This window comes from Apium graveolens, chromosome 10 (assembly GCF_009905375.1).
Source record: "Apium graveolens cultivar Ventura chromosome 10, ASM990537v1, whole genome shotgun sequence".
Lineage (NCBI taxonomy): Eukaryota > Viridiplantae > Streptophyta > Magnoliopsida > Apiales > Apiaceae > Apium > Apium graveolens.
In genome coordinates, this window is record NC_133656.1 from 80,212,068 (window position 1) to 80,284,156 (window position 72,089).

The 72,089-nt window shown below is 37.0% G+C and overlaps 3 protein-coding genes and 1 non-coding gene across 4 annotated transcripts; 3 read left to right on the top strand and 1 right to left on the bottom strand.

The window, feature by feature from the left end:
* The first annotated feature begins 650 nt into the window (after positions 1 to 650).
* On the top strand, positions 651 to 757 carry LOC141694022 (small nucleolar RNA R71). The gene has a single exon (XR_012563355.1). It is a non-coding gene; the product is annotated as a small nucleolar RNA R71 (small nucleolar RNA).
* A 30,709-nt stretch (positions 758 to 31,466) lies between these two features.
* On the bottom strand, positions 31,467 to 32,147 carry LOC141690703 (uncharacterized). The gene has a single exon (XM_074495478.1). It carries the CDS (start codon positions 32,145 to 32,147, stop codon positions 31,467 to 31,469), a length of 681 nt encoding a protein of 226 aa, XP_074351579.1.
* Positions 32,148 to 33,993: 1,846 nt separating this feature from the next.
* On the top strand, positions 33,994 to 39,637 carry LOC141690704 (uncharacterized). Its single transcript, XM_074495479.1, has 2 exons — positions 33,994 to 34,901; positions 38,736 to 39,637. The coding sequence occupies exons 1-2, from the start codon at positions 34,188 to 34,190 to the stop codon at positions 39,477 to 39,479; spliced, it is 1,458 nt and encodes a 485-aa protein (XP_074351580.1). The 5' UTR covers positions 33,994 to 34,187; the 3' UTR covers positions 39,480 to 39,637.
* Positions 39,638 to 43,670: 4,033 nt separating this feature from the next.
* On the top strand, positions 43,671 to 44,276 carry LOC141690705 (ethylene-responsive transcription factor 2-like). The gene has a single exon (XM_074495480.1). It carries the CDS (start codon positions 43,671 to 43,673, stop codon positions 44,274 to 44,276), a length of 606 nt encoding a protein of 201 aa, XP_074351581.1.
* Positions 44,277 to 72,089: the final 27,813 nt, after the last annotated feature.

Below are 72,089 nucleotides of genomic sequence, written 5' to 3' on the forward strand. Positions count from 1 at the left end.
GATTTTCCAAGGTCTTGATAGAAACTGCCTGACTCTTGCAAAACAGCTTAAGTTCCTCAAAATCAGCACTAGAGGGTGGAACTGCACCTCCTTGTTGAGGATACGATTGCCTTTGAGCATAATGCTGTGGTTTCTGGAATCCAGGTGGATTGAACTGTTTACTTACGCCTTGCTGATATGGTTGCTGAATAGCATTCTGATTATTACTCCAGCTGAAATTTGGATGATTTCTGTTGTTAGGATGATAAGTAGCTGACACAGGCTGCTGTTGTCGTTGATAATTGTTCACATACTGAACAAATTCATTAACAAGAGAACACTGATCCGTAGCATGAGAACCTGCATAAAGCACACAAACCATAGCTATCTGATTGACCCCATAGGTGGCTAGATAGTCGACCTTCATAGACAGCGCTTGGAGCTGTACTGCAATAGCTATAGCTGCATCGACTTCCAGAATACCTGCTACCTTCCCAGGCATCATCCTTTGAGTTGGGTTTTGATGCTCATATGTAGCCATAGTCTCAATAAGATTATAAGCCTCAGTATAGCTTTTGGCCCACAAGGCGCCTCCAGCTGCTGCATCGAGCAAGGGCCGAGATTGGGCCCCCAAACCATTATAGAAACCAGTGATCACCATCCAATCAGGCATTCCATGATGTGGACACTTTCTCAACATTTCCTTGTAGCGCTCCCAAGCTTCGCACATAGATTCTGTAGGTTGCTGCGCAAACTGAGTAAGAGCACTCCTTATAGCCGCAGTCTTCGCCATTGGATAGAACTTAACCAGAAACTTTTGCGGAAGATCTTGCCAAGTAGTGATAGACCCAGCTGGTTCAGAATGTAACCAGTCCTTAGCTTTATCCCTCAGAGAGAATGGGAAAAGCCTCAGCTTGATAGCCTCATCAGTCACACCATTATATTTGAAAGTACTACAGATCTCGACAAAATTCCTTATGTGCATGTTGGGGTCTTCAGTCGCAGCACCTCCGAAAGAAACAGAATTCTGCACCATCTGAATAGTGCCCGACTTGATTTCAAAGTTATTGGCCTCAATAGTCGGGTGCATGATGCTAGACTGAATGTCATCAATTTTGGGCCGAGAAAAGTCCGTAAGAGCTGGATCTGCCGGAACTGTACGATCACCCATGGTTAATGGTTCTTTCTGCTCACTTCCTGAATCCGTATCTTCAAAATCTATCTTCTCCGGAATATCAAGAACTTCGTCTATCTCCTCAGCCGTATCTAAAGTCCTCTTGCGAGTACGAGAACGAGTTTACATAAACGCTCACTAAAGTACCTGAAACACAACCGGAAATAATAAGTAACACGTCTTAATCACTGAGTCCTAATGACCAATGATGGTAGGTACATAAACTAAACAAATACGCCGAGTCCCCGGCAACGGCGCCAAAAACTTGTTAGGGCGAAAACACGCGCTAATAACATACGCAAGTATATCGCAAGTAATATAGAATACTTTCTAGTTCATTCCCACAGAGACTCAGACTAATTATGTTCAATTAAACTCACTCACCAGTGTATGATTACTTCTCAATGTTAAGACAATAACACTTAGATTTGATTAACTAATTATTAACTACAATTAACTACGAGAATTAAACACTTAATTAACACTTGAATTCACAATATTAAAACACTCATGAGATCACAACTTCATTACTACTTCCTTCAATAGCTATTGTTATTACCCTTAGCATGCAACAATGATGATATTAATCGAATAACACGAAACTGATAAAAGCCAACTTTCATTGTACTAATACCATTCTACCAAGCATCCACAATTAAGATAGAAGTTGTATAGACATCAATTATGTTGAGTCCCTATATGTCTACAGAAATTGACAACATAACGATTTAAGCACAAGTTATTCCTTTTGATTACACAGGGCGAATAAAACGGTTAGAGTTACCCACTAATCATGTATACTCTTACATGAACCGATGCTAGCATGGCAAGTTCTAAATCTCAAGATCCACCGTCGCTTCACAAGAGATTAACACCCTATCTTATATGTTCGCGATGAACATAAGACGAATACGCACAACCAATACTAGATATCATACAATCATCACATACTAAGGTATTAAACAACTAACTAAAGAATTCCATAGTAATTCCGTTACGACCCCATGATCACGATTAGCCAATGATAGCTGTAACGACCGAGGAATTACGCTTGTATTATATTATAATAATAATAAATTATGTGTATTATTATATGATTAAATGTGTTAAGTCGTTGAACCCTAACTGCTATGTGTTATGTGTTGGTTGTTTTGATCCAAACGTGTTTTGGATATTTATTGAGCGTTTTATCGTCAATTATATATATTATATCAAAACCCGTACAGCTCAAACAGTATTTTAAAAGCCCATATTTCAAACAAAATCATTGGCTCTGTTTTATTAAAAATGCCCTGTACCGTATTGCTAATTTGAACCCCTAGACGTTTTACAAATTGACCTTTTTCGCGAAAAAACGACTTTTCCGGACCCCTTCGGGTACCAAAAACCCCACAAAAATCACATTTTTATTTGTATATGATCATGAAATTATTATATATCATTTTTCTTTGTATTTTTGTATTTTTCACAATTTTTGGGAATTTTTAGTATTTATTTTGTATTTATTGGATATTTAAAAATTCAATATTAATACCCAAAAATTATAAAAATTGGGGCCAAATATTTTTATTAAGAGTGTAATTAGCCCCTTAATTTTATTTAGGGGTATTATTTTCAGTACTATAAATAGCTGTTTTATTATTAATTAATTAGTTAATTATTATTAAAAATCCAGAAAAATCAAGAAATTAGTTTGTTGGTGAAGAACATCCAGGGAATTAAACTGCAGATTTGAGAGTGATTCTGTTATCCAAATCGATCATGTGAGTAACCAAAACAAAGCTTTTGATCTCTACTTTCTGTTCATACCATCAATTTCATGTTTTGATATTTAGATTTTCAATTCGTATTTTAGGGTTCTTGGACTGAAATTGGGGGTTTTTGATTATGGGGTTCTGGGTTGAATTTGATGCTTGGTATAGTTTCATATACTTGTTTACAGTTGATTTGTGCTATTTAATTGAACAAACGATTGCTCTAGGTGTTAGTTATTATTCTAGGGTTTATGTAAGTTTTAATTAGTTCGTTTTTGTATTTGTATGAATCTGAGGTTATTGTGGTTATAGGGGTTTGATTGTTTATACTTTAAGCTTTATTTTGAGCTATGGATTGTAAATTTCTGTGTACGAATGAAGCAAAACGGAGTTTGGCCGGAATAGTTCTTGGTTTGGTCGGAGAGTGCGTTACGAGGGTTATTAGATCATGATATTGATATGGTTGGATTGCTGATGAAATTTTGAATGAATTAGAGGCTTGAATCGAACCAAACGACGTTGTATTGACCCTGTTTCGTGCTCGCCGGAGAATTAACGCCGCCACTGTGTTCTTGAGCTTTCCGGCTAAGTTCTCGACGGAACGACGATGAAGAAGGAAAGGAAGTTGGCCTGTGAGTGTTAACGAAGGAAACCCCAGAGGAATTGACCTGGAATCGCCGTGTTTTGGCCGGATTGATTCGTCAGAATACTCACCGGCGTCGTTGCCGGTGGGCTGTTCTTGAAAACCCGATAACCCGAATTTCGACCCGTGAACCCGGTTTCCAACCCGAAAAATTACCCGGGTTTGATCCAATAAAACCCAATCTAATTTCCTGATTTATGTTTCTGAAATTTTAATTATTTATTTTATTTATATAAAAACATAAATCAGTTTTATTAATTCCATAAATCTAAGAAAAATTAGATTTAAATTCTGAAAATTATTATTAATAATTTCTAAATTATTTTATTAATTTAGAAATTCAAAATTAGTTATTTATTTAATTATTTATTTAATTATTTAATTAGTTATGTAATTATTTATCTAATTATTTATTAGTTATCTAATTAATTAATAATTGGGTAATTAATTAATTAGGTAATTAATTAATAAATAAGAATTAGAAATAATTAAGTGATATGATTAATAATCTAATAATTAGTTAATAATGCGAATAGTAATTCGATAATTAGAATTAGTATTCGAGCGATAGTTATTCGAATAATATTGTAGTGATTATTTGTATCGTATAATTAAATACCGATAATTAATTGATTAACGAATCGTACGAGTTTCAATAATAATCTAATAGATCGATAATTATGCGGGAGTTGCGAGTGGCTCGTGAAGATACGAGTAATTAATCGTTAAGTGATCTATAATTCGAATAATTCGTAGCTATTCGATAAATAGCATATCAGTTAATTAAGTTGATTGATTATTTGTAAATAATCGATCTAATCGAATAAATATCGATAAGTTATAAATATTATAATAAATTGTGATTAATCCTAATAATTAGGGATTTATTATTTTAAATTATTAAATAAGTAATTATTAATTATTTATTAATTATTTATTTATTAAATATTTAAAAATTGATTAATTATTTCGATAATTAATCACATAATGTTCAATAAATCGTAACTTCTTCGTTTTAACTCCAAAAATTATAAAAAAAAATTATTTTTGACTTTGATTTTTCTTAAATAATTATTTAAAAATTATTTTAGGATTAAAAAGGTTGTAATAATTATTTATATTGAATAATAAATTGAATTATCAGTGTTTAATTCATAACAATTCAACCGTTAGTCCGATTTGAGTGAAACGAAGACCCCTAGACTCAGAAAAATGAGACGAATCTAATAAAAATAATTGTAGGTTATAATTTCTTCTGAAAAAGAGTGGTTGGTGATAATTGATAGTTCGAAGGTCCTAGTAGGGATATAATTGAGCCGAATAAATCCCGAAAAATTATAATAAAATCAGATACAACGAGTAATGTAGATATAAGCCTAGAATTGATTCTAAAAATAATTATAAATCTAGAAATTAATTGTGTGCTTTACGTGTTACGTGTTATATGTGATTATGTGAATAGATGTGCTATATAACTGCATGTATATATATATATATATGCGAGTCAGATAGAAACGCATGGGTAGACTGATACGGTTGCGTGATATCAATTCAAGATACACGTATGTAGTAAATTATCTAAACACCTATCTTTCCATGATTTGTTCAGTGTTAGCAAGGCAGAACAAGCTAGGGTCAGAAGGCAGTGAGTTAAACCAGGTTAAGTACGCGAAAGGCAAGTACCCCTAACTTCACTTATCGTTCAAGTGATGTTCATTTCGAATTATATTATGCAAGTTTTTCCTCTATTCTAAATTCAGAATAGTGATTTATATTTCCTTTCTATCGTATCAATTCTCTTTGATATTCATTGTTCATATACACTGTTACCCATTTATATCACTTGTTCCATTTCATTTAAATTCCTGATTTACCCAATTTATGGAATTCTTGTTCATATTTCAATTCCTTTACCCTTGTTACATATAGTCTGGTATATCCTGGTGTTAGGATATATCAATAGCATTCCGATTATTCCGGATGCTAAGCCTTGGACTGGATGGTTACTTTACGAGCTGGGTTTTACCCAGGTCATTAATTAATAGGTCATAGTTGCCTGAGTACTCCTAATGTTGGTTGGGTCTATGCAGTTGGGTATAGATCCGCACCATATTCTGACTGATCAGCAGATTATAGTGCATATGTTGGTTCTTGTTTCCAGTCTTATTCATTTGGTACTCGCCAGTGTTGGCAAATTATTATCCTATACAGATACAGATGGTTGTTCAAACCAACAGCTTATTGGTTCATTTATTTCTCTCTTTATATATATATATATATTGTTGCAGGCTTGTTGAGCAATTTTGGCTCATCCCTTTTTATTGTTACTCCTATTGTTTTACAGTTAAGGTAGAGAATGAAACCCATCAGGACCCGCGTAGTCAAGAAGCGAGTCAAGCAGCGGGACCCTCTTATACCAAGAGTGTTCCTTCCTATTCCCGAAGAGAGTTTTGAAGTACCAGATCAGGTGTAACAGGATAAGTAGTAATGTTGGGTTGAATAAAAGTTTTGTGTAGTTTGAATAAAAGATTGTGTAGTGAAACTGTAGATAGAATAAAGTTTTGTAATAAAGAGAGTTCTTGAGACAAGTTTTATTTAGTCGGGTTTGTAATAAAGTGTAGTGCATGATTCTTGTTTCCAACCTCAACCCTTAAAAGATCCTGAGTAGTGATAGTTCGGGGTAATTATTATATTAATATTCCGCTTGTGCAGGTATAGTTGGTAATTGTTGTTAATAATGCCCCAAATCTATACCCCGGATTTGGAGGGTGTTATAGTTGGTATCAGAGCTTAGGATTGACCTTGGAAAACAAGAATGTTAGGGTTAAGATAAGATAGGAAAATAAGATAGGATGAGAGTGAGAGTGTTAGGATTGTTTGTTTATGTGATTAGAAGTTATGAGTTATAGGATTGTGATTTGATTGTTTTGTGTTATTATTTTTATGTATATTAGATGGCTTCTTTATCATCATCTACGGAGAGGACCGAGACAGATCCAGTGGATGCACCGGTAGTAGCCCCAGTGTCAGAGCAGATCTTACCTCCATTGCCACCTGAGCCAGCACCAGAGATACCACTTTTCCCGGAGGTACCAGGTTTTGCAGATTATTTTCCATATGTTGAGCCAGAGATACCAGATATGCCACCATTAGAGTTTCCGATGTTTGATATTCCTGATATGGTTGATCTTCCGCAGTGGGAGGATTTAGAGCCTCAGATTCCTATGCCACCAGTTGAGATTCCAGAGATGCCACCGATGGAGCCCGAGGCAGAGCCGCCTGTGTATGCGCCTATGGAGCAGCCTGTCTTATTTCCTGCCCCATTAGCCATTTATGCACCTGTTCCAGGAGTTTATCAGTTTCCTCAGCAAGAGTTTATGGATGAGATCGTGGTAGATGGACCATTACCTTCTCGAGGTTCCAGCACTGATCTTCATGAGCATCATACCGTGACTTACCAGCGCTTTCAGGCAGAGAGGGAGGAGAGGATTAGATGGCAGAACCAGTGTAGAGAGATCCTCGGATTGTATGAGACACAGACGGATGGTCCTGTCAGAGCATTACGACCGGATTATATACTGAGAGAGAGACTACATCATATTCACCGGGTTAGCTCGCAGCAGCTTACTGATTTGAGACAGCAGGATCTTAGTGCGGAGACAGCATATCGCAGAGCATTGGGACTTACCGAGGCAGTGCTAGAGGCAGTGCGGGAGGAGTTGAGCCACGTACCACCAGGATTTTGAGACCAGCAGATCGATGAGTGTTGTATTATGTATATTTTGTAGATAGAGGCAGCATAGTATTGTATGACTAGTTTGTATGAGTGTAGCTACTGACTCTGACTGATAGTAGTAGCAGTACGACTGTTATATTATAGGGTTTTGTATCAAGCACTGACACCTGTAGCTGGTGTTCTACCTATATATATATATATATGAGATAATCTTTTGCACATTTTCTTTATTTTATTTCCAGTCATTTAAGCATTTACATTTATTTCAATACCATTGCATATTTACAAATGTAGTTTTATTCACGATCATGTTGTAAAAAAAAAAAAAAAGAAAAAAAAAAAAAAAAAAAAAAAAAAATTTTAAAAAAAAAACTATCATACTGTTTTATTTATTCAGTTATTTAATAAGTTATTTTCTTGAATCGACTGTTTTAATATATGTTTAATATACTGTTATTAAATAAGATCCATTATTTATTTATCAGAAAAATGGCACCTAAGAGAAAAGCGCAGCCCGACTCATCGAATGAAAACACCGATGGCCAAAACAATAATAAACAGATGGATCAGATGTTTAATCTCATGCAACAGCAGATGTTGATGATGCAACAACAAATGCAGCAACAGCAACAGCAGTTCCAGCAACAGATGTTACAGCAAGCCGCTCATCCAGGACATCAAATACCACCAGCAGCACCTACGACTACCTTCAAGCAATTTCAGTCGGTGAAGCCACCGGAATTTATGGGTTCCACAGATCCTACGAAAGCGAGAGCTTGGCTGAAAGAGATGGAAAAGGCTTTTTCGTTGGCAAAGGTCGAGGAAGAACAGAAGACAGATTTTGCTAGCTATTTTCTAAAAGGCGAAGCTAATTACTGGTGGGAATCAAAGAAAGCTTTGGAAGAAGGTGTGGTGAACTGGAACAGATTCACTGATCTTTTCTTGGAAAAATATTTTCCTCGTTTTATGAAGAACCAGATGGAGATCAAGTTCCTGGAGCTGAAACAAGACAACTTATCGGTTACGGATTATGAAACCAAGTTTACGGAATTGGCAAGGTTTGTTCCAGAGCAGGTGGATACGGACGAGAAGCGGGCCAAGAGATTTCAGCAAGGACTAAAATCATGGATTCGTAGCAGGGTAGCTGTGTTTGAATTGACAACTTATGTGGCTGTTGTTCAGAAGGCTATGATTATTGAAGGGGAAAGCGAAGCAGCTCAGAAAGAGAAAGGACCAGGGAATTTTCAGAATCGTTTCAACAAAAGGCCAGGATTTCAAGCTCGGGGAAAAGTACATTTCAAAAGGCCAGAGCAAAACAATCAGAGGATGGGAAATCGACTTCCAGCCCCAATTCAGCAGAGACTTATTCGACCGCCTATACCTGATTGCAGAACGTGTGGTAAAAAGCATACAGGAGTTTGCAACAAGCTAAATGTTACGTGTTTCAAGTGCAAGCAAAGGGGACACTATTCTGGAGAATGTCCAATGGGAAAGGCAGAAGTTACTTGTTTCCAATGTGGGAGAAAAGGACATATCGCCAAAGACTGCAGAGGAATTGCAATGGCTGCCAGTATTCCAAGAATTTTAGCATTACCTCCACCTCCACTACCACAACAAAATCAGCCCAGAGCAAGGACTTTCAACATGTCAATGAAGGAAGCGGTACAGAGTCCGAATGTGGTTGCAGGTACACTTCCTGTAAATTCCGTAAATGCTTTGGTATTGATTGATTCAGGAGCTACTAGATCTTTTATTTCTGAAGCCTTTATCTCTAAGATAGATTGTGAGATTCAGTGGTTGGATGAAGTGTTAGTTATAAAATTAGCGAATAATGATCAGGTTGCAGTAGATCGAGTATGTCCGAGCTGTGATATTGAGATAGGAAGATGTCATTTTTCAGTTGATTTGATACCTTTTAGGTTAGGGGAGTTTGATATTATTTTAGGAATGGATTGGCTGTCTAAGAATAATGCTCAAATTGACTGTGCGAATAAGAGAGTGAAATTGCAAACTGAAGAAAATGAAACGGTAATATTTAAAGGTAAGAAGCAAAAGCAGAAATTCCTATCAATAATGCAGACGAGAAGATTGCTACGTCAAGGATGTCAAGCTTATTTAGCCTATGTACGGGATGTTGATAAGGGAAATTTGAAGATTGAAGATATTCCTGTAGTTTGTGAATTTCTTGATGTTTTTCCGGACGAATTACCAGGACTTCCACCAGATCGAGAAATCGAATTCACTATTGACTTGACGCCAGGGACTGAACCAATTTCGAAAGCTCCATATAGAATGGCACCTGTTGAAATGAGGGAATTAGCAAAGCAGTTGCAAGAACTTCTTGACAAAGGAATTATAAGGCCAAGTGTATCCCCATGGGGTGCGCCAGTATTGTTCGTGAAAAAGAAGGATGGTAGTATGCGACTGTGTATCGATTATCGTGAGCTGAACAAGTTAACTATCAAGAATAAATATCCTTTACCTCGCATTGATGATTTATTTGATCAACTAAAAGGAGCAGCATGGTTTTCGAAAATCGACTTACGATCAGGCTATCATCAGTTAAAGATCAAGGCCGAAGATATTCCAAAGACAGCTTTTAGAACAAGGTACGGACACTATGAATTTCTTGTAATGGCTTTTGGATTGACGAATGCACCTGCAGCGTTTATGGATTTGATGAATCGAATATTCAAGAAGTATTTGGATAAGTTTATCATTATATTTATTGATGACATCTTGATCTATTCAAAGACGGAAGAAGAACATGCAGCGCATTTAAGAACGACATTGGAAATATTGCGGAAGGAGCAGCTTTATGCAAAATTTTCCAAGTGCGAATTTTGGTTGGAAGAAGTGCAGTTTTTAGGGCACATCATCAGCAGAGAAGGCATTCAAGTTGATCCAGCAAAGATTGAAGCCGTGTTGAATTGGGAAAGACCAAAGACGCCGACAGAGGTTCGAAGTTTCTTAGGTTTGGCAGGATATTATCGAAGATTTGTCAAAGATTTTGCGAAGATAGCTACACCGCTGACCAAGTTAACTCGACAAAGTGAAAAGTTCGAATGGAATAGTAAGTGTGAAGAAAGTTTTCAAGAATTGAAGAATCGGTTGGTGACGGCACCAGTATTAGTATTGCCAGACGAGCAAGGAAATTTTGTTATCTACAGTGACGCTTCATATCGTGGTTTAGGATGTGTATTGATGCAACATGGTAACGTCATTGCCTATGCGTCGAGACAACTTAAACCCCATGAACAGAAATATCCTACGCATGATCTGGAATTAGCAGCAATTGTTTTTGCATTGAAGCTTTGGAGACATTATCTGTACGGTGAAAAATGTGAAATCTACACGGATCATAAAAGTCTGAAGTATATCTTCACGCAAAAGGAACTAAATATGCGACAACGTCAATGGCTGGAATTGATTAAAGATTACGATGTTACAATCAGTTATCATCCAGGAAAAGCAAATGTTGTAGCAGATGCGCTAAGCAGAAAAGAAAGATTAAATCGGTTGACTTCATGCGAAGAATTAGCCAAGGAATTCGACAAATTGGAAATCGAAATTCGTATTCCTAATGAATCGGTAGAAACTATCTACGCTATGACTTTTCAACCAGAATTGCTGGAAAAGATTCGCCGTTGTCAAGAAGAAGTGATGAGTCAAGACGACAACTTAACAGGAGAAGAGATTACAACTCAGAAAGATAATGAAGGAATTTTACGTTTTGCGTCAAGAATCTGGATCCCTAACGTGACAGAATTAAAAGAAGAAATTATGCGAGATGCGCACAATTCGAAGTATTCCATTCATCCAGGAAGCACGAAAATGTATCGCGATTTGAAGGAAAACTTTTGGTGGCCGAATATGAAGAAGGAGATAGCAGAATGGGTAAGTAAATGCTACACATGCCAGCGAGTTAAAGCAGAACACCAACGTCCGAGTGGGTTATTGCAACCATTAGACATTCCAGAATGGAAATGGGAACATCTAGCGATGGATTTTGTGGTAGGTCTACCGAAGACTAGGGCAAATCATGATGCGATATGGGTAATCATTGACAAACTTACGAAGTCGGCACATTTTCTACCAATTAATGAAAGATTTTCGCTCGACAAATTAGTGCACATATATCTCAAAGAAATTGTGATGCGTCATGGAGTACCAGTATCGATTGTATCGGATCGAGATCCTCGTTTCAATTCAAGATTTTGGAGGCAATTCCAAGAATGTCTAGGAACGAAGTTGAATATGAGTACAGCTTATCATCCGCAAACTGACGGTCAAAGTGAAAGGACAATTCAAACGATTGAAGATATGCTACGAGTTTGTGCGATCGATTTTGAAGGCAGTTGGGATGAACATTTACCCCTAGTGGAATTTTCTTATAATAATAGCTATCACGCCAGTATTGGAATGCCACCGTATGAAGCATTATATGGGAGGAAATGCAGATCACCCGTGCACTGGGATGAAGTTGGAGAACGCAAGATTTTGGGTCCAGAATTAATTCAGCAGACAAAAGAAAAGATTGATCTTATTCGAAAACGAATCGAGGCAGCACAAAACAGACAAAGCAAATATGCAAACCAAGCCAGGAAGGATATGGACTATCAGGAAGGAGAACACGTATTGCTTAAAATATCGCCATGGAAAGGATTGACCAGATTTGGCAATAAAGGGAAATTGAAGCCACGATACGTTGGACCATTTGAAATTTTGAAGAAAATTGGGAAGGTTGCGTACGAACTAGCTCTACCACCCCATATGCAGCACATTCACAACGTATTTCATGTATCTATGCTTAAGAGGTATAATCCTGATACAAGGCATGTAATAGAGTATGAACCAGTAGAACTTCAGGCAGATTTGTCATATGTAGAACAGCCAATAAGAATTCTAGATAGGCAAGAGAGAGTATTAAGAAATAAGTCTGTGTCATTAGTAAGAGTTTTATGGAGAAACCCAGTGGTTGAAGAATCAACCTGGGAGCTTGAGAGTGAAATGTTAGAAAAGTATCCTCAGTTATTTGCATAATTAGATTCTGAGGACAGAATCTTGTTAAGGGGGGAAGAATGTAACGACCGAGGAATTACGCTTGTATTATGTTATAATAATAATAAATTATGTGTATTATTATATGATTAAATGTGTTAAGTCGTTGAACCCTAACTGCTATGTGTTATGTGTTGGTTGTTTTGATCCAAACGTGTTTTGGATATTTATTGAGCGTTTTATCGTCAATTATATATATTATATCAAAACCCGTACAGCTCAAACAGTATTTTAAAAGCCCATATTTCAAACAAAATCATTGGCTCTGTTTTATTAAAAATGCCCTGTACCGTATTGCTAATTTGAACCCCTAGACGTTTTACAAATTGACCTTTTTCGCGAAAAACGACTTTTCCGGACCCCTTCGGGTACCAAAAACCCCACAAAAATCACATTTTTATTTGTATATGATCATGAAATTATTATATATCATTTTTCTTTGTATTTTTGTATTTTTCACAATTTTTGGGAATTTTTAGTATTTATTTTGTATTTATTGGATATTTAAAAATTCAATATTAATACCCAAAAATTATAAAAATTGGGGCCAAATATTTTTATTAAGAGTGTAATTAGCCCCTTAATTTTATTTAGGGGTATTATTTTCAGTACTATAAATAGCTGTTTTATTATTAATTAATTAGTTAATTATTATTAAAAATCCAGAAAAATCAAGAAATTAGTTTGTTGGTGAAGAACATCCAGGGAATTAAACTGCAGATTTGAGAGTGATTCTGTTATCCAAATCGATCATGTGAGTAACCAAAACAAAGCTTTTGATCTCTACTTTCTGTTCATACCATCAATTTCATGTTTTGATATTTAGATTTTCAATTCGTATTTTAGGGTTCTTGGACTGAAATTGGGGGTTTTTGATTATGGGGTTCTGGGTTGAATTTGATGCTTGGTATAGTTTCATATACTTGTTTACAGTTGATTTGTGCTATTTAATTGAACAAACGATTGCTCTAGGTGTTAGTTATTATTCTAGGGTTTATGTAAGTTTTAATTAGTTCGTTTTTGTATTTGTATGAATCTGAGGTTATTGTGGTTATAGGGGTTTGATTGTTTATACTTTAAGCTTTATTTTGAGCTATGGATTGTAAATTTCTGTGTACGAATGAAGCAAAACGGAGTTTGGCCGGAATAGTTCTTGGTTTGGTCGGAGAGTGCGTTACAAGGGTTATTAGATCATGATATTGATATGGTTGGATTGCTGATGAAATTTTGAATGAATTAGAGGCTTGAATCGAACCAAACGACGTTGTATTGACCCTGTTTCGTGCTCGCCGGAGAATTAACGCCGCCACTGTGTTCTTGAGCTTTCCGGCTAAGTTCTCGACGGAACGACGATGAAGAAGGAAAGGAAGTTGGCCTGTGAGTGTTAACGAAGGAAACCCCAGAGGAATTGACCTGGAATCGCCGTGTTTTGGCCGGATTGATTCGTCAGAATACTCACCGGCGTCGTTGCCGGTGGGCTGTTCTTGAAAACCCGATAACCCGAATTTCGACCCGTGAACCCGGTTTCCAACCCGAAAAATTACCCGGGTTTGATCCAATAAAACCCAATCTAATTTCCTGATTTATGTTTCTGAAATTTTAATTATTTATTTTATTTATATAAAAACATAAATCAGTTTTATTAATTCCATAAATCTAAGAAAAATTAGATTTAAATTCTGAAAATTATTATTAATAATTTCTAAATTATTTTATTAATTTAGAAATTCAAAATTAGTTATTTATTTAATTATTTATTTAATTATTTAATTAGTTATGTAATTATTTATCTAATTATTTATTAGTTATCTAATTAATTAATAATTGGGTAATTAATTAATTAGGTAATTAATTAATAAATAAGAATTAGAAATAATTAAGTGATATGATTAATAATCTAATAATTAGTTAATAATGCGAATAGTAATTCGATAATTAGAATTAGTATTCGAGCGATAGTTATTCGAATAATATTGTAGTGATTATTTGTATCGTATAATTAAATACCGATAATTAATTGATTAACGAATCGTACGAGTTTCAATAATAATCTAATAGATCGATAATTATGCGGGAGTTGCGAGTGGCTCGTGAAGATACGAGTAATTAATCGTTAAGTGATCTATAATTCGAATAATTCGTAGCTATTCGATAAATAGCATATCAGTTAATTAAGTTGATTGATTATTTGTAAATAATCGATCTAATCGAATAAATATCGATAAGTTATAAATATTATAATAAATTGTGATTAATCCTAATAATTAGGGATTTATTATTTTAAATTATTAAATAAGTAATTATTAATTATTTATTAATTATTTATTTATTAAATATTTAAAAATTGATTAATTATTTCGATAATTAATCACATAATGTTCAATAAATCGTAACTTCTTCGTTTTAACTCCAAAAATTATAAAAAAAAATTATTTTTGACTTTGATTTTTCTTAAATAATTATTTAAAAATTATTTTAGGATTAAAAAGGTTGTAATAATTATTTATATTGAATAATAAATTGAATTATCAGTGTTTAATTCATAACAATTCAACCGTTAGTCCGATTTGAGTGAAACGAAGACCCCTAGACTCAGAAAAATGAGACGAATCTAATAAAAATAATTGTAGGTTATAATTTCTTCTGAAAAAGAGTGGTTGGTGATAATTGATAGTTCGAAGGTCCTAGTAGGGATATAATTGAGCCGAATAAATCCCGAAAAATTATAATAAAATCAGATACAACGAGTAATGTAGATATAAGCCTAGAATTGATTCTAAAAATAATTATAAATCTAGAAATTAATTGTGTGCTTTACGTGTTACGTGTTATATGTGATTATGTGAATAGATGTGCTATATAACTGCATGTATATATATATATATATATGCGAGTCAGATAGAAACGCATGGGTAGACTGATACGGTTGCGTGATATCAATTCAAGATACACGTATGTAGTAAATTATCTAAACACCTATCTTTCCATGATTTGTTCAGTGTTAGCAAGGCAGAACAAGCTAGGGTCAGAAGGCAGTGAGTTAAACCAGGTTAAGTACGCGAAAGGCAAGTACCCCTAACTTCACTTATCGTTCAAGTGATGTTCATTTCGAATTATATTATGCAAGTTTTTCCTCTATTCTAAATTCAGAATAGTGATTTATATTTCCTTTCTATCGTATCAATTCTCTTTGATATTCATTGTTCATATACACTGTTACCCATTTATATCACTTGTTCCATTTCATTTAAATTCCTGATTTACCCAATTTATGGAATTCTTGTTCATATTTCAATTCCTTTACCCTTGTTACATATAGTCTGGTATATCCTGGTGTTAGGATATATCAATAGCATTCCGATTATTCCGGATGCTAAGCCTTGGACTGGATGGTTACTTTACGAGCTGGGTTTTACCATCATTAATTAATAGGCCATAGTTGCCTGAGTACTCCTAATGTTGGTTGGGTCTATGCAGTTGGGTATAGATCCGCACCATATTCTGACTGATCAGCAGATTATAGTGCATATGTTGGTTCTTGTTTCCAGTCTTATTCATTTGGTACTCGCCAGTGTTGGCAAATTATTATCCTATACAGATACAGATGGTTGTTCAAACCAACAGCTTATTGGTTCATTTATTTCTCTCTTTATATATATATATATATATTGTTGCAGGCTTGTTGAGCAATTTTGGCTCATCCCTTTTTATTGTTACTCCTATTGTTTTACAGTTAAGGTAGAGAATGAAACCCATCAGGACCCGCGTAGTCAAGAAGCGAGTCAAGCAGCGGGACCCTCTTATACCAAGAGTGTTCCTTCCTATTCCCGAAGAGAGTTTTGAAGTACCAGATCAGGTGTAACAGGATAAGTAGTAATGTTGGGTTGAATAAAAGTTTTGTGTAGTTTGAATAAAAGATTGTGTAGTGAAACTGTAGATAGAATAAAGTTTTGTAATAAAGAGAGTTCTTGAGACAAGTTTTATTTAGTCGGGTTTGTAATAAAGTGTAGTGCATGATTCTTGTTTCCAACCTCAACCCTTAAAAGATCCTGAGTAGTGATAGTTCGGGGTAATTATTATATTAATATTCCGCTTGTGCAGGTATAGTTGGTAATTGTTGTTAATAATGCCCCAAATCTATACCCCGGATTTGGAGGGTGTTATAATAGCACTCATCGTCATCATGAGTTCATATGAAAACATGATAATAACACACGAGAATAATAACTAAAACTAATTATATTAAACCAGAGTACGTCACAAGAGTAAATAGGTTCAAAATAAAGAAAACTAGCATCCAACGATACAACGAAATAAAGAATCACAAGAAAATATGCTTCCTCTTCGTTGCGGTGCGCTAAAACGGTCTTCTTCCTTATCTACTTGCTCTTCGATTAATACTACGATCCTACCTTTGTGAAACGTCTTTGAAATCTACTTATATAGGAGTCCCATAAAGCCCAGCTAACTCAGAAGTTGGAAGTCAAACAACAATAGGAGTCTAAAATATTAATTCTGAAAATCCGACCCTGCGCGGGCGCTCAGCATTCCTGAGCGGGCGCTCAGCTTCCTGAGCGGTCGCTCAGCAGAGCTGAGCGGGCGCTCAGCCCCTACTGGAAACTGATCTATTTTTCTCCCATTTCTTCGCTGCAATCTGCTCCTATCTTCCCACTTGCAATGCTAAACACATGCTAAGGCTTATTATTGATGAAATCTCTTCCGAAATGTAATTAATACCCTGAAATGCACAAACACTAGAAAAATGCATCGAATACACAATATACTTGATTTCAAGACATCAATTCAAGCCATTATAAGACGTTCTAAGTGGTATAAAATGCCACTTATCAGCTTGATCCCTATATAAAGGGTACGTAGGCACATTGAAAAGGGTTGGTAGTTGAGACCTAAAAATGAGCCACTACTAACCCTAATCAATCTCAGACCCCAATTTATCACAACCACCACATTCCGCTCACTTTTTCGGTGAAGAACCACCATCGTAGATCTTGATTTCAGTGATGAACCTCAAACTTTATTGTTACCAATTTCCTCCGTCAACAAATTGGCGATAGAAGGAGGGGTGTTAACCAGGATCATAATCTTAAGGAGGAAAAGATGTCGCATATTCGTGATGGAAGTTCTTATGATGAAAGTGACAGTGATTTTGAAGGAGATTCTGGACGCGACTATGCTCTGCATGAACCCTACGTTCTCGGAAATGTTATGAATCCTCCACGACCTCTGATGCTGGAGGAACATCGCATGTGCTCATCAACAACGGTGATATCTTGGAGCAGCTGTATCGTATAGAAGATACCTTGAATAACTTCAATTCAAGATTGAACACCATGGAGCGTTGCAAGACGAGGAGAGGCCATCATTATCCACGCTACCATCATGTTATGGGAAAAGCTCCTATGGTTGAAGGAAACACCCAAGATGTTCGCGGTCGAGCTAAAAGAGGAAATCCTCGGATTACCCAAGGCGAGTGGAGTATTCTGACGATGTCGATCCTATTGTGGAGTTTGTTGATGAGGATGTTTTTGGGAGAGAGAGGCCTCAAATTGATGACCAGGTAATCCTACATCCTAAAAAAACTGGACACACAATGGACGAGCGTTGTGCATAATACATTTAGAATCAAGGAGAAGAAATGAGAGATTTTTCAACCTTGAAAAGTAGGCTTGGCATAAAATTAGGAGACGATGACTTGAGGATGTTGTTATTGGAATGGAAAAAGGAATAAAACAGTGGAGAAGCGAGGACCCGTGATACAACGCATATGCCCCCTTATATTCCAAAGGGATGATAGGGTGCGGTACCGCGAATACGAACGTGCCCCTCCACGTGTTTGGACTGGGAGTTATGGGTGAGGTTATCAAAGGAATGGTCGAGGAAGATGGAGTGGCGATAATTAGAAATTTTTTTAAGAGGGATGGAGTGGTGATAATTAGAAAAAAAAATAAGAGCATTTAGAAACTATGTTCTCACTAAAATTCTTCTTGTTGTCGTCAATGCCAAGAGGCTCCAAGGCGTTTCTTGTTTAAATATTATCCAAGTGTCGCAGTTTTGCCTAAGTGTCGCCGTGTTGCCCAAGTGCAAGCACATGCCACTTTTCCCTTCCCCCTAAGGATTGTACCATATCGAGAAAGAGTGGGAGAATTTGTCTCCCTTAATCTATATAAAAAATAATAGGGGTTATAATAAAAATTACAATTGAAGGGGTGACTACAAACTTTATATAGTTTGGTAAGTAATTATATTCTCTTTTCTATTATTATACTTATTTATATTTATTATTTATGTATTTATTATGTACATATTTATTTGTATTTAGTATCCATTTGTTGATTTAGTTAGTTATTAGGATTCATAATTTGTTTAAATATATAAAACTCATTAAATATGTTATTGGAAATTGTGAATAACATTGTTAGGATACGAAGTTTATAATATAGAGGTTCAAGACCGAAAAGAATTTAAGATTTTCAAGCGGATTGAGGTAAGTATATACTGTACTAATTCACTGTTGATGTTTTGATGATGTTTTGAACTTGAAATGATTATTGATTTGAGCGACCGATGAATCACAGATTAAAAATGAGTATTCTTGCACTGATACTTGATGAATTGCTGATCATGAATCTAAACTGATTGTTTCGCTGGCCGAGATACTAACTTGATGAACTTTGATAACTCTTGGGTGCGGGGCTGCTCCTTCGACGCCGTGCCTAGATCCTTCACTGCAGTTGCGGTGTAGCTATTGTGGGGTTTCTGCAAAACAATACCGGAATACGGGTTTGGGTCCCGCGGTGCCTCCGGTGTGAGAGTAAGAACTCGCTTTGGTGAAAATGAAGATAGATATGAATGCAAGGTGGTTGTGTGTGTATATGAGTGCATGAGAGTGATTAACCCCAAAACCTCTTCTCCTTGGGCTATTTATAGCCCAAAGGTAGGGTTTAGGGGTTGGTACCTTTGAATCGTAGTCGTGGGTTCTAGGAGCGGAGGACACCTGACAGGGGTAGATGCCTTACACGTTTCGGGATGAGAATGACTGAGGAATGTTCTAAGGATCCTCTGACACGTGCCCTGATTATTCTCATAATTGATTAATGACAACTGTCGCTATCACGTGCTTGGGCATGTGCTTCAAGTGTTGGGGCTTCTAAGGATTGGGTCGTTGGGAACCACTAGTCTGGACTAGCGGCATGCGAGACTGGATGAAGTCAGGAGTTCGGACCTAGTCCTTCTAGGAGCCACCCACTCCCTTATGCAGATTTTCTAGATGGGGGAGTAAGGTTGATATTGTTTGATAGTTGGGAAGGAGTGGATTTCCTTTAGTGAAAATTTTAAGCTTTCCTTGCCCCTAGTCCGGGTTGTGCTGGAGTAGACTGAGCCGGACTAAGGTAGATTGACTTTATCGAAAGATTTGAGCTTTCCTTGCCCCAAATCCGGGTTGTGTTAGAGTAGACCAATCCGAACTAAATTAGATTTCCTTTATTGTAAGATTTGAGCTTTCCCTGCCCCCAGTCCGGGTTGTTTGGAGTGGACCAAGTCGGACTAAGGTAGGTTGCCTTTATTGAAAGATTTAAGCTTTCCTTGCCCCCCAGTCCGGGTTGTGTTGGAGTTGACCAAGCCGGACTAAGGTTGATTATAGTTAGAAGAATTTGAGCTTTCTTTGCCCCCAATCCCTGTTATATTGAGGTAGGCCAATTCAGACTACAGTTGATTGTGGTTAGGGGTTATTTGAACGTTTCTTGCCCCTAGTCCGGGTTGTGTTGATGTAGGCCAAGACGGACTAAAATGGATTGTATTTAGAAGAATTTAAAATTTCCTTGCCCCCAGTCCTTGTGATTTTGAAGTAGGAGAGTTCAGACTAGAAGTTGAAACGGTTTTTGGGATTTCCCCCCCAATAATTTGAATTATTACAGTTGTCTTTTGTGAGAAGACGTGTTGTACTCATGAGCGGTATTTATTACCGTGTATATGTACGCAACTGTTTATATAAAGGAGTTTTGGATGGACGTCCTGGATTTTGCCATGTGGCGTGGTTGTGCGGATTCCGGGTTTTTCCTATAAAGGCCCCCCTTTACTTTTTTGTTTTTTACCTATTCTCTTTAGAGTTTTACTTTCTTCTTCTTCTTCTTCTTCTTCTTCGTGTTCTTGCTGCTTGTTCCAGGAGGTTTCAAAAGTTAACTCGATTATTACTTTGCTTTGTCGTCCTTATTCTTTCTGTAATCCTCGTAATCGTAAGCGTCCTTTCCTCGTGCTTTTCTTCTTGTTCTTTTCTCTAAGGTTTATTTTATTTTTTACTGTTGTGTTTTGCGTTTGTATATTATACTGGATTTTCATTTCTGTGTTCTTGGGAGAGGATGTATGTATGTATAGGTTTTTTTATTATGATTTGGTGTTTGATTTTGTTTCCGAGATATTTCCAGGTTTCTAGGTTTAGGGTTTTGTATTTGAGTCCGGACTGTAGTTCGTGATCCGGACTTATGTGCTCTAGGTTTAGCTGTGCTTGTTTTTTGCGTCTTCCGCAGTATTTGGTTTTGGGGTATGGGGAGTGTTCCCCGTCCGGGGTGGTTCCTCCCTGGACTGGTGTTTTATAACTAATAAAACTCAATGTAGGGTAGTCCGGACCATTACAGGCTATAGATTAAAGAATTTGTAGGTAATTATACTAACCAATCTCATTGCTTTTAGGTTTATGGTCCGGACTAAAGCTCTTGCCAAAGTATACTTCTCCTGCTACCTGAGACCTTCCGATTCCGAATCTAACTCTAACTGGATTAATAAAGGTAAGAAGGCTTCGACCTCGGAGTGCAATATTATTAGGAAGTTATCCTTAACTTAGATCTCTCTGAAGAAGGTTCCTTGCAGTCTAGAGGGATATTGGATTGACGTGCTGAACTACTTCATCACGAAGAGTGAAGAGATAGAGGATAATTTTTACTATAGGAGTCCTAGGTCCAGGTATGCTCGGCAGCGGATAGTGGCCCTGGAAAGTATGATCAAGCCGAATTTGATAGCAAGTTTTCCGGGATGATGTAGCTAAAGATCCGTACCCTTTGATGGATGAGTACGCAGCTCTGGATCATGCCGCGCAGGACTCTTCTGTGCGGGCTGCTTTCTAGCTAGATGACCGGGTAGAGTAGAGATGGCCTTAACCCGGGGAGAAGATCTACCATAGGCCTGCGGGCGGGTTCGTTTCCGTATGGCTGGGGCACCTGTGGTCCGAGTGGAACCCCCATTGGCACGTGTTTTTGAAGTATCTGTGCAAATATGTATATAGGCTTTCCCCGATGCAAATTACTCCCAACGATATCAAGTGGATGTCGTGGTTCATTACTTGATGCAAATGTTTTAAGGTCCAACCTACTTTCAGGTTATGGCTCCATATTTTTATGATTGTCAAATCGAGTCAACCGCCTCTCTATGAGATACGCTTTCGGGCTGCGGAATGTGGCTATGGGTCTGGCTTCCGGCCAGTTATTCAGCAGTCCTCTCTTAAGCATTATAATGGGGAGATGATCCTGCTTAAGAGGTTGACCTATTTATTTGCCATTCATTGCTACTGAGGGTGTTCAGACCCGGTTCAAGCGGGCGGTTCTGAGAAGTGAGGCTCTTAAACCGGTGTTTAATTTTTGTGAGTGTCACGGGTTTCAGTTTACCCGGGACACTTTCATGAACCATAAAATAATGCATAGGCTCAGCTATAAGTAAATCTTCTCTTCCCGGACTCCTATAATATTGTTTGTATCTAGAGTATATTATTTACTTTGTCCGGACTAATGTGTTTATTTTTCCTTGGCTTAACAGGTCTCCATCATTACAATCCGAACATGTCTGCTTCTGCTTATAGTGATGCTCTTCTGGGTCTGGGAAATACTTTCAAGCAGAGGAAGAAGGCTTCGGTTGTTGGGTCCAAGTCTCAACCCCACCCAAAGGAGGGGTCCTGGAGTAACGCTATTTCGAAGCCGGACTCGGCTGAAGAGAATACGAGCTCAGATTCGGCTGTCAAGGTTTGGGACGATGGTGACTTCAAAAACTTGGAGGAGATCGAGCCCTTGGGCGAGGTTCTTGAAGTTGAGCTAGGCTGAAAGAACAAGCGTCTCTGGACTATTGGCACCAAACCTCCACGGGCTTGGAAGTCATAAAATTTCCCCGGTGCTGAATTCGGATAAGATAAGGGGAAGGGTTTGGAGGAGGATCATCCAGGCAGGAGTGGTCCGGGGCTTGAAGAGAGGGTTTCCCGGTTTATGGCTGAGATCCCATCCCATACTGAATGGAGGAAGATGAATGAGACTGGATTTGATGCCGTGATGAAGGACTGTACTAGGCTGTGGGGCCAGGTATAAAATTTTTGCGCTTATTTTTTTTGCCTTAGTTTTTCTTAGAATTTTCCTTATATATTTCTTGATTTGTTTGTAGCTTGGGGCGTCTATGGCCGGGGCGGCTGCTATTTCGTATTCCAAACTTAAGCACGCGCAGGAAGTGATTTCTAATAAGAATAAGGAGCTTGTGTAGCTGAAATATGATATATCTTCCAAGGATCTCTCTCTCCCTCTCTCTCTCTATCTGGGTTAAACAAGCATTTGAACAAAGTGACCACCCAGGTTGAGAATGCTGAGAAGGAATCCGGGGAGCTAAAGTCTGAACTTGTAGAGCTCTAGAGGCAGCTTCGGCCGTAAAGCCGGAGTCTGAAATTATAGATGCTTACAAGAAGTCAGAGGAGTATGACAGGGCTATTGCTAATGCTGGTGCTCCCAAGGTGTCTCGCTGCTGGACTGTTGGCGAGCGTCATATCAAAATGGATACGGAGGCCGATTGGAGTAGCTTTGTACAAGAGTTCCTCAAGGCTAAGAAAAATATAGAAGACGGGCTTGGTGAGCCGGAACCCTTTGATGGTCCGTTCCCGAGTTTCCTTCCAGAAAACACTTCGGACTCCTAGCTTGTTTTATGCAATTATGAAATGTTTGTAATTGACATTATTCCTTCCTGTAGTCTTTAACACTCTGGTTGTATTCTTGTCCAGACTGCTCTTTGTTTGGGTTGTTGCTTTAATTTGGTTTTGTTGCTTTTGCTTTGATTAGTATTTGCAAATATTATCTTTCCTTAGAAAGTGTTCCAAGTGACTAGTTATTACTTTTGCCTTAAAAAAATTGAAAAAATTTCTAAGTACAAATTTTGCTTCTGGTCCGGGTTCAATAATGATTCCGGACTATGGTTGCTTTTGGTTTATATAGAATGGAAAAACTTTACTAAGTATAAACTTTGCTTCTAGTACGGGTTCAATTGTGATTCTGGACTATGGTTGCTTTTCCCTTAAAAAAATATCTAAGGTTAGAATTATGCGCTTTGTCCGGGTTCAAATATGGCCTCAGACTAGTTATGCTTATTCCTTAGAAAAATATTTCTAATAAAAATAGTGTGCTAGTCCGGGTTCGAATGAGGCTCCGGATTGAGACTACTTTTTCTTAGAAAATATTTTTATGAAAAAATAATGTGCTAGTTCGGCTTCAAGTATGGCCCCGGACTATGGTTGCTTGTTTTCTTAGAAAATATTTCTAAGTAACAAATGATGTGCTGGTCCGGGTTTAGGTAAAGCCCCAGACTGTGGTTGCTTGTGAGTCAGGGCTTTTACAGACATATGATCTCCACATATCCCTTGGTGGACTTCCATTAAACAATAATTAGCTTCTGCCAGACCTATGCATTTTAGGATAGGGGAGGAGAAGGTCCAGCGATAAAGTAGTCCTTCGAGAAAGAACTTGGCTGCTTTGGATTTTAATCTTTGAGCCTTTCCTTTATCTTCTGGGAGCTCCCCCTTTCCAAGTAGTTGATAAAAGGAGTCATCCAGTTCTGGTTGTTGTCAATCTCCAAAACATATTCTGTTTCAATAGATGGCCTTTGCAACTATTCGAAGTAAACTGAGCAGTCCAGATGTGACGAGTTCCAGACTAGCTTGAATAGGGTATTAGCTTCTTCGTTCTCTTCTTGACATATTTGCAGGATTAGGTGTATTGGGATTGATGTTATGTAGCTCTGAACCAGAGCTTGATACTTTGCCAGAACTGGGTCTTTCGCTATATATTCTCCATTTATTTTTTTGACCACAATCTAGGAGTCTCTGTAGATGTTTAAGTCCTGGATCCTAATAGTCCTGGAGAGCTTCAGTCCTCCAATAAATGCCTCATACTCCGCCTGGTTGTTTGTTGTCGGGAAGCCGAATGATATATCTACTTGTATCACGAAGCCATCGGGGCTCTTTAAAATTAATCCTGCTCCTGACCTTTCACTTGTTGATGATCCGTCGACTTTCAAGGTCTAGGATCCCGAGTTTGTAGCTTGATTGATCTCCAGGTCTATGGTCATAGTATCTAGTTCTGTCTTCGGAAAGTTGCATTCGATTATAAAGTCAGCTAGTGCTTGAGCTTTAATGGTAGTCATGGGGAGGAAACTTAGATTGAACTGACTTAACTCCATAGCCCAATTAACAAGCCTTCCCGAGACATCCGATTTGTGAATTAATTTCCTCAATGGTTGGTTTGTGACTACCATGATCTCTCTTCCTTGAAAGTAGTGTCTGAGTTTTCTTGATGTCGTGACCAAGGAGAAAGCAAACTTTTCTAGACTTGGGTACCTGGTCTCCGCATCCTTGAGTACTTGGCTCACATAGTAAATCGGTTGCTATTTTCCATTTTATTCCCGGATAAGGGTTGCCCCAAATGCTAAGGCTCCTGCTAACAAGTAGATGTATAGTGGTTCTGCGGGTTGTGCCTTAGTTAGGACTGGTGGTTGAGAGAGATAAATCTTGATTTCTTCAAATGTTATATGGCACTCCGGACTCCAGTTAACTACTTTCTTGTTGTTGGCTCCTTTGAGTAGATTAAAGAAGGGTAAGCACCTTTCTGCTAATTTTGAGACAAATCTTCCAAGTGCTGCTAGTGATCCTGTTGGCTTCTACACATCTTTCTGAGTTCGGGGAGCCCTCATCTCCTGGATTGCCTTTATTTTTTACAGATTGGCTTCAATCCCTCAGTTGCTGATCATGATCCCCAAGAACTTTCCTGCTCCAACTCCGACGGTATATTTCTCCGGATTCAGCTTGAGTTCATACTTCCATAGGTTATCAAAACATTCTCTCAAATCTTCAATGTGTCCTAGGATGGTTGTTGACTTTGCAATCATATCGTCGATATAGGACTCCAAATTTCTTCCGATCCGGGACTTGAATATCTTGTTCATTACTCTTTGGTAGGTGGATCCTGCATTTGTCAGTCCAAATGGCAACATCATGTAAACGTAGACCGCTCTATGAGTTATGAATGCTGTCTTTTTTATGTCCTTTGGGTTCATTCTGATCTGGTTGTATCCGGAGATGGCGTCCATAAAACTTAGCATGATGTGTCCAGATGTGGCATTTATAGCTGATTAATGTTGGGCAGAGGGTAGGGGTCCTTTGGGCATGCATCATTTAGGCCAGTGTAGTCGACACACATTCTCCATTTTTCGTTTGACTTCTTCACCATGACTACATTCGCCAACCACTCCGGGTATTTAATTTCTCAGATAATCCCTGCTTTGAGCAACTTCTCTACTTCTTCATCTATTTCTCTTTGCCTCTCTGGGGCAAAGTTTCTCCTTTTTTGCTTGACCGAGTTTCTGTTCAGGTTGACGTCCAAGATGTGCATTGTTATGGACTCGTGTAACCCGAGCATGTCTCTTGGACTCCAGGCAAACACATATCTGTATTCCCAGAGTAAGGATACCGGTTCTTCTCTAAAGGCTGCTGCAAGTCCGGACCCAATTTTCACCTTCTTGGTATGATTACTTTTATCAATCAGAATTTCTTTTATTTCTACTGCGGCCTCAATTTTTTCCTGGTCCTGAGTCGAGACCATTTGATGGATCCGGGATTCATCTTTCTTCTTGAAGTAAGTAAGAGCATGTGCCGGTTCTTCTTTTTTGATTGCTTGCATGGTAGGATTGGCCTGGTCAAGGACCGAGCTTGCTTCAATAACTACCATGACTTGGTTGTTTCCCAGTTCTTCTGAACTTGGTTTGGTTACTTTTGGATTCCGGTTGGATTCAATGACTTGCACTTCTTCTCCTATTTCTTCCCTTGAGCGAGAGCGATGCTTCTTGATACTTTGTTGTTTATGAAGAACTATTGCCTTCCTCTTATTGTCTTGGTGAGTCTCCACCATTACCAAAGCTTGACTATAGCATCTCTTAGCTGCTTCGTAGTCTCCTTTGACTTCTCCGACTCCTGTCGGGTTGGGAACTTGAGATGGGAGATTGAAGTTATTTCTTGCATCCTTGTTAGAGTCGGGCGCCCAGTTATGCCATTATAAGATGAAGGAGTAGTGATGACATAGAACTTGATGACGTGAGTGACTTGATTGGGAGCAGTTCCAAAAATAACAGGTAAGTACAGGGTCCCTTGGATCGGGACTAAGTTATTCCCGAACCCATAGAGCGCGTCTTTCTGGCAGTCATTAGAGTGGACACTCTCTAGCTACATTCTATCTACAGTATGTTTGAAGAGAATATTGACCGAGGAGCCGTTGTCTATTAGAATTCTGCTTACTTCATTGTCAAAAATATCCAAAGTCACAACTAAGGCTTCATTGTGGTTAGGATTGACTCCTTCATAGTCCTTGCTGCTGAAAGATATCCCCATCTCCGGGAATGATTGGATGAAGAGTACCTCTTCTCCTGGGTCTGGGCTCCATGGTGGGGAGTGGCAGCCTCCTAGGACCACATTCACTATATTCTTTCCTTTTTTAGGTCCTTCTCCCCTTTGATTGCTGTCCCGGGCTAAGTACTTGTTCAGGTTCCCTTTCTTGACTTTCTCCTCGATGAAGTACTTGAGTGATAGGCCTTTTTCTATTTTGTGGCCATGTGTTTCGTGATAGTCGCACTGTCTGGTGTAAGGTATGCTCTCTGGTGGAGTCTGCATTGGCTTCAGAGGGTAATATAATGGATTGTCTTTTATTTACTTCAAGATTTCCTCCCAGCATCTGTTTAGGGGAGTCCAGTCCGGCTCCTGCTTTGGATCGCGGACTGCTTGGCTGGTCCTGGATCACTCTTGGACTCTGTTCTAGGACCAAGTCTTTGAAATATAGGAGTAGTCTGTCTCTCTTGATTCTGCTGGCCTTGCTTGAATTTTTTGTCCTGATGGTAACCCCCTTTCGGCCGGTCATCAGAGTTCTTGCTCCTAGATCCCCCACCCCGGGTCATCCTCATATCTTGGAGCACATCTGTTTCTTTGATGAATCTGGCGGCCATAAAGTAAGTTGCCGCTAGACTCTGGGGCTCCTTGTTGATCAGTCCTACAATGTACCTTTCGTTATGCTCCGGGTCTAATTAGTTCCTCCTGAAGATGCTCAGAGCTTCTCGCTCATCCAAGTTTGAGATCTTATTGATTGCTTCCTGGAATCATCTCATATAGGCCGAGAGAGACTCGTTGTCATATTTCTGGATTATTTCTAGGTGACACATGTGTAGTTCATGTGTCTTGTTTGCTTGGAACCTCTTGAGAAAGGCTCCGCGGAACTCCTTCCAGCTATAGATGCTTCGGGAGGGTATCCGGCTAAACCATCTCTGAGCCCCCCCTTTAAGAGTCGATGCGAAGAACCTGGACTTTGTTAAATCGTTGTAGTAGTATATATGTGCAATTTGCTCAAAATAATTCAAGTGCTCTTCCGGGTCTCCCAAACCATCAAAAAAATCAAAGTTATAGTGCTTGAGGCTTTTTTGTCGGGGGATAGCCTCCGAGGAGTGGCTGAATGGTGTCATGGTCTCCCCAATTTCCATTCCAAAGTCTATGTCCATTTTCCTTTGCAGCTCATAGATCATGTCCTTTAGGTCCTTCTGCTTCATCACCATCTGAAATGACCTCAGGGGTGGGGTCCCTCCAGGTTCCCTTGGTCCTGGACTTGGCTAGCAGCTTCTCTTCTTCTAGCTGCATCCTTTTTTGAATCTTTAGTTCAAGCTTTGCTTCTTCTTCTTTTCTGATCTGTCCTCTCATCTCTTCAAACCTCTTCTGTTTCGCTGCTTTTATTTCTTTCTTATTTCTTTGTTCTTTCTGGTTCTTCTTCCCTTTATCTCCAATACGGTGAAAAACATATCTACGGGATTGCTGGGAGTCCCCGGACTCTTCCGGTTCCTCCTCTAGTAAGGCTTCTTCCTGAATCCGGCCTTGCTCTTGCCTATAGAGCCAGATTGCTTCTGCTAGCTCATTGCTGGTGCGGTTGGCCATATGTTCTTCACCCACTTGAACATTAGTATACTTGTATTATTTTAGGTCAATAAGGCTCCTGGCTTCCTGAGGGTTTACCACTCTCTTCAGAACAGGGGTGTGTGGCAATGGTTGCTCTTGGAGGGTGTCGGCTCCCGGGTCCTGTGCTTGGGAGTGGTCAGGATCCTGGACCTGGGTACTAGCAGAGGGTCTCCCGACAGTATTCTTTCCTGCTCTTGCCATTGTTTCAAATGTACCAACAATAACTAACCATGATTTCAAGCTAACAACATCGACCTAAGGTTGAGTTTTTGAAAATAAGGGAAACTATCCAGAATAACAACGAACAACTATCTGAGACTGGTTCAAATAACTTTCTGGGACTAGTTAATACTATGATAGAATGAGTGCAGCTGTGTCTTAGATCACAAAGGCAATATGCAAATTAAAGCAAACTTGGGGTTCTAAACAATCGAAACTATCAATATCACACACAAACATTGCTCAAAACAACGAAACAGGGCTCACATAAACGTGGCCTAAAATAACGAGCACACACAAACGTTGATTAAATAACCATCATTCATAGTTATGAGAGCTAGGTTGCTTGGGTTCTTACAGTTTAAAGAAATGGATTCTTTTAAGAGTGTGCTAGTGAAGGTGAATCCAGGGGCACCGAGACCCAAGGATGAAGATCCCGTCATTCTAGCGCCAAATGATAACTCCTGGGTGCGAGGCTGCTCCTTCGACACCGTGCTTAGATCCTTCGCTGCGGTTGCGGTGTAGTTGTTGTGGGGTTTCTGCAAAGCAACACTGGAAGGGGGTTTGGGTCCCGCGGCGCCTCTGGAGTGAGAGTAAGAACTCGCTTTGGGGAAGATGAAGATATATATGAATGCAAGGTGGCTGTATGTGTATATGAGTGTATGAGAGTAATTAACCCCAAAACCTTTTCTCCTTGGGCTATTTATATCCCAAATATAGGGTTTAGGGGTTGGTACCTTTGAATCGTAGTCGTTGATTCTAGGAGCGGAGGACACCTGGCTGGGGTGGATGCCTTACACGTGTCGGGATGAGAATGGTTGAGGAATGTTCTAGGGATCCTCTGACACGTGCCCTGATTATTCTCCTAATCAGGACTAGCGGTATGCAGGATTGATGAAGTCAGGAGTCTGAACCTAGTCCTTCTAGAAGCCTTATATACTATCAAACTTGATGAATTGATGAACCTATCATGCTTGAATACTCCGTTTTAATATTGTGAGGACTATTTTGATGAATTCTTAATGATTATGATGAAAATATGATGAATTTTTAAAAAATATTTAATTGATAATTTGGAGAACTCTAATTTTCTCGGACAACCCTCAGTTAAATTAATATGATATATGCTTACTGAGCTTTTATAAGCTCACTCTTTAATGTGATTAACTTTTACAGGAAAAAATTTCGGAGAAGGATAATCTAAGATTTTAGCAATCAACGAGAAGTGCATGACATCGTAATGATTAATGCTTATATAATAGACATATTTTTGTACCTAGTTAAGATCTTATGATGTATCGTAAGCTTTTGTTATAGACTCGAAAATGGGGTACGAACTTTATGTTATTAATTAAGTTAAGGTTACGTAAGCATATTTTGAGTTGATTAGTTTGTTTGGCATCCCCGAGTCGGGTTTCTGAAGTCATCCTATGGCCGGGGGCGTGATATCTACGTTGTTCGAGGGAGATGGAGTCAGTTCTTGGATTAAGTCACAAGAGTCACTAACCAAGGTATCAGTGGATGCAACAATATTTCGAGAGTTTAATATCTATGTGATGGATTGGTCGCATGAAATACAACGAGGGAGTTGATCTTAGTTAAGACAATGGTTAAATAAGGGATGATCTCAACAGAGTTGGATGAAGCAATGACAATCAAAGAAGCACTTAGTTGGACTATGGATCAAGCATGGCAGGAAGTAATTGCGGAATCTGATTGCTTGGTTGCAATCCAGGCGATTAAACTCAAAGTCTATATGATATCCCGTTTGAACGAGTCATTGAGGAGTGTAGGTTTATGTTACACGATCAAAAAACAGTATCACGGCTAAATAACAGGTCACGCCCTAGCTCGAATGATATATTTTTATCCAAATCAAGTTTTCAATAAAAAAAATATATTCCTCATGGTGTAAATGTTGCTTTGAAACCCGATTTAGTTGTTTAATAAAAGCTTATGTTAGTCAAGAAAAATGGATCTGGGCCATGAAAGGGCCGTCAATTCTGGTTTTATGGTAATAGATGTAGAGGTAAAAAAATCAGGCCAAGATAATATATAAATACAAGTTGGTCAGTTACTCAGTTTATTTTTATTTTTCTTTTTCTTTTTTGACAATGTGATTAGTTAGTCAGTTAAGTTGTATACAATCATACATAGCCACAAAAATTTGCACGAGAAACTTGTGTAAATATTTGTAGGATACTTTTGAATAGATCAGAATACTCCCACATGCAAATTTTATTATGCTTATATATTACTCCCTTTGTCCCATTTTATGTGACCTACTTTCCTTTTTGGGATATCCCGAAAATAATGAACTCTACTATTCATGACAAGAATCTTTAATATATAAAATGTAATACCATGTACTTTAAAAGTACACATCGTCTGAGATAAGTGGATACAATACATGCATTTAAACTAAAATACGTACAAGCACAAGAATAAAAGTCTATCATAATTTAGTACCAAAACCATACAAACAAACTTACTTACACTTGATTGCCCATAGCATACAAATATTTTTACAATGCTCTTCAAGAAAACAAAAGTCATGCATCCACCAAAGACATGTTTCTAGCAAAAGGTACGTTCTCTTACTAGTGTATCTACTGGGTTTGTAAAACAACAACAGCTTGTTGGACATCAACAAAATCACAAGTCATGGTCACAGGAAGATTACCCACACGAGCTAGATGACCCTTACCAATGTGAGGCAATTTATATCTATTATCGCCAAAAGACTTGATAATCTCAACCATGCATGATTTGAGTGACAAAAACACATTATTAAGGCAACGTGGAGATAATTCATTGAAAGCCTTTTCTACAACAGCTTGTAATTCATCGATATTTTTTGGAGCTTCTTGGTGTTGAAGTGTTTGTATCGATCTAAAAAAACCAAAATCCAGTACATTTAGATCTGGGCTATTTGGTGGTTGACAAACCAAGTTAATATCAAACCCATCTTGCTTTACCGCACGTACAAATTCATCATCATCCATACTTAAATGAGCCCTAGCATTATCTTGTTGGATGTATGTAGTTGGTGAGGATAAAAGAGGCCATTTCTGTCGAATTTGAGGTAAGACTTGAAGGAGTAAACATGATCTATAAACATCTTTGGTAATCGATGTGCATGCCTTCGTTTCTAGTGTGCGGGCGATCCGATTTTTACTACTTCTTTGAAATGGTTCTTTATACACAAACAAAAAAATTCCAATTTTACCATCAAACAATGTATTGTTATCCTGATCAAATTGAGGACGAGCAACCGCCGCGAGAAACATTATTTTTGTAATAAATCTTTTACTCTTGCAAGTTCTTACGGGATCTGTTTCCTCCGATAATAGATATTATCTCTCTATTTCTTTGGTTTGAAAAAACCATTTTTTTATCAATGTGCACGACATCAAAGAAGCCTAGCCATTTTGTTTTCATTAGTAAGATGAGGTTTAATGGCATTAGTATGAGATCGAATATTACCTCCTTCTTGATTCGTCGGTGAAGTGTTGATTTAGCCATGTTTAGAGCACATGCCAAGGATTGTATATTTGTTCGGAGACGTAATGTAACTTGTGAGACCTCATTCCGATCAATTTCAATCTTCTTCCGGCCTACTCTGCCCTTTAGTTTAGATGATACATCAAGTGGCAGTCCTCTACCAAAAGAGTTTTTAGCGTGCAACCATATACGTTGGATAGTACTCATAGAACATGAAAATTTATGACTAGTTTTAATCATCAAACCATTTTTTAATTTTCCATATGTTGATCTCTCTAATAAGAAATGAAACACAACTTCTCTTTCAATTTCTGTTAACCATTTTACCATCTCAGCATACAAGTAGATGCATATAATGAGTTGGGTTAATATATAAAAATAGGTTTGACATGTATGAAATGGGTTTGGTAGAAATTTTAAGTAAATGGAAGGGAGATGTATATGCTGATCTTTTATGAAATAATGGCGCCACATCTATTTTTACTCTGTTGATCAAAAGAGAGGGAATATTGCCGCTCATTGTTTCACTCACAAGTCAAATGAGTATTTTTAATGAAAAAGTTGGCTACCTGTTAGTTTCTTAAACTTTGTGCATTATTTATCGGGTCACATAAACCTGGACAGAGGGAGTATTTAATACTAGTTTTACAACATGTGCGATGCACGGGTCTTTATTAATATTTTTATATTATTTAAAATTATAATAACTTTTTTTTGGATCATTATCTTAGTAGTATATTTATAAATAATAATATAAATATTTGTTATTGGCGGGAGTCGAACCTAAATCTTGGGTAGTTTATAAATAATAATATAAATATTTGTTGTTGGTGAGATTCGAATCTGGAAGTTTTAACAGTGTATAAATAATAATATAAAGTGATGACTTAATTAAAAAGATCCAACAATTATAAATAAGGATAACCAAACCAACCGAAAAAAATATATCAAATTATAACGCTATGATTATTATAATATAGTATAGAAGTACAGATTTAGAGCCGCACTTCACAATTTTATTACTATTTCATTATTCAGAGCCCACTTACATGAGTTGTTTTCGAATCTTGAAGATTGCTCGTATCTACAGATGGCATATGTTAGTATATTTTGTACGAAATTACGATCTTGATGAGTGGATCTCTTGTCTGTTGAATAACCAAAATATAGCATTAGCTGCAGGTGAGATCCTGTTTTCTAGCTTTTAAAATACATATTTATACAAAACACGGCAAAATATAACTTAAAACTTAATCAACCCCTTTTTTAATTTTTATTAATTAGGCTATATGACTTGAGTATAAATATAAGGGATAATTAGACTCTGTGATGTCAATGAGAATTGAGAACTCCAACCGGGTAATTTATAGAACTATCAGCATCATTTCCATACCCGTCCTCATATGATTTGGTCCAACGTGTCTTCTATTTACGTGTTATACATTGAACTTTTTTGAATGAAAGATATATAATTGATTTTCGAAACACTGTCACAAAGATATCATATTTTAAATAGATGAACAAAATTTATCGATTAATTTCGTGGGCAATTATTGTATTGAACGAGTACAAGGATAATTTTATTAAATGCCAATATGCATGATTGTGAAAGTTCATGGAAAAACAAAGTGTATTATTCATCTCTGAACGTGGTAAATGATGAATTAAATATTGTTTGGCGTCATCTGAGAGCGACTTAAGTAATCAGGTTTCCACATGCTGCTTTTCTAAACACTATAAATCAACAAGAAAGGAAACATTTTATTCATCTTCCTCAGAAATATCAGATTGTTTTTTAGAACTCTACTCTCCAAAACCTAATTAACATGTACTCACCATCTATGTCAGATTCGGATCTAGCAGTTCTCGATTCAATTCGACAACATCTTTTGGAAGATACAGAAGTTTTTGATTGTTTCATCAATGCAAGTTCATGCAGTTTTGGTTGCGAGGTCAGCTTAGACGATCTGTTTATGAATGAGAAAATCAATGAAGTGCCTTCACTCATTTTTGACCATTCTATAGAATCAAGTCCTTGCAATGACTTCATTTACCAGTCGGATTTTAGCTTTGATGATTTTTTCATCGAAGAAAATCTTAATAATGTTCCTTTATTTGACGTCGGATACTTGCATGAACGGGCCGGTTTTCGAGAGCATGAGGACATAAAAATAGAGGTTGTGGCACCTGAAAGTCAGTCTCCACAAGAGTGGAAGAGATATAGAGGCGTAAGGCGGCGGCCATGGGGAAAATTTGCAGCAGAGATAAGAAATCCAGCTAAGAAAGGTTCAAGAATATGGTTGGGAACTTATGACACACCTGAAGATGCTGCATTGGCCTATGACAAAGCTGCTTTTAAGTTACGTGGTTCTCGTGCTAAGGTTAATTTTCCAAATATGTTGGAGCCTATTCGTGTTCCAGCCAAACGCCAATCACCGGAGCCGAGGCCCTCCTCCTCCTCCTCCTCCTCTTCGTCCTCCAGCTTAAGTACAGAAGAATGCGAATCATCGAAACGGAGAAAAACATCATCTGCTTCAATGTAAATGTCATACATTAAGAAACAAAATTGATGGATCAATTTAGTTCGTACGAATGGTTTAGGATTTTTCTAATAATTGCGGAATATTGAACGGATCATAACATGGGTTCACATAAACTCTCATCATATCATATATATTGAAAAGGTGATAATGTATTGATTTTCGGCCATTATTTATCATTCAAATCACGAATTACCAGGACTCTTTCTACATAAAAAAAATTAGCTATTTATGATTTCTGTTAAAAATTACTGTATTTTTGGAAAAAGTGCTATTAAAAAAAGTGTTGTAAAAATTAAATGACAGTTTGGTAATTTTTTTTATATATATATGTTTTGATGCAAAAATTTCAAAATAATAATGTTTTTAATAAGGTTTGATGGTAAAATTAACATATATTTCCCGCAAAAGCTGAAAATCAGTTTTTTCTAAAAATATGGAGGGACTTGCTTTCTTTGACAGTAGTTTTACGGCAAAAGCATTTTTCCAAAAATCATTTTTTAAATTTTATCAAACAATTTTTTAATTATTTTTCGGCGAAAAACTGAAAAATAATTAAAAAATACCAAACAAGCCCAAACACACCCTAAGTGTTTAAACAAGCCCTATTAGAGAATCTCTGTATAGAGTGTCAAAAGATGTGTCTAAAGGCACGTGACATAATGTGTCATGCATTTTAACACCCACTTCAATTGGAAATATATAGATATATCCACCCAAATATATTTAACTTCTCATCTAGTTCTACATAAACATAATGGATGAACACTTTAGCAGTTTTAGTTTCAAATAAGCATAATGGATGAACACTTTAACACTTTACAATGGAAAAAAGATAAAAAAAAAAAAAAGAAGAAAGAAATAATATGGACCGATGATAATGATTAAATTTGTCTTCTTCATTTAACATCGTTAATTGAAGATGTTCTTAGCACATGTTCATACATATGGTTTCATTCGGGTGATAATAATTAGTAAATTGCTTACACTATGATGTTACTTGAAGTCCTAAATATACTTGCGTATATAGTAATCGGAAAATCAAGTAGGACAATTGTATAAAACAAAACCCTACACGTATAATATACGTTAGATAAAATAAGCTAGGTGAATCAATATAAGCTATTTTATGCTCTGCACACGAGATTTGGCCGGTGGGACACGGTTGTACTTAATTATATTTAAATTTAAATAAATAATGTTCATTTCGAGAGCTTCCACGCGCACATGTATTTAAATTTCCCCTTAACTAATAGGTGTGTGTAATATTGTAATTTTAAACTACTGCCGCATGCAAAATCTAAGCTTGAATACATATTACTGTTTGTATGCGTGTTTTCCCCTCTCAGTGTGTTAATATTGTATATGATGACGACGATCCTGATTGGCTGATTAGTGTGTCCTTCGCATCGTTACCTGAAAATATTAGATTTATTTGCATCTCAATAACGATTTCGTCTCGATTTGTATCTAGTTATGCAGATGAACCAAAACATACAAAAGAATATTAATTACAAGGTTACCCGTTTGTATATAACTCTATCAAAAATATATTCTCTCCGTTCCAATTTATTTGTTCTGTTTGATTTTTTTTATTAATTAATTTAAATTGGACCATAAATTAAATATCAATCTTTCATTATTTTGAAAAATCAAAGAATACATATTAAAGTAGATTACGTGTACTTTTAAATGATGTAAAAATCTTTAATTTTATCATGCCTGGTCGGAGAAAATATAAAAATCTTTGCACTTTAATTTTGCATCCCCTTAACAACAAAAATTGAATATAATATTTAATTAAATATATTTCTCGTATCAAAAAAGTGTTTAATATAATTTTATATAACCGTAAAAATTGGAATATATTAAAAAACTTAACTAAAATTTTTAATAATCAAGATAATGGCTAACCATTATACATATAGGTTTACAATCCGTGCGATGCACGGGTCTTTATCAATATTTTTATATAATTTAAAATTATAATAAATTTCTTTTTAGATCATTACCTTATGAGTATATTTATAAATAATAATATAAATAGTTGTTATTGTCGGGATTCGAACCTGAATTTTGGTTAGTGTATAAATAATAATATCAATATTTGCTGTTGGTGGGGTTCAAATCTGGAAGTTTTAGTAGTGTATAAATAATAATATAAATATTTGTTGTTCGCGGGGTTCGAAACTGGGAGCTTGAATAATGTATATTCGTTTAGTTATTCAATCTAACAGTCCTGATCACTTGATTAAAAAGATCTGACGGCCATACATGGGAATAATCAAACCAACCAAAAAAAAGTATATCAAATTATACCACATTCTGATTACTCTAGTATAATATAAATTAGTATCAGAGATACCATTAAGTAACTAGTAATATCACGTTGAAGAACCAAGTAATTTGGAATATTTCAATGTACTAGAGAAAAAATCTATGACAAATTTATACTCCTGAACTGTGTGCATGTGTTTTGGGTTGAGTGAAAAAACCCTCTAATTTAGGTTGAGAAGTAATTAAACTCTCTTAAAATCTCGTGATAACAAATAGACCAAATCAATCCAAAAGATTGTAAACAGGTAGCGAAAAAGCCCCAATCATAAAACGGACGTTAACTTTTTAATAGCAGAAATTATTGAGCTTAGTCTCCATCATTTGGTTTGTTAAATTAGCCAGAATAATCATGTTACTACCTTCTATCTACATAAATCTAAAGTTGGACACCATTCTGATGTAAATATTATTTTGCTTGATCAAAATGAATATTATATACAAAGTACGAACCCATATTTTTGATAAACCCATATTTTTGTTTGATCCTTGAAAATTAGAATTATGTTCTTCAAATAATCAAAAAAGTCGATTAAAGATTGTATTTGGAAATGTAATCTCATATATATTAATAGGAAAATAATAGGTAAATATCAAAATGTATAGAAACATAAAAAAATTGCCTTAAATAAAGGAATAAAAAATATATCAAATTATAACGCTATGGTTATTATAATATAGTATAGAAGTACAGATTTAGAGCCGCACTTCACAATTTTATTACTATTTCATTATTCAGAGCCCACTTACATGAGTTGTTTTCGAATCTTGAAGATTGCTCGTATCTACAGATGGCATATGTTAGTATATTTTGTACGAAATTACGATCTTGATGAGTGGATCTCTTGTCTGTTGAATAACCAAAATATAGCATTAGCTGCAGGTGAGATCCTGTTTTCTAGCTTTTAAAATACATATTTATACAAAACACGGCAAAATATAACTTAAAACTTAATCAACCCCTTTTTTAATTTTTATTAATTAGGCTATATGACTTGAGTATAAATATAAGGGATAATTAGACTCTGTGATGTCAATGAGAATTGAGAACTCCAACCGGGTAATTTATAGAACTATCAGCATCATTTCCATACCCGTCCTCATATGATTTGGTCCAACGTGTCTTCTATTTACGTGTTATACATTGAACTTTTTTGAATGAAAGATATATAATTGATTTTCGAAACACTGTCACAAAGATATCATATTTTAAATAGATGAACAAAATTTATCGATTAATTTCGTGGGCAATTATTGTATTGAACGAGTACAAGGATAATTTTATTAAATGCCAATATGCATGATTGTGAAAGTTCATGGAAAAACAAAGTGTATTATTCATCTCTGAACGTGGTAAATGATGAATTAAATATTGTTTGGCGTCATCTGAGAGCGACTTAAGTAATCAGGTTTCCACATGCTGCTTTTCTAAACACTATAAATCAACAAGAAAGGAAACATTTTATTCATCTTCCTCAGAAATATCAGATTGTTTTTTAGAACTCTACTCTCCAAAACCTAATTAACATGTACTCACCATCTATGTCAGATTCGGATCTAGCAGTTCTCGATTCAATTCGACAACATCTTTTGGAAGATACAGAAGTTTTTGATTGTTTCATCAATGCAAGTTCATGCAGTTTTGGTTGCGAGGTCAGCTTAGACGATCTGTTTATGAATGAGAAAATCAATGAAGTGCCTTCACTCATTTTTGACCATTCTATAGAATCAAGTCCTTGCAATGACTTCATTTACCAGTCGGATTTTAGCTTTGATGATTTTTTCATCGAAGAAAATCTTAATAATGTTCCTTTATTTGACGTCGGATACTTGCATGAACGGGCCGGTTTTCGAGAGCATGAGGACATAAAAATAGAGGTTGTGGCACCTGAAAGTCAGTCTCCACAAGAGTGGAAGAGATATAGAGGCGTAAGGCGGCGGCCATGGGGAAAATTTGCAGCAGAGATAAGAAATCCAGCTAAGAAAGGTTCAAGAATATGGTTGGGAACTTATGACACACCTGAAGATGCTGCATTGGCCTATGACAAAGCTGCTTTTAAGTTACGTGGTTCTCGTGCTAAGGTTAATTTTCCAAATATGTTGGAGCCTATTCGTGTTCCAGCCAAACGCCAATCACCGGAGCCGAGGCCCTCCTCCTCCTCCTCCTCCTCTTCGTCCTCCAGCTTAAGTACAGAAGAATGCGAATCATCGAAACGGAGAAAAACATCATCTGCTTCAATGTAAATGTCATACATTAAGAAACAAAATTGATGGATCAATTTAGTTCGTACGAATGGTTTAGGATTTTTCTAATAATTGCGGAATATTGAACGGATCATAACATGGGTTCACATAAACTCTCATCATATCATATATATTGAAAAGGTGATAATGTATTGATTTTCGGCCATTATTTATCATTCAAATCACGAATTACCAGGACTCTTTCTACATAAAAAAAATTAGCTATTTATGATTTCTGTTAAAAATTACTGTATTTTTGGAAAAAGTGCTATTAAAAAAAGTGTTGTAAAAATTAAATGACAGTTTGGTAATTTTTTTTATATATATATGTTTTGATGCAAAAATTTCAAAATAATAATGTTTTTAATAAGGTTTGATGGTAAAATTAACATATATTTCCCGCAAAAGCTGAAAATCAGTTTTTTCTAAAAATATGGAGGGACTTGCTTTCTTTGACAGTAGTTTTACGGCAAAAGCATTTTTCCAAAAATCATTTTTTAAATTTTATCAAACAATTTTTTAATTATTTTTCGGCGAAAAACTGAAAAATAATTAAAAAATACCAAACAAGCCCAAACACACCCTAAGTGTTTAAACAAGCCCTATTAGAGAATCTCTGTATAGAGTGTCAAAAGATGTGTCTAAAGGCACGTGACATAATGTGTCATGCATTTTAACACCCACTTCAATTGGAAATATATAGATATATCCACCCAAATATATTTAACTTCTCATCTAGTTCTACATAAACATAATGGATGAACACTTTAGCAGTTTTAGTTTCAAATAAGCATAATGGATGAACACTTTAACACTTTACAATGGAAAAAAGATAAAAAAAAAAAAAAGAAGAAAGAAATAATATGGACCGATGATAATGATTAAATTTGTCTTCTTCATTTAACATCGTTAATTGAAGATGTTCTTAGCACATGTTCATACATATGGTTTCATTCGGGTGATAATAATTAGTAAATTGCTTACACTATGATGTTACTTGAAGTCCTAAATATACTTGCGTATATAGTAATCGGAAAATCAAGTAGGACAATTGTATAAAACAAAACCCTACACGTATAATATACGTTAGATAAAATAAGCTAGGTGAATCAATATAAGCTATTTTATGCTCTGCACACGAGATTTGGCCGGTGGGACACGGTTGTACTTAATTATATTTAAATTTAAATAAATAATGTTCATTTCGAGAGCTTCCACGCGCACATGTATTTAAATTTCCCCTTAACTAATAGGTGTGTGTAATATTGTAATTTTAAACTACTGCCGCATGCAAAATCTAAGCTTGAATACATATTACTGTTTGTATGCGTGTTTTCCCCTCTCAGTGTGTTAATATTGTATATGATGACGACGATCCTGATTGGCTGATTAGTGTGTCCTTCGCATCGTTACCTGAAAATATTAGATTTATTTGCATCTCAATAACGATTTCGTCTCGATTTGTATCTAGTTATGCAGATGAACCAAAACATACAAAAGAATATTAATTACAAGGTTACCCGTTTGTATATAACTCTATCAAAAATATATTCTCTCCGTTCCAATTTATTTGTTCTGTTTGATTTTTTTTATTAATTAATTTAAATTGGACCATAAATTAAATATCAATCTTTCATTATTTTGAAAAATCAAAGAATACATATTAAAGTAGATTACGTGTACTTTTAAATGATGTAAAAATCTTTAATTTTATCATGCCTGGTCGGAGAAAATATAAAAATCTTTGCACTTTAATTTTGCATCCCCTTAACAACAAAAATTGAATATAATATTTAATTAAATATATTTCTCGTATCAAAAAAGTGTTTAATATAATTTTATATAACCGTAAAAATTGGAATATATTAAAAAACTTAACTAAAATTTTTAATAATCAAGATAATGGCTAACCATTATACATATAGGTTTACAATCCGTGCGATGCACGGGTCTTTATCAATATTTTTATATAATTTAAAATTATAATAAATTTCTTTTTAGATCATTACCTTATGAGTATATTTATAAATAATAATATAAATAGTTGTTATTGTCGGGATTCGAACCTGAATTTTGGTTAGTGTATAAATAATAATATCAATATTTGCTGTTGGTGGGGTTCAAATCTGGAAGTTTTAGTAGTGTATAAATAATAATATAAATATTTGTTGTTCGCGGGGTTCGAAACTGGGAGCTTGAATAATGTATATTCGTTTAGTTATTCAATCTAACAGTCCTGATCACTTGATTAAAAAGATCTGACGGCCATACATGGGAATAATCAAACCAACCAAAAAAAAGTATATCAAATTATACCACATTCTGATTACTCTAGTATAATATAAATTAGTATCAGAGATACCATTAAGTAACTAGTAATATCACGTTGAAGAACCAAGTAATTTGGAATATTTCAATGTACTAGAGAAAAAATCTATGACAAATTTATACTCCTGAACTGTGTGCATGTGTTTTGGGTTGAGTGAAAAAACCCTCTAATTTAGGTTGAGAAGTAATTAAACTCTCTTAAAATCTCGTGATAACAAATAGACCAAATCAATCCAAAAGATTGTAAACAGGTAGCGAAAAAGCCCCAATCATAAAACGGACGTTAACTTTTTAATAGCAGAAATTATTGAGCTTAGTCTCCATCATTTGGTTTGTTAAATTAGCCAGAATAATCATGTTACTACCTTCTATCTACATAAATCTAAAGTTGGACACCATTCTGATGTAAATATTATTTTGCTTGATCAAAATGAATATTATATACAAAGTACGAACCCATATTTTTGATAAACCCATATTTTTGTTTGATCCTTGAAAATTAGAATTATGTTCTTCAAATAATCAAAAAAGTCGATTAAAGATTGTATTTGGAAATGTAATCTCATATATATTAATAGGAAAATAATAGGTAAATATCAAAATGTATAGAAACATAAAAAAATTGCCTTAAATAAAGGAATAAAAAATTCAATGCAAAAACAATGAATTCTAATATAGCAGTCAGAAAATATGAGCATACAACATCGTCATGCCAAAAATTAGAATAGAGTCATTTTGATAATTTTTGCCTTTTTCGTAATTGTTTCATTTCTTCAAGTTATCTTGATGTGATACAATTTTGTTCTCTCCATTGTAGTCCAGGTGGCTGAATTGACATAGATGTCGTATTTATAGGTCCGCCAACCTCTCTAATCTCGATTCGTCTATTTGATTGAGATGTAATTCATGTTTATCCAACTCATTGAATTTTATCTACTCGATACTCTCTCTCATTAGGAATAGGAAATGTCAAATTCGGGTTTTTTGAACCATTATTTTGTTTTTCTGGATTTAATTGATCCGCTTTTAATCATGGGGTATATTTGCTCCTAGAATTAAACTTATTCGCTGCTTAACCCATATATTTATTAAACTAAAAATTCGTGAAAACTAAAAATACTTGTGACAATGTGATCACAATATTTTAAAAATATAATTTGCACTTCTGCATCTCATATCTATAGATAATTACGAAACAAGTTTTATGCATCAAACTTAATCAAGTCAAATTTAATAAATACTTAATTGACAATTATACGATCTTTTTAAAAAATATACTGAATCTGAGAAGTTTATTCTCCCCATGTACTATATTGTAAATCAGATCTCTTACTTTACAATTAGTTCAAATCGTACCAATATGATAAAACTATTAGACAAGAACGACGTCTCAAATCCAACGCACATCTTGCAGAATCTTTTAATTAATATCTAATATGACAAACTCCAGATCAAACTTGGAAGAAGAATATTGAATAAATTACTAAATTATTATTTCAATATCCTAAAAGCGTGGCAAATTAGTTTCAATAATGAATTAATGGGAGGCACGAATATCTAAAATTAAATATTTTTATAAGCACGTGAAATTAAACCTATTTTTTTTAATAATTGCATAAGCTCGGCTGGAAAGTTCTAAGGACAATCAAAGCAGATATATATATATATATATATATATATATATATATATATATGATTTACAAATAAAGTCGTACATTGATAAATTGAATATGTTAAATAATTGCATGGGATACATTGTCACATGCTGCTCTCGAAACTATAAATAAACTAAAAAAGAACCTAATATGAATATCAACAAATATCAACTATAGCAAACAGTGTTTTAACAATTCGAAACCTAATATGAGCTTCGTTTCTATCACAGATTCAGATCATTCGGTGCTAAATTTGATTAGACAACATCTTCTTGAAGATGTAGATGATTTTGATTTTGATTCTTTTACCAGTACAAGTTTATGGAATGATTGGATTAACGGGTGGGATGTTTGCTTTGATGATCTCTTAATCAATGAAGAGCCGTCTTGCAATGTTGATGAAATCTTCGATTTGGTGGAATGTCCTCAGGGTGAGGAGGTTAGAATTGCAGTGATGCCTGAAGGTCGGTCTACACAAGACTGGAAGAGGTATACAGGTGTGAGGCGTCGGCCTTGGGGGAAGTTTGCGGCAGAAATAAGAAATCCAGCTAAGAAAGGCTCGAGAATATGGTTGGGAACTTACGACACGCCTGAGGATGCTGCATTGGCTTATGACAAGGCTGCTTTTAGTTTACGCGGCTCTCGTGCTAAGGTTAATTTTCCAAACATGATTGGATCCTATGTACTAGAGCCAACTCGTAATGATGCTAAGCGACATTCACCAGAATCTTCAACCTCATCATCCTCCTCATCATCAACATTATCGGAACATTATGAACCCTCTAAGAGAAGGAAAAAGGGTGTAGACGAATAATCATCTCTGGCCTATAATAAACTTTCACTGAATTTACAATCTCGTGTACCGTGGTCTCCTATCCCGTGTACCGTGAAGTCTCCTATCCCGTGATTTTATCTTTACTAGCATAGTCCCTCAGTGAGAAAAATATTAGAGATACTGTCTCTATTCTAAACATAACGCCTACCTATTTATCTATCTATCAAACATAACGCCTACCTATCTATCATAGATCTATCTAGATGAAACGTTAAAAGTTAGATAGTGTGTCGGTTGGTACTTAATTATTTTAATTCTAATTATTGTGTCGATCAATTCTAATTCTAATTCTAATTCTAATTGATATTGAAGTCAATTTCCTCTATTATTTTACCAATTTCAATTCTATTTTATATCGAACTCTATATCATTATAATTTATATTAAATTCAACTTTGTCTACCAATTTATATTTTAATTCATATCGAGTTCTATATTATTCTAATTTATTACTTCGGGCTAAATTAAATTTAAGCAAGCTGTATATATCAAAAGATTTAGTTGATATTTCATGTGACTCGGGCTAAGATAAAATAACAATACTATCAATCCTCTTAAAAAAATTATACTATTGAACTTGGATAAACAAAATAATATATGTTATTTATTCAAGATAAAAAAATATATTATACAATTGATTGAGACTAACACAAAACTAAAATAAAAATACAATTCGACCAACAAAAATAAAATCATATATACTAATTATTCAGTCTAAAAAAATTTATTTTATTGATCCAGACTTTAAAATTTTTTAAATTAAACTAAAAATAATTAGTTTGATTTGATCGGTGTATTGAGCATCAGACTAAAATAAAATAATGTAAACCACTAATCCGAGATAAATCAAATTTATATTAGACTAAGTAAAATTCGTATCCTATTAATGTGAACTAAAAAATCAAATTTTAATTAAAATATAAGTATTATTTTTTAAAAAATACATATAAAATTATCAATAAAACTATATTGTTCAATCAGTAATGTTGTCTTTTTCGAATATTTTTTATAGGGTTATGGTTAATCGATTAAGTAATCGTCATGCTAAAATATTTTTTAAGGTCAAAACATAATGAAGACATTATATTTTTACCCTCAATAAAATTATAATTTCGTTATAATAATATTCCCCCCTATCAATGCTATCAGTTTAAATAAGCTTAAATGTTCTATAAAGTTTTGAACATATACCTCAACTACTATAATTATCATGAAATCATATCCTTTAAAGTTTTAAATGGACAAAGTTAAAAATTGAATTCAAAATATTTTTTTTAAAAATTATATAATAAAAAAAATGCGTGTGATCCGTGCATCACACGGGTTTTAAGCTAGTTATATTAAAGACGAAACAATAAAAATTTGGTTGGTAGTCAGTCTGGTCACCGTAATTATAGTAATATTTAAAAATAAAACACTTTTATGAATAGATAAATATTTATAACAAAATTATAATATGTCTAATGGTTTTCGTTAAAACAAAAATAATATATAAAATTCACCTGACCGTGCTAAACAAAATTATACTATTGATCTGATTTTAAATAAAAAATTAAAAAAATTACATATAGTTAGTTGGATTTGAAGAATCGAGTTAAAATAAAATAATAAATATCATTGATCCCCTAAAAATATTATATCATTGAACCGAATTATAACAAACTAAAAATTTGAAAGGAAATGTGCAGGGTCGATATAATGTCATCAAATTAAAAGAAAATAGTATATATTATCCATTCGGTCTAAAATAAAATAATAATCATCTCGGGTTAAAATAAAATTAAACAGAATAGTAAGTATAATTACCTGTATTTGGTTGATATAACGGGCCCCAAGATAACATAATTTTTTTGTCATTGACGTATAAATTTTTACCATTGTTTCGGATTTAAACATATTAAATTAACATAAATCTGAAAATGTAATTAGTTGAATTTGATCGGACTAATGACAATTCGTAAACTATTAATCTCACCTAAAATTTATTTTTAATTAAATATAATAATTTTTCGTAAACACATCTATAAACATCAATAAAAATATAAATTTTAATCATTAAATTATTTTTTAACATTGTAGTTGTTAGGAATATGTATATTAGTTTGATGATAAGTTAAACAAAACACTTAAGTAGAAATCTAGTGTTTGTAACCTCAACGGATAAGACCATTCTGGCTATCCGTTGATGGAGTAGCTTTACTTAGAAATAAGTTTAGTATTGTAGCACATTTCAGTTTCTGTATTTAAGTTATAATTCTTAGATAATTGTGGGAAATTATAAGTCATGTTGACTACTAGTGGATATGCAAATAGGAGGACTAATTGTAAATATTTCATGCCTTGTAATTTTGTATAAGTGAAGTAGTATCAACTGATAAATTAAAGGCCTTCAACGGATGAGAAACAAAGCTTCAACGGATGTCTCTAAAGCTTCAGCGGATAACATCCATCAACGGATAAGTGCATCAACGGATAAAGCTTCAATTGCTAATGCATTAACGGATAAAGCCATCAACGGATGAAAGCTTCAACGGATGCTTAGTTCAATAGCAGTTGACAGTGACAATTCATAAGCTGACAGAGGCACATGGGTTGACAGAGATAAGTGGAATGTGGTAGCCTCTTGGAGGAATCAAGAAAATGCAGCATTTCCATTCTGGTGCAAACAAGGAAGTATTCAAAGATTCACAGATTATCCTAGATTGCATTGGATAGAGAAATGAAGAAGAAACATGTGAAGAATCTTTTTAATTGTATTTGTACTTTTGTCTTCACTTGTAAACTTGGTGATATATAAACCAAGTTGCAGCTAGTAATTAGAGTGTGAATTTTCCAGAGCTGTTTAGAAAAACATAGAGAGAAAATCATCTAGTTTGTACTAGGACGCGGCTGTGATCAATTCTTTGAATTACAGATTTTCTGAAATACACATCTCTGGTGGAACAAAAAATCCACCAGAAAAGTTTTTGAAGCCTTTGTGTTCTTTACATTTGTGTCTTGAATATATATCTGTCTGCACCTGCTCAAAGCAATTCACACACAACTGTTCATCAAAACACTTAGCCTTTGAAACTGCTCAAAACTTGAAAAAGTTTTGAGATTTACATTCAACCCCCCTTCTGTAAATCTCATTGTTAGTTTCTTGGGAATAACAATTGGTATCAGAGCAAGCTCTTAACTTACAAAGAGTTTAAAGATCTATTCTACTAACATCATGAGTAAGAAGGATATTGGTGTAAAGATTCCAATCCTGGAAAGAGATAATTATCATCACTGGAAAGTGAAGATGCATCTACATCTTCTCTCTCAAGATGAAAGCTACATCAACTGCATTGAAAATGGTCCTCACATCCCTCACAAGGTGGCCACAGCTGCAACTGCCACATTTGCTATTGGACAGTCTATTCCCAAGCCAAAAGCAGAATGGACTGATGAAGATATTGAAGAGGTTCACAAGGACAAGAAAGTCATGAACATTCTGTTTAATGGCCTAGATCAAGATATGTTTGATAATGTCATTAATAGCCAAACTGCTAAGGAAATTTGGGATACTGTGCAACTTATCTGTGAAGGTACTGAACAAGTCAGAGAAAATAAAATACAGCTTCTCATTCAACAGTATGAATACTTTCATTTTGAAGAAGGAGAATCACTGAATGATACCTTCAATAGATTTCAGAAACTGTTGAATGGATTGAAGCTGTATGGCAGAGTGTACCAAGCCAAGGATTCCAACTTAAAATTTTTGAGGTCTCTACCAAAGGAATGGAAGCCTATGACTGTTTCACTAAGGAATTCTTAAGATTATAAGGACTTCACACTTGAAAGATTATATGGAATTTTGAAGACCTATGAACTTGAGATGGAGCAAGATGAGCTGTTGGAAAAGGGAAAGAGAAAAGGTGGATCAGTTGCACTTGTAGCTGACAATGAGAAGACTGAAGCCAGGAATGAAGAAAAGACAATGCCAAGTCTCAAAATTGGCACAAGCAAATCAGAATCAAGCAAGGGAAAGTAGCAAGTAGCTGAGGTTGAAGATAGTTCCAGTCAAGATGACTCTGATGATGTTGATAAACATCTGGCTTTTTTGTCCAGAAGGTTTGCAAAGATGAAATTCAAGAAAAATGCTAAATTCACTAAGTTAAACAAGAACATGGTGGACAAATCTAAGTTCAAATGTTATAACTGTGGCATAAGTTGACACTTTGCAAATGAGTGCAGAAAGCCAACTTCTGATAAGAAGAAATTTGAGCAAGTGGATTACAAAAAGAAATATTTCGATTTGCTCAAACAAAAGGAAAGAGCTTTTCTGACTCAGGATGACTGGGCAGCGGATGGAGCCAATGAAGATGATGATGTGGAATATGTCAACCTAGCCCTGATGGCTAATTCTAATGAAAATGAAACTAGTTCATCAAGCAACCAGGTAATTACTACTGACCTCTTTCAGCTTTCTAAGATTGAATGCAATGAAGCTATAAATGATATGTCCAATGAATTATATCATTTGCGTGTTTTCCTTAAATCACTAGCAAAAGAAAACACAAGAATTAAAGAAAATAATTTGTTTTTAAGTGATAGGAATGCTGTGTTAGAGGGTAAGGTAATTGAGCTTGAAAGGATTAAAATCAAATGCTAATCTGCTGAGAGTGAACTAGAAGAATCTGTTAAGAAAGTAGAAATTCTTTCTAAACAATTAGAACGTGAACAAGATGTAATCAAGGCCTGGAAAATATCTAGGGATGTTAGTGCTCAGATTGTCAAGGTTCAGGGAATTGAATCACTCTGTGAGAATGTCTGGAAGAAAAACAAAAAGGAAGTAGAATTAATTGATGGATTATCAACGGATGTGGAATCAACAGATGATGAAAGTTATCCGTTGAAGGAAGAAAAGGAGCATCCGTTGAAGGCTCATCAATTAAAACAGGCAAGTGATTCTAAAAGGAACAATTTGAAAAATCTTAATAAGAAGTTTGGTTCAACTTCCAAGAACTTTGTCAAAGAAGAAGCTAACACATCCAAAGATGCCAGTAAGGTGAATATAGGACACATGACTTTAGATCAGTTGAAAAATAGGCTTAAGATGGTTGAGGATAAAAAGGAAACTAAAAGGAAATCTAATAAGAATTGGAAAGGTAGGGATTAACAAACACAACAATTACACACCTGATAAGTATGCTCCTAGAAAAAGTTGTGTGCATTGCAAAAGTGTTAATCATCTATCTGCTAACTGCAAGTCTGTTAAGAATGCTCCCATGCCTTTAACTCCTTCCATGCCTAACATGTCTATGTCACCTCTGCATGCTATGCCTGTTATGTCTCAATAGAATCCTCATGCATATTTTGCAAACATGCCATATGTTAATAATCCTTATTTTACTGCATTCAATATACCTCAAATGCCATACAACATGCCTATGTGGAATAATATGTTTGCACAATCTATGCCTTATCAAGTTCAACCAAATGTGTTAAATGATTCTGTGACTAACCCTACACTTCAACTAACTACATCTGAGACCAAGGTTGACCCAAAGTTACCTAAGTCAAAAGATGCAGGAGGTATGAAGTCTAGGAAAAAGACTAACAAGGCTTGACCCAAGGAAACTTGGGTACCAAAATGAACTTGATTTGATTTTGTTGTGTGCAGGTAAAAAGAAGGAATCTATGGTACTTGGACAGTGGTTGTTCAAGGCACATGACAGGAGATTTCACCCTGCTCACAGAGTTCAAGGAGAGAGCTAGCCCTAGCATAACCTTTGGAGATGACAACAAAGGGTTCACTATGGGATATGGCTTGATTTTAAAAGAAAATTTCATCATTGATGAAGTTGCATTAGTTGATGGTCTCAAACACAATCTACTGAGCATTAGTCAACTATGTGACATAGGGAATACTGTTTCCTTCAAATATGAAGCCTGCGTTGTCACAAGTAAGAAGGACAACAAAATGGTTCTAACTGGAGTTAGAAAAAGGGAATGTGTACTTGGCTGACTTCAACTCTACAGATGCAGAATCAATTACTTGTCTTTTCAGCAAAGCAAGTCCAGATGAAAGTTGGCTATGGCACAAGAAGTTGTCCCATTTGAATTTCAAGACAATGAATGATCTAGTCAAAAAGGACTTAGTTAGAGGAATGCCTCTAGTGGAATTCTCAAGGGATGGACTGTGTGATGCTTATCAGAAAGGAAAGCAAAAGAGAGCATCATTCAGTAAGAAGCTTGAATCAACAATTGATGAACCATTACAACTGCTACACATGGATCTTTTTGGACCAGTCAATGTATTGTCAATTTCAAGGAAAAGATATTGCCTAGTGATTGTAGATGATTTCTCAAAGTTTTTGTTATGGATTAAAAACTAATATATATAATCGCTGTATTTAGTACTAAGGAACGTGAGCTTCAAGGCTCGATTTGACCGCTCTTGTGTTTCGTGACTCAATCTGCCTTAACAAGATGCCTACGTACCTTGCTGATTGCCAAGGATCAAGTCAAAAAACGTAGTTCTGATCTGTGGGGTGAGGCCCCTTATATAGATGTTGGGAGTCCTTGAATTGGACTTGGTATAGGAGACTTGGTGGTCAAGTCTCTGAATTAGGATAGACTTAGGAGTCCTAGGAAGTAGGAAGCTGATTCCTTATCCCATGAGGTTCCTTGGAGGCCAATCTACAAGGATTTATATCCCCACTAGGACTTATCTTAATAGATTTTTTTCTCCCTTATTTATTAATTACGAAATTAATAAATAATCAGGGTTTTTGGGCCTTCTTTGTTCCATCAGGCCTGATCTGGTCCATCAGGCCTGATCAACATGTTAACTTTCTGGTCTGAATGTCATACATCTTCTTATTGGGCCTTGCAGCCCAAACCGTAATATCCTAATTATGTAATCAGGATTTATTTATCCCTATCATTTGCCCCCCAACTTTTGGGAAACATTGATTAGGTTTCGCAGAAGTTAAGTCTATTCATTCCCATACAGGGTTTCGTTTTTGCGTAAAGTGTGGAGCGACCTACACGTTTACAATGATTTTTCCTTGTATTCAGGAATTATCTTAATTTCCAGGAATTTTTCCCTTAATTCCGGGATTTTTCCCTAATTTTCTGGATTTTTCCCTTAATTTCTGGATTTTCCCTTACTTTCCTGGATTTTCCCCTAATTTTTAGGGATTTATCCTTAATTTTATGGATTTTCCTCTAATTTTCTGGGATTTATCCTTAATTTTCTGGATTTATTCCTTATTTCTGAAAATATTAACATTTTTCAGAAAATATTTTAAGCAATTTCCTTATTTTTCTGTAATTTTCCAGGAATTTTTTCTTCCCCCTTTTTCCTCTTTTTTTTTTTTTTTTTTTATACAGATTTCGACCAGGATCCTGGTCGAATTACCCTCTGTTGTGCCTTGGTCGAAGGCTTTTCGAGGAGGAACCATTCGAGCAAGAATCCTGGTCGAATTTCGGCCAAGATTTTTTTCTATATTCTTTTTTTTTTGTATTTCGAGCAGGATTTTTCTTCGGCCAGGATTCTATTTCGATCAGGGCTTTCTTCCTTCGGCCAGGATTCAACTTCGATCAGGAATTTCGGTCAGGATCTCTACTTTTGACTGAATTATCCCCTTTTTGATTGCCCAGGTCGATGAAATTTCGGGCAGGGCTCGTTCGACCAGGAATTTTTCTGGATTTCTAGTCGAATGGATCTTTTTTCTGGTCGAATTAAGGCTGTCTTTTAGCCTTGGTCGAAGGAAATACGACCTCAATTCATTCGACTAGGATTCTATTGCAAGTCCTGATCGGATTGGGTCAGGAATATATTTATTTTCCCTTCTTGCAAATGCTTGGATTTGGGCCCTTAAATCAGGACTAAATTTCTTCCATCCTGAATTTTGAGCCCATGAACTGGATTTGTTTTGGGCCAAATTTTTAATGGGTTAAAACTTGGGCCCTCTTCAGTTGGGTTTGTCTTATTGGGATTATTTTACACAGGCCTTCCAATTGGGCCCCTAGTTCTGGGCTTTCAATTTGGGCCAACACTTTGGGTTTGAACTTAGGCCCATTTTTTCTTAAAAATCAAGTGGGCCTCATACAGGGCTTTTTTTGAGGTAGGCTAAGCTAAGAAGCTTCTGGAATTTTGAGGAATATTCCCAAAACTTTCTGGATTTTTCTAGAAAATCTTTCCAAATTCTTCCAATATTTTGTAGATCATTCCAGAAGGTTCCTGAATTTGGGCCCAAATGGGCTTTTCTAGGCCCATTTTCCCCTCTTTCCTCCTATATAAAGGTGGGGGGGGAGTGTTCTCACTCACACTCTTCACTCCTCATTTCATACATTTCTAAAATTCTCCAACTTTCTCCTCTCTCAACTTTCCTCCCTTAGCTTCCAGCCCTCTTTCTTTCAAAGTTTCCAGGCTTTTCCAGCTTTGCTAATGGCTGACAAGAGTTCCGAGAGGGCGGCCAAGATAGCCTCCGCTTCAAAACGAGGTAAGGATATCGAGATCCGTTCTTCGTATATGTCTTTAATCGATATGATTAACACTAGGGGGGATGAATATCCCTCTACTACACATCTTGATTCTTTTAATCATTGTAACATTTGGCACAACATTGATTTCGATAAACTAAATGCATGTTATAACGTCCTTCCTCCTCTTAGATTAGTTCCAGTCTCTGGTGGTGACCGTACTTGCCACTGGAGACCCGACACTCTTTTTATTTACACTGATGCCCTTAATGCTGGGCTTAGGTTTCCTTTCCACCCTTTTATTCCTCATCTTTTAGCTGATTTACAAATCAACCCGTGTCAGCTTCCTCCAAACGCTTGGAGGAATATTTTATATTTTATGGTCTGCTGCCTTAGGGAGGGTTTTCCCCTTTCTGTAGCTATTTTTATGAAGGTCTTTCAGTGCTATAATAGCTCTTCCAGTATTTGTGGTTGGGTCTATGTTAAGCAAAGGCCCAAAAGTAAATATATCTTTAACAACGCCTCCATTCCTGACAACAACCGAAATTGGAGGAATAGTTTCGTTGGGTTACGTTGGGAGAATGGTGACTGGGGCACACTCTTCCGATCTTCCTCCGGGAAGGTCAGTGATGGTAGCCTCAAATCCATTCACATAACTCCTGAGGAAACTATTATTTATAATGGGCTTACTCAGGACAACGGCACTACTACCAGCTGGACTCTCTTAGAGGAGTTCTCTCACATTCACGTGGGACTATCCTCTGTTTCTCAACAGGGTATTTTTCTTCCCTTATCATCCTTATTTCATTTCATGCATTATTAACATGACTTATTTTATTTTTTGCCTTGTTTTGCAGCTGTTAAGGAGATTAACGAGGACAATGTTCCTCCTGTTGAAGAGACTGCTAGGATGAAAAAAGCTCGGCTCGCAGGCCTAGACACCCGGGGAAAGGCGACATAGCCTATCTTCTTGAGAAAGCACAAGGAGCCTATGGGGGAGGCTTCAACTGAAAGAGCTGAGGGCCATAATGCTCCTATCACTGTTGCTGCCCCTGCTGCTGCTGCTATAGGCGCCTTTCAGCCTCTCTGGGGATTCCGCCGAGGGGATACCGTGGTTGGTTCCACGAAGCATGCTTGGGATTGGTCCTACCATAGCGTGACTCCCAAGGACTTTACTGACGTGGTGGCCATCCCTGACCTTGAGAGGATTAATCTCATGGGAGCTCAGTCTCTGGCTTCGGTATGCCTCCTCTTTTTTGAACTTATCTTTCATTCTTGTAGCATTTTCTTGCCTTATACTTTGCTGATTGCTTTGTTTCAGTCTAACGCCTATTTTCAAGGCGCTGTGAGGCAAGCCGAGTCATGGAAGCGGGCTTCTGATAAGGCCGATAATGCCTTTAGAAGGCAACAGAAGAAGTATGCTACCCCGGAGAAGAAGCTCAAGCGCAAAGAGGAAGAACTCGGGGAGTCTAACGCTGAGCTGGTGGTACTTCGGGCGGAGAAGGATAAAGCTATAGACAACTATCTGGACTCGGAGGAGTTTTCCCAGTCCATGAGGATTAGGGATGATTCAGTCTTTCCCGGGTTTTTTAGGACTGGTTGGGACACGGCCCTTGGGACCGTGAACGAGGCTTGTCCTGATATTAACCCGGCGGATTATGTCTGCCCTGATGACGAGGCTTTGCTACAGAGGTTTCGTACCCGAGTAGTTGTCTCAGATCATGTTCCTCAGGATCCACTCCTTCCTCCTCCCGAGTCTTCTTCCAGACCTGCTGAGGACGATAGCTCTTCCTCCTCCTCCGAGACGATAGAGACATCCAGCGAGAGCGGAGAAGACGATGATATGGATGCCGAGGGTACCTCAGCTCCTTAGAGCTTTTTCAGCCCTGCGTGGCTTGTTTTCTTTAACTTATTTTCGAGACTTTATTTATCGAACTTCTTATAATATTTATCCGATCTATTTTATTTATCACCTTTTATGCTTGCATCCATGCATTTGGTTTTTACTTGTTAGGCCATAAACATACTTTGAAGAACTCATGAATTTCCATAAATTGTCTGGGATTCGTCCCTTACACAAGTCTTAATAAATTTCAAAATAAAACTAGAACATATAAATCATAAGCAAGCAAAGCTTCAAGGTGCTTTTCAACCTACTCGCCATCTTGACAAGTGATAATCGTATCCAACTGCCCTACACATAGTAAACCTTCAGGTTTTGTGCATGCCAAGTTCTCGGGACTTCAAAACCATCAATAGTCTCTAGCTTGTAGGTTCCTCTACCTTGAACACTCTTGACTCTGTATGGCCCTTCCCAATTCGGGGCAAGCTTCCTTTTTTGTCCTACACCAGATGCTTCTATCTTCCTCAAGACTAGATCACCTTGTTTGAAAAACCTTTCTTTAACCCTTAGGTTGTAGTAGAATGAAGCCTTCTTCTGGTACTCTACTATCTTTGCATGTGCCCCATCTCGCACTTCGTCGATTAAGTCCAGAGCTAACCTTTGTCCTTCCTCATTTTCCTCAGCATTGAAAGCCTGAATCCTTGGAGAGGAATGTGATAACTCCACGGGAACTACTGCTTCTGCCCCATATGCCAACATGAAGGGAGTTACTCCGGTCGTGACTCTACAGGTAGTTCTATAGGCTCATAATATGGGAAGTATCTCATCCACCCAATTATTTCTTGACTTCTCGATCCTCTTCTTTAGCCCATCCAAGATTATTCGATTTGCTACCTCAGCTTGCCCATTGGCTTGTGGGTGAGCCACAGAGGTGAACCGTAACTCAATCTCATTTTCTTCACAGTACTTCTTGAATTCCTCGTTGTTGAATTGTGTTCCATTGTCGGTGACTAGGATACGGGGAATTCCATATCGGCACATAATATTTTCCCACAGGAATTGTACAACCTGCTTAGTTGTGATCTTGGCCAAGGGTTTGGCTTCAATCCACTTGGTGAAATAATCAATGGCTACTATCAGAAACTTTCTTTGTGCCGTGGCCATGGGGAAAGGCCCCAAAATATCCATTCCCCACATAGCAAAGGGAATGGGCGAGTTGATAGAGGTCAGCATCTCGGGGGGTTGTCTAACAACAGGTGCATGCTTTTGACAGCGATCACACTTCTTCACATATTCTTTGGCATCAGCCATCATTTCTGGCCAATAAAAGCCTAAACGGGTTATCTTATGAGCCAAGGCCCTACCCCCCAAGTGTTGCCCACAAATACCTTCATGCACTTCTTCAAGAGCCAAGCGGGCCTCATCGGGCCTGAGACACCTTAAATAAGGAACCACGAAAGATCATTTATACAGAGTCCCATCTATCAAAGAGTACCTTAGTGCCCGAACAGTTAACTTCCGTGCTTAAGTTGCATCGCTTGGCAACCAACCGGTTTGAATGTGAGCCTTAATGGGATCAATCCATGACGTCCCCAGGCCTATAGGAGCCACAAGCTTAACATCTATGCTTCGTGTCTTCAAAACACGGAAGTACACACTTCCTGAACTTTCTTCTATCTCGGATGAAGCAAACTTTGATAATGCATCTGCCTTAGCATTTTCCTCCCTTGGAATGTGCTCAACATGGCATTCATTAAATTGGGTCATCACAGCTCTTACTAGGCGGACATACTTAGCCATTGTATCATCCCTTGCCTCAAATTCTCCCTTTACCTGGGATATGATCAGCTTCGAGTCTCCACGAACCCTTAAGTTTTTGACTCTAAGTGTTCTAGCTAGGCCGAGACCAGCTATCAGAGCTTCATATTCTGCCTCATTGTTTGTGGTTGGGAAGTCTAGCTTCATGGCATACTCAATCAAGAACCCGTCAGGGCTTTGTAAAACCAATCCTGTTCCACTGGAGTTTGTTTTTGATGCTCCATCAAAATAGAGAACCCAATATTCTTTCTCCTTATCATCCTTCTTTTTGTCCCCATTATCGACTCCCTTGTCTTGAGGTATGGTATCTTCCTGCCCCCCGACTTCTTTGTTGGGTATGGTACATTCCACCACGAAGTCAGCTAGTGCCTAGGCTTTTATTGCCGTACGTGGCTTATACTTGAGATCGAACTCTCCCAGCTCTATTGCCCACTTAATCAATCTCCCACTTGCCTTGGGACTGTGAATGATATTTCTCAGGGGCTGATTTGTTAGTGTTAGAAACCACAGACTTAGGGTGTTACTACGTTTTACGATAAAGATTACGAAAAGAGGATTACCTTGTTAATGGTTGATTCCACGCTCTTCTATTGTATTCCCAAATTCCCTTGAGCGAAGTGTGGCCTCCGTCTTCTCAAGTTATCCTCTCTTCTTGCTCCTTGGTGGCTACAATATGTTTTCACACAATCCCAAGCAAGAAGAGAATAAGAATATATATAGGCTACAATAGGGACCATGGATAATTAGGTTGGGCCTTCTAATTACATCTTGAGCCTAGCCCAATGTAATTAAATATTAATTCAATCCACTAAAGAATTAATATTTGCACTACCTTTCCTAATACCGTGATTTAATTAATTCGGTTCCAATATTATTTGCTTATTAAATTCCCCATGTTTAAAATATCATATGTCCATTAATTAAATAAATTATTGATAATTTATTTAATTAATATCTTTTATCCTTGATCATCCACTCAACATTTATTTAATTATGCCAGAATAAATTCCACCTACAGGGTTTCACATAATTAAATCTTTTTGAGCTTTCAAGGGGACATCATTAACCCGAATATTATCAGGACATGGATTCCTTCAATAAATAATATCCACCATGTATATAATTCCATCACCCAAAATATAATGATATAATTCAAAAGAATTATTTCATATATAAATCAAAGCATGTAAATAATATACACGTGTCAATTACTATTTCCGGATTAAGAACCTAAGCATTAATAATAACATAGAATCTTAGTTCTCCTTCTTAATCAGTATTAAGGGAACAATTCTAAATTTGATCCTGTTCAATATACACAAAGTATACTAGCATTATTTATTAGTCAATATAAACTAATCTAAATAATACTACAGCCATACCAGTGGATTATCCAACACCACCTGTGCTGTGAACCTTATTATATTATATAACCGTATTTAACAATCTAATATTCTGTATCCCATTTGATACTAGATTGTTCATAATATATAATATTAGACAACATGTAAATATTCAAATGATTCTCAAATAAACTGGCCAGAAATAAATGTACATACTTCAAATAAATATTTTCAGTATACACTAACAATCTCCCACTTATACTCAAAATATTCTATGTGTACATCAGTGTTTATTTAATCCACTATTACATAAAAATCTATGTGTCCATCCATCTGACTCCTATCGCTTCCACATGCTTGTCAAAAACCTTGGTTGGCAAGCTCTTTGTGAAAGGATCTACTCGGTTGTCTTCTGATGATATGTGAGCCACAACTATATCCCCTCACTTTACGATTCCTCGTATGAGATGATACTTACGTTCAATATGTTTAGCTACTTTGTGGTCTTGCGGTTCCTTTGAATTTGCCACAGCACCAGTGTTATCACAATACACCGTCAAGCTCCTAGGCAAATTAGGTACCACATCTAAGTCCAAAAGGAAGTTCCTGAACCATACAGCCTCCTTGGCAGCCTCAGAGGCCGCCACATACTCGACCTCCATGGTGGAGTCTGCAATGCATTTCTGCTTTACACTCCTCCATATAACGGCTCCACCTCCCAAAGTAAAAACATATCCCGAGGTTGATTTTCTCTTATTCCTATCTGATTGGAAATCTGAATCAGTATATCCCAAAGGAAATAGATCTGAGGCCTTGTAAATTAACATATACTCCTTAGTCCTTCTCAGGTACTTGAGTATAGTTTTTACTGCATTCCAATATTCCTGACCTGGGTTCGACTGATATCTACTAACCATGCCTACAGCAAAGCAGATGTCAGGCCTCGTACATAACATAACATACATTAAGCTTCCACATGCTGAAGCATAAGGAACTGCTTTCATGCTCTCTATATCCTTAGGTGTCGAAGGACACTGCTTCTTATATAGAGCAACTCCATGCTTAAAAGGTAGAAAACCTTTCTTGGAGTTCTGCATGTTAAAACGAGCTAATACTTCATCAATGTAGGGCTCTTGAGATAAAGCCAACATCCTTTTCTTGCGATCCCTTATAACTTTGATCCCAAGGATGTATGCCGCTTCACCTAAGTCCTTCATGTCAAATTGTTTGAACAACCATGTCTTTACTGATGACAACATCTCAACATTGTTTCCAATGAGTAAAATATCATCTACATATAGTACTAGAAAAACCACTGCATTACCTTCACTTCTCTTATACACGCACGATTCGCTTGGACTTTGATCAAATCCATCTGACTGGACTGCCTGATCAAAACGAATATTCCAGTCTCTAGAAGCTTGTTTAAGTCCATAAATAGACCTCTTAAGCTTACATACCAGATGTTCCTGGCCTTCCTTAATGAATCCTTTTGGTTGCTGCATATAGATGGTTTCTTCAAGACTTCCATTAAGAAAAGCTGTCTTGACATCCATTTGCCAAATCTCATAATCGAGATGAGCTGCTATAGATAAAAGAATACGGATTGACTTAAGCATGACTACCAGTGAAAAGGTTTCCTCATAATCGATACCTTCTTTCTGAGTATACCCTTTCGCAACAAGTCTTGCTTTCCAGGCTTTCACCTTTTTATCTAATCCCCTCTTTTTCTTGTAGATCCACTTACATCCAATAGGTTTTATACCTTTGGGTGGTTCCACGAGCTCCCAGACCTGATTAGAATATATTGATTCTATCTCAGATTCCATCGCCTTTTGCCAAAGATCTGCATCTTTGTCTTGTAATGTTTCTTCGTATGTACGGGGATCATCATCATGTTCACCAGGGACCAAGTCTGAAGACTCTCCCAAAAACATGAATCTATCAGGCTGTTGAACAACCCTCCCACTACGACGAGGCACTGGTGCGGTATTAGTGACAGGTTGTACATTATGTTGTGGTTGTTCTACTTGTACTACAACTTCATGGGTATTATTTGTCCCTCCCACTAGTTCCTCTAAAACGACACTACTCATGGGTTTATGATTCATTATATAGTCCTCCTCCAAGAATCTTGCATTGGTGCTAACAATGACATCCTGATTCTTCGGACTATAAAATAAATATCCTTTCATTCCCATGGGGTAGCCTACAAATAACTTTACTTCTGTACGAGATTCTAACTTAGTCGCGTTCTTGTTCAGCACATGTACTGGACAACCCCATATTCGAATATGTCTTAGACTCGGTTTATCCCCGGTCCACAATTCTAAGGGGGTTTTAGGAACCGACTTAGAAGGTACTAAGTTCAGAAGATAAGCTGCTGTCTCCAAGGCATGTCCCCAAAACGACTTGGGTAAATCCGAATAACTCATCATCGATCTAACACTCTCTAAAAGAGTCTGGTTCCTTCTCTCTGCTACACCGTTCTGCTGGGGTGTGCCTGGTGCAGTTAACTGGGATTTTATCCCATTTTCTGATAAATATTCCCTAAATTCTCCAAGCAAGTATTCGCCACCACGATCTGATCGTAGTGACTTGATACTTTTATTAAGTCGCTTCTCCATTTTAGCTTTGTACTCTTTGAACTTATCAAAGCACTCAGACTTATGGCGCAACAAATAAACGTACCCATATCTAGAATAATCATCAATGAAAGTGATGAAATATTCATAACCACCTCTTGTTTGGATATTCATGGGTCCACATAAATCAGAGTGAACCAATTCTAATACTTGTTTGGCTCTATTCCCCTTTGCCTTGAAAGGCCTATTAGTCATTTTACCTTCCAAGCAGGATTCACAAACTGGAAATGGCTCCACTGCCAATGAGCTTAAAGGCCCGTCTACTACCAGTCTTTGAATCCTCCTCAAGTTAATATGACCTAATCTCAAGTGCCAAAGATATGTTTGGTTCAAACTAGAAGGTTCCTTTCTTTTAGTAGAGTTAGAAGATGTGTTGTTCAATTCCCTAAATTGCAGTTGCAGTGCCGGTTGACTAGGATTAATTATATACAAATTATCTTGCAATGTACCAGAACATATAATTCGTTTATTCATCATAATAGAAACATTACGATCCAAACAAACATTATAACCATCCAAAGCAAGTTTAGAAACCGAAATTAAATTCCTTCTAAAAGAAGGTACATAAAGACAATTGTTCAAAACCAAAATCCTATCAGAACCAAAAGATAAATGAATAACTCCTACTGCAACTACTGCTACTTTCGTAGCATCTCCCATGAACACGTATATCTCACCATCTCTAAGCATTCTGGATAGCTGGAACCCCTGCATAGAATTACAAATATGATCAGTAGCTCCTGTATCTACACACCAAGTGCTCGTGGATATAGCCACTATAAATGTTTCTGTAACTAGAGAAAGAGACATACCAGTATTGTTTGTCTTCTTAGGAAGAGGACAATCCTGTTTCCAGTGACCTGACTGTTTGTATCTGAAGCACTTTCCCTTAGGCTTTTTCACACCACCCTGAACTCCCACTGCATTCACAGCTTTCTGTGTCTGAGCCTTTTTCTTCTTCTTAATACCTTTCGGCTTAGAGGAAGAACCTTTCTCAGCCACATACACTTGAACACTCTGCCAAAATAATCCTTCAGCTGCCTGAAGTTCTGTCAACAGTTCCGCGAGACTATACTGCCTCTTGTTCATGTTGTAATTCAAGCGGAACTGCTCAAAACTCTTGGACAAGCTCATAAGGATAATGTCAATCTGGGTTTCCCCGTCAAGTTCAGCACCAAGGATCTCTATCTCATTCATATGCGACATCATCTTGAGAACATGATCCATTACAGGTGTGCCTTCAGCCATCTGAGTGTTCATTAAAGCCTTCATGGCTACTTGCCTAGCAGCCCTATTCTGATCTCCAAAAAGTTTCTTGAGATTAAAGAGCATATCCGAAGCAGTGGCCATAGACTGATGCTGATGCTGCAAAACACCCGACATTGCTGCCAGAATGTAACATCGCGACATCTCATCAGCCTTAATCCACCGTTTATAATACTCTTTCTCATCTTCAGGAGCATCAGCAGCAGGCTGTTCAGGCTTGGGTTCATAAGTGCAAAACTTGTACTCCTCAGCAGTCAACACAATGTCCAAATTTCGTTTCCATTCAATATAGTTAGGTCCGGTAAGTTTGTTATCATTAAGTATGGTGAATAGTGGATTAAAGCCCATTTTATCCTGAGAATCATGCATAAAAACATCACATAAATAAGGATGCATTAATTATTAAGATCTAAATTATTAAAATTTAATGCACTAACATCTAAACACCATAAGCTTCTGGTACGCCACGATGTATGATATGTATACCACCTAATTTTGTTTAAATGTTACTTCGGTCCTATTACTAAATAATATGCCATGTTGGGGTGGACTATATTATTTTTCATAGCTAAGTGTATACCATCATCAAATCTTAAATTATTCGAAATCTATGGAACTTGGTACGCCACGATGGGTGGCGTGTATACCTTCCAATATTCGTAATTTTGCCTTGAATAGAATACTTCAATTTAATATTCATCAATGGTTTGATTTCCAGGTAGTGGAGGAGTCACATCGGTCTCGCTTAAAACCCACAGCCTTACAAGTTCGATGAACCCGTTTCTAACAAAATCGCCCCAAATCAGAAATAAAGAAAATTCGTATTTATTCCTTTCAAAATTTATTAATTTAAGAAGTTTGTTCTAGTAATTTCTATAACATTCTAGACACCATAAATTACATGCCACGATGGGTGACGTATATATAATTTATATTCGTCTTTATGTTAAATTACCTACAACCAATAATGGAGACCATGGGATTTAATTTCATATTAATTCCCTCTCCCACTTAGAATTTTTTTTATTAAAATTGAGGAATTTTAAAATTAAATGGGGCCCTATGTTGTTATAATTATGTCTAATCATGCATTCAAAATACACACATAATTTTAGCAACATATAACATTTAATTAAAGCAATAAATGAAATTTATGTCCATGTCGTCCTAATTAAGTTAAACATGCAATTTTAAAAGAATTACACACATAATTAACGACACACATAATCAATAAATTAAAGCAATAATTAAAATTTAATGGAAAAAATTAAAATAAATTTTCCACTATTATGGCCTTAAAAAAAATCCAGCTCTCAAAAAAATCTGCCCCAAGCGCGCCCCGACGCCCCCAGCAGCCCCAGCAGTCCCAGCTGCCGCAGCGGCCCCAGCAGCCCCAGCTGCCGCAGCAGCCGCAACGCGCGCATCTGTTGCTTTTCTGTGAGTTTTGTTTTGATTTTGTTCGATCCAAACATCAATAGCAACCCCTTGTAATCGCACAGCGGAACAAAAAACTACCAGAATTGATTTCCGATCGCACATAACTATTACAAAATACCCAGAATAATTACAAAAAAAATAGATCTAATACAAAACTAATTTTGTAAAATCTATTCTAACACGATCAACCCTCGTGTAAATTACAACCACGATTAAACCACGTCGAAACCAAAATAAAAATTAACCACGATTAAACCACGTGGGATCCAAACACATAATTAAAATATATATGGCCATAATAGTGGATTAACAACCTGCATCAAAAACAATACAAGCAAAACACTATATACACGCATATATAATTACGACATGGACATTATATCATAAAATGTAGAACCCATTACCAGGCTCTTGATACCAATTGTTGGGAACCACAGACTTAGGGTGTTACTACGTTTTACGATAAAGATTATGAAAAGAGGATTACCTTGTTAATGGTTGATTCCACGCTCTTCTATTGTATTCCCAAATTCCTTTGAGCGAAGTGTGGCCTCCGTCTTCTCAAGTTATCCTCTCTTCTTGCTCCTTGGTGGCTACAATATGTTTTCACACAATCCCAAGCAAGAAGAGAATAAGAATATATATAGGCTACAATAGGGACCATGGATAATTAGGTTGGGCCTTCTAATTACATCTTGAGCCTAGCCCAATGTAATTAAATATTAATTCAATCCACTAAAGAATTAATATTTGCACTACCTTTCCTAATACCGTAATTTAATTAATTCGGTTCCAATATTATTTGCTTATTAAATTTCCCATGTTTAAAATATCATATGTCCATTAATTAAATAAATTACTGATAATTTATTTAATTAATATCTTTTATCCTTGATCATCCACTCAACATTTATTTAATTATGCCAGAATAAATTCCACCTGCAGGGTTTCACATAATTAAATCTTTTTGAGCTTTCAAGGGGACATCATTAACCCGAATATTATCAGGACATGGATTCCTTCAATAAATAATATCCACCATGTATATAATTCCATCACCCAAAATATAATGATATAATTCAAAAGAATTATGTCATATATAAATCAAAGCATGTAAATAATATACACGTGTCAATTACTATTTCCGGATTAAGAACCTAAGCATTAATAATAACATAGAATCTTAGTTCTCCTTCTTAATCAGTATTAAGGGAACAATTCTAAATTTGATCCTGTTCAATATACACAAAGTATACTAGCATTATTTATTAGTCAATATAAACTAATCTAAATAATACTACAGCCATACCAGTGGATTGTCCAACACCACCTGTGCTGTGAACCTTATTATATTATATAACCGTATTTAACAATCTAATATTCTGTATCCCATTTGATACTAGATTGTTCATAATATATAATATTAGACAATATGTAAACATTCAAATGATTCTCAAATAAACTGGCCATAAATAAATGTACATACTTCAAATAAATATTTTCAGTATACACTAACAGTTAGCACCTCAATCTGATGAGCCTAAAAATAAGGACGCAGCTTTCTCGAAGCCATTACCAAGGCTAAAGCGAATTTCTCAATAGTTGAATAATTCAACTCAGCACCATGCAGAATTTTGCTGACATAGTATACGGGTTTCTGGACTTTCAGTTCCTCCTTAACCAACACCGCGCTCAAGGCACTTTCTGAAACAGCCAAGTACAAGAATAAAACTTCACTCAGAACTGGCTTGGCCAACAACGGGGCCTGGGCCATATACTTCTTTAACTCTTCAAATGCCTTCTGGTTTTCCTCATTCCATACAAAGTCCTTGATGTTCTTTAGTGACTTGAAGAATGATAAACACTTGTCTCCTGACTTGGAGATGAATCGTCCTAGCGCAGCAACCCTTCCTGTAAGCTTCTGAACATCTTTGACGGTTTTTGGTGGTTCCATGTCTAGGATTGCCTTTATTTTGTCGGGGTTAGCCTCTATCCCTCTCTTGGAGACCATCAATCCCAAAAAATTTCCAGATCCAACTCCGAAAGCACATTTTGTAGGATTTAACATCATTTTGTGGCACCTCAGGACCTCAAAAGCTTCCCTCAAATGGGTTATATGATCAGTCTTTCCTAGACTCTTGACTAACATGTCATCAACATAGACTTCCATAGTCTTACCAATAAGATCCTTAAAAATTTTATTTACCAGCCTTTGATAGGTGGCTCCTGCATTCTTAAGACCAAATGCCATAACAAGATAACAATAAACACCAAAGTCAGTGACGAATGATACCTTTGGAATGTCATCTTTAGGCATCTTGATCTAATTGTATCCGCTAAATCCATCCATGAAACTCAGCATCTCATGCCCAGCAGTGGCATCAATCAAAGTATCAATCCTTGGCAACGGAAAACAGTCTTTAGGGCATGCATCATTCAGATCAGTTAAGTCTATACACATCCTCCACTTTCCATTAGCCTTCTTCACCATTACAGGGTTTGCTAACCATTCCGGAAATTGAATCTCCTCAATGAAACCAGCCTCTAAGAGCTTCTCTATTTCCTGCTTTATAGCTTCTTGTCTTTCTGGGGCAAAGTTTCTTTTCTTTTGTTTCACTGTCTTTCTACTTGGATCCACGTTTAACTTGTGAGTAATCAGCTCTAGGTCTATGCCTGGCATATCAGCTGCTGACCATGCGAACACATCACTATTTTCTTGCAAAAATTTCACCAACTTCCCTCTAAGGGGCTCCTCTAATGTGGCTCCAATGAAAGTCATCCTCTCAGGATTCTTGGGGTCTAAAGGAATCGAAACCAAGTCTTCTGCTGGCTTTCCTCTCTTCTCATCATTTTCTCGGACATCCATATCTTCAATAGGAAGAACCTGCCCCCCGACTCCATCTGCCCTCAAAGAGGCCACGTAACAGCTTCTAGCCATTTTTTGATCTCCTCTCTCCTCTCCAATCCCAATCCGGGTGGGAAAATTCATAACTGAATGGTAGGAAGAGGGGACTGCCTTGAAGGCATGTATCCCTGTTCTCCCCATGATAGCATTATAAGTTGAACTAGCCTTTACCACCAAGAAATCCAACATCTGCGTTGCTTGCCTTGGTTTTGTACCTATGGTGGTTGGCAATTTGATTATCCCTTCCACAGGACATTCTACTCCAGCAAATCCATATATCGACATGTCGGTTGGTGCCAACTGGGAGTTGTTATACCCCACCCTTAGAAAGGCGTCGTGGAGCAAGATATCCACAGAAGCACAATTATCCACAAGGACCCTCTTAACCGGGCTATTTCCTATTACTGGTGTTATGACCAGCGGGTCGTCATGAGGAAACTTCACACCCTCTAGGTCAGAATCATCAAAAGCCAATGTTACTTCTGTCCTGGCCCTCTTCGGGGCTTCTCCAACAATATGCATAACCTCTCTAGTATATGCCTTTCTGGAATCTTTAGACAATCCAGCAGCAGTTGGACATCCAAAAATCGTGTTTATCATAGGCCCTCGAGGTCGCGGCCCTCCAAAAATTGCATTCATAACCGGGCCTCTAGGCTGGGGGTTTCGCCCCTGATCGTCTTGGTCCCTCCTACGATTCTCAAAGTTCTTCCTCCCATTATTATTCCTGTCCCCTCCTTCTCCAGTGTATTTGTTCAATCTTCCTTTTCGAATGAGGAACTCAATTTCATCTTTCAGCTGCCTACACTCATCGGTGTCGTGACCAACATCTTTGTGAAATCTGTAATATTTGCTTTTGTCTAGCTTGGTAGGATCAGCCTTCAGGGGCTTAGGCCAACGAATATCTCGATCTTTCTCGATTTCCATCAAGAACTGGCTTCTAGGAGCATTCAGCTTAGCGTATTCGGTGAACTTTTTCCCAGGTCCTCCCTTCTTGGGGGTTGAATCAGGGTTTTGCTCGGTTCTAGGATACTTGTCCTTAGCGATATACTCCAGATCAGTTTTTCGCTTCTTGCCTCCAGTGGGCTCATTACTTACTACGGTTTTCCTCATGCTTTCTTCAACTTTGATATACTTCCCTGCCCTCTCCTGAAGCTGCAACATGCTTTCAGGGGGGCGTTTGGCCAAGGACATCTTAAAAAACTCATCCCTTGTTCCTTGTTGCAGCGCTATCATGGCTACCTTATCATCAAGGTCTGGGACTTTTAAAGCCTCCTTTGTGAAACGATTCAGGTAATCTCTCAAGGATTCCTTTCCCTATTCTCCCCATGATAGCATTATAAGTTGAACTAGCCTTTACCACCACGAAATCCAACATCTGCGTTGCTTGCCTTGGTTCCGTACCTATGGTGGTTGACAATTTGATTATCCCTTCCACAGGACATTCTACTCCAGCAAATCCATATATCAGAGTCGTTATACCCCATCCTTAGAAAGGCGTCGTGGAGCAAGACATCCACAGAAGCACCATTATCCACAAGGACCCTCTTAACCGGACTATTTCCTATTACTGGTGTTATGACCAGCGGGTCGTCATGAGGAAACTTCACACCCTCTAGGTCAGAATCATCAAAAGCCAATGTTACTTCTGTCCTGGCCCTCTTCGGGGCTTCTCCAACAATATGCATAACCTCTCTAGTATATGCCTTTCTGGAATTTTTGGACAATCCAGCAGCAGTTGGACCTCCAAAGATCGTGTTTATCACAGGCCCTCGAGGTCGCGGCCATCCAAAAATTGCATTTATAACCGGGCCTCTAGGCTGGGGGTTTCGCCCCTGATCGTCTTGGTCCCTCCTACGATCCTCAAAGTTCTTCCTCCCATTATTATTCCTGTCCCCTCCTTCTCCAGTGTATTTTTTCAATCTTCCTTTTCGAATGAGAAACTCAATTTCATCTTTCAGCTGCCTACACTCATCGATGTTGTGACCAATATCTTTGTGAAATCTGCAATATTTGCTTTTGTCTAGCTTGGTAGGATCAGCCTTCAGGGGCTTAGGCCAACGAATATCTCGATCTTTCTCGATTTCCATCAAGATCTGGCTTCTAGGAGCATTCAGCTTAGCATATTCGGTGAAATTTTGCCCAGGTCCTCCCTTCTTGGGGGTTGAATCAGGGTTTTGCTCGGTTCTAGGATACTTGTCCTTAGCGATATACTCCAGATCAGTTTTTCGCTTCTTACCTCCAGTGGGCTCATTACTTACTACGGTCTTCCTCATGCTTTCTTCAACTTTGATATACTTCCCTGCCCTCTCCTGAAGTTGCAACATGCTTTCAGGGGGGCGTTTAGCCAAGGACATCTTAAAAAACTTATCCCTTGTTCCTTGTTGCAGCGCTATCATGGCTACCTTATCATCAAGGTCTGGGACTTTTAAAGCATCCTTTGTGAAACGATTCAGGTAATCTCTCAAGGATTCCTTTGCCCCCTGGATAATGCGCATAAGAGATGCATAACTTTTCTCATAAACTCTTCCACTGATGAATTGCTTAATAAAAGCCTGGCTTAATTCTCTAAACGACCCAATAGAGTTTGGGGGCAAGCGACTGTACCATCTTTGAGCCATACCCGACAGGGTTTGAGGGAAGGCCCGACACTTTATAGCATCATTCACGGGTTGCAGCAGCAGTGCATTAAAGAATGTCCTAACATGGTTAGCGGGATCTCCCGTGCCATCATAGGCTTTGATGGTTGGCATCTTAAACTTCCTTGAGATATGGGCATTCATTATCTCTTCAGTGAAGGGCGGAGTAGGATCATCAGGATCTCCAAGAGGAAGAAGATTGCTTGGATCAGTTCTTGGGACAACAGCCCTTCTTCGTACCGGACCATCCAGGTCTAAGACAGGAGGAGGATTTCTCCCCTAGGAGGTATCTGGGGCCTGGTGGCCTGGTGTGCCTCCAAGTCGCGCCTCAGCCTTTGGATATTAGCCTCATGAGCCCTGATCCTTTCCTGCACTTCTTGGGGATTCGCCCCTTGGGTGCTTTGAGGGCGTTGTCTTCCATCGTCCATCGGCTCTTTTCCAGGACGCCTCCTTCTTGGGGCCACTTCATCATCCGAAGATTCTGAATCTCTCTCAGTATAAGGACCAGAAAATTCTCGATCCTCGGGGATAGGAGCTAAACCTCGTATATAGGGGGGTGATTGCCCTCGTGCTTCACTTCACCCAGCATGTCCACTTCCTCCAACCTCGGGGTAAAGGGGCATCCCATAAGGGGGTTAGTAGTAACAACAGTTGAATATTCATACCCGACGGGTCAAAAAGTCACAGGTACATGTACTTGTTGAACTTGAGGATTCATATCTTGAATAGTCGGGGGAGTCGTCCCTTGTGGCTGAGGTTGAGTTGCCCCTACCTGGGCTTCCCCTTGAGTAGATGCATAAGTTGAGTGGGGAGGAATCTCCACGGTTGACGAAATCAGCTGGGTTGTCCCTGATGGTGTTCCTTCCTCCAGAGCTCTAATTGTTCTCCGTGTTCTCGCCATGGTTGTTGTTGTGCCTTCCCACAGACGGCGCCAAATGTTATGGATTAAAAACTAATATATATAATCACTGTATTTAGTACTAAGGAACGTGAGCTTCAAGGCTCGATTTGACTGCTCTTGTGTTTCGTGACTCAATCTGCCTTAACAAGATGCCTACGTACCTTGCTGATTGCCAAGGATCAAGTCAAAAAATGTAGTTCTGATCTGTGGGGTGAGGCCCCTTATATAGATGTTGGGAGTCCTTGAATTGGACTTGGTATAGGAGACTTGGTGGTCAAGTCTCTGAATTAGGATAGACTTAGGAGTCCTAGGAAGTAGGAAGCTGATTCCTTATCCCATGAGGTTCCTTGGAGGCCAATCTACAAGGATTTATATCCCCACTAGGACTTATCTTAATAGCTGTTTTCTCCCTTATTTAGTAATTACGAAATTAATAATTAATCAGGGTTTTTGTGCCTTCTTTGTTCCATCAGGCCTGATCTGGTCCATCAGGCCTGATCAACATGTTAACTTTCTGGTCTGAATGTCATACATCTTCTTATTGGGCCTTGCAGCCCAAACTGTAATATTCTAATTATGTAATCAAGATTTATTTATCCCTATCAGTTTTCATGGACCTACTTTCTTGGATCAAAGGATGAAGCTAGTGAAATCATTATCAATCACATCAAGCAAGTCAACAATCATCCAGATTTCAAAGTAAGGAATATCAGGAGTGACAATGGAACTGAGTTCAGGAATTCTACCATGAGGTTGTTCAGTGAAGAAAATGGGATCATGCATGAGTTCTCAGCTCCAAGGACTCCACAACAAAATGGTGTGGTGGAAAGGAAGAACAAATCACTAATTGAAGCTGCATGAACAATGCTTGAAGAGTCAAAACTCCCAACATATTTTTAGGCTGAGGCTGTTAACTGTGCATGTTACACTTAGAATATTTCTCTAATCAATCAGGAAAAAGGCATGACTCCCTATCAATTGTTCAAGAGAAGAAAACCAACTTTAAACTTTCTTCATGTCTTTGGTTGCAAATGCTACATTCTAAGGAATCAACCTGATCACAAAGGGAAGTTTGATGCAAAGGCTGATGAAGGAATATTTGTTGGTTATTCTGCAGGAAAATCATATAGGGTCTACAATCTAAGAACCAACATTGTTATAGAATCTGTGCATGTTGTATTTGATGATAAAAAGATTGATGGACTAACAGACGGGGGACATCATGAAGGACTCAAATTTGACAACATTGACATATATTGTGATGACAGTGAAGATGAGAATGATGGAGAAGGCACCTCGAAAATGATTCAAAATTTGCCTTTGGATAATGCACAAAATGCTGCATCAGTTGAAAGTCATAATTCAGCATCCATTGATAGAAGTAATGCAGCATCCGTTGAAAGACAAAGTGCATCATCCGTTGAAGTACATAATGAAGCATTCGTTGATTATAGTCTATCAACGGATAATCAATTTACTTCATTAGTTGATAGAACTCCCAGTTCCTTTCAAAGGATCAGTAACTCAGGGGGAGTTTCAACCAATCAACACTCTATCTTACATCATGACAATACTGAGGCAACCTCATCTAGAGCCAATATACCACCTCAAAGGAAATGGACCAAGAATCATCCTTTTGAATTGATCATTGGTGATGCAAAATCTAAGGTGCATACTAGAAGGGCTACTCAAGATGAATGTCTGTACAGTAGTTTTCTATCACAGGAGGAACCTAAGAGAGTGGAAGAAGCTCTATTGGATCCAGATTGGATTTTAGCAATGCAAGAGGAACTAAACCAATTTGAGAGGAACAAGGTATGGAATCTGGTAGCCAAGCCAAAGAACAAGAGCTCTATTGACACAAAATGGGTATTCAGAAACAAGATGGATGAAAATGGCATTGTCATAAGGAATAAAGCTAGATTGGTTGCCAAGGGCTATTCTCAACAATAGGAAATAGATTTTGATGAGACATTTGCTCAAGTTGCAAGATTTGAAGCCATCAGAATCTTTCTAGCCTATGCAACCCATGCCAATTTCAAAGTCTATCAAATGAATGTCAATAGTGCATTTCTGAATGGAGAATTGGAGGAAGAAGTTTATGTAAGCCAACCTCCAGGATTTGAAGATCCAAATTTTCCAGACTATGTGTATTATCTGTTGAAAGCACTCTATGGACTAAAGCAAGCACTCAGAGCCTGGTATGAGACTTTGCCAAAATTTCTTCTAGATAATTACTTCACAAGAGGTACTGTTGACAAAACTCTTTTCTTTAGAAATGTTAATGGCTCTACAATACTTGTTCAAATCTATGTAGATAATATTATATTTGGTTCTACGGATGATAAGCTTTGTAAAAAGTTTGCTAAGTTAATGCAAAGTAAATATGAAATGAGCATGATGGGAGAGCTAACTTATTTTCTTGGTTTACAAGTTAAACAAGTTAGTGGTGGAATTTTCATTAGTCAAACTAAATATATTTATGACCTTTTAAAGAAGTTTGACTTAATGGATTGTTCATCTGCAAAAACTCCCATGG

Excerpts from the sequence above, each read along its gene's own strand:
- LOC141690705 (XM_074495480.1), top strand. The coding sequence starts at position 43,671 with ATGAGCTTCGTTTCTATCACAGATTCAGATCATTCGGTGCTAAATTTG.
- LOC141690703 (XM_074495478.1), bottom strand. The coding sequence starts at position 32,147 with ATGTTTCTCGCGGCGGTTGCTCGTCCTCAATTTGATCAGGATAACAAT.
- LOC141690704 (XM_074495479.1), top strand. The coding sequence starts at position 34,188 with ATGTACTCACCATCTATGTCAGATTCGGATCTAGCAGTTCTCGATTCA. Across the intron at positions 34,902-38,735 it reads AAACATCATCTGCTTCAATG|AACTCTACTCTCCAAAACCT; the intron begins TAAATGTCATAC and ends ATTGTTTTTTAG.